At 42.0% G+C, this 60,948-nt stretch overlaps 5 protein-coding genes across 8 annotated transcripts in view; 2 read left to right on the plus strand and 3 right to left on the minus strand.

The window, feature by feature from the left end:
* fa2h (fatty acid 2-hydroxylase) overlaps positions 1-2,233 on the plus strand; it is a 28,352-nt gene extending 26,119 nt beyond the window's left edge. For all 3 annotated transcript variants that reach the window (XM_071544986.1, XM_071544984.1, XM_071544985.1), the window contains one exon: positions 1-2,233. This exon is cut by the window's left edge and continues 406 nt beyond it. The gene's annotated coding sequence lies outside the window, so the exon portion shown is untranslated.
* A 2,228-nt stretch (positions 2,234-4,461) lies between these two features.
* ano10b (anoctamin 10b) lies at positions 4,462-15,442 on the plus strand. The gene is made up of 16 exons (XM_071544983.1): positions 4,462-4,547; positions 4,644-4,704; positions 6,039-6,289; positions 8,193-8,366; positions 9,039-9,176; positions 9,449-9,565; positions 9,720-9,836; positions 10,216-10,554; positions 10,959-11,141; positions 11,304-11,359; positions 11,482-11,556; positions 11,751-11,915; positions 11,996-12,187; positions 12,676-12,813; positions 13,270-13,386; positions 13,530-15,442. The coding sequence occupies exons 3-16, from the start codon at positions 6,046-6,048 to the stop codon at positions 13,536-13,538; spliced, it is 2,064 nt and encodes a 687-aa protein (XP_071401084.1). The 5' UTR covers positions 4,462-4,547; positions 4,644-4,704; positions 6,039-6,045; the 3' UTR covers positions 13,539-15,442.
* A 2,147-nt stretch (positions 15,443-17,589) lies between these two features.
* Positions 17,590-28,086, minus strand: snrkb (SNF related kinase b). Its single transcript, XM_071544993.1, has 4 exons — positions 27,857-28,086; positions 27,057-27,451; positions 20,477-20,618; positions 17,590-19,099 (listed from the first exon to the last, which is right to left on the minus strand). The coding sequence occupies exons 1-4, from the start codon at positions 28,084-28,086 to the stop codon at positions 17,926-17,928; spliced, it is 1,941 nt and encodes a 646-aa protein (XP_071401094.1). The 3' UTR covers positions 17,590-17,925.
* A 4,255-nt stretch (positions 28,087-32,341) lies between these two features.
* Positions 32,342-43,699, minus strand: LOC139665931 (probable E3 ubiquitin-protein ligase HERC3). The gene is made up of 23 exons (XM_071544989.1): positions 43,474-43,699; positions 43,174-43,285; positions 42,884-42,960; positions 41,544-41,765; positions 41,128-41,219; positions 40,836-40,966; positions 40,417-40,541; positions 40,242-40,318; positions 40,010-40,140; positions 39,832-39,891; positions 39,625-39,730; positions 38,841-39,039; positions 37,944-38,098; positions 37,508-37,630; positions 37,134-37,232; positions 36,354-36,464; positions 36,070-36,210; positions 35,670-35,836; positions 35,406-35,472; positions 35,201-35,271; positions 33,540-33,723; positions 33,222-33,324; positions 32,342-32,929 (listed from the first exon to the last, which is right to left on the minus strand). The coding sequence occupies exons 1-23, from the start codon at positions 43,697-43,699 to the stop codon at positions 32,721-32,723; spliced, it is 2,988 nt and encodes a 995-aa protein (XP_071401090.1). The 3' UTR covers positions 32,342-32,720.
* A 1,734-nt stretch (positions 43,700-45,433) lies between these two features.
* On the minus strand, positions 45,434-59,888 carry LOC139665930 (probable E3 ubiquitin-protein ligase HERC3). Of its 2 annotated transcripts, XM_071544987.1 has the most exons (23): positions 59,663-59,888; positions 59,369-59,480; positions 59,072-59,148; positions 57,734-57,955; positions 57,430-57,521; positions 56,944-57,074; positions 56,043-56,167; positions 55,867-55,943; positions 55,657-55,775; positions 55,479-55,538; positions 55,272-55,377; positions 54,103-54,301; positions 51,892-52,046; positions 51,621-51,743; positions 51,287-51,385; positions 49,449-49,619; positions 49,160-49,300; positions 48,797-48,963; positions 47,951-48,017; positions 47,757-47,827; positions 47,383-47,566; positions 47,161-47,263; positions 45,434-45,890 (listed from the first exon to the last, which is right to left on the minus strand). In XM_071544987.1, exons 1-23 carry the CDS (start codon positions 59,886-59,888, stop codon positions 45,682-45,684), a joined length of 3,036 nt encoding a protein of 1,011 aa, XP_071401088.1. In that variant the 3' UTR covers positions 45,434-45,681. The 2 variants fall into 2 exon arrangements, with proteins under 2 accessions (XP_071401088.1, XP_071401089.1); XM_071544988.1 differs by lacking the exons at positions 45,434-45,890; positions 47,161-47,263 and having other exon boundaries at positions 47,427-47,566; positions 47,947-48,017.
* Between the last annotated feature and the right edge of the window lie 1,060 nt (positions 59,889-60,948).

A 60,948-nucleotide genomic window follows, 5' to 3' on the forward strand; every position in this document is an offset into this window, starting at 1 on the left:
AAAACTCACCCGTCAGTCATCACCCGGTAGCCGATCGATCTCCATAATGTCACAGCTGGGAGGCGAGTTCATGGAGGGAAAGAGAGGGATACACACACACACAAACATAAGCACACACACGCAGCCACATATTAGATAAATTTAAAAAAAAATGCATGGTATCCAAGCTAAAAACAAAGCTGCTTTTCTTCGTTCCTGAAAAGCTCGACAACAGCAAATATGCGCACACACACACACACACATATACACATACACAAACACACACTGTCCCAGCCTCGCATCACTGTGGGAGAGAGAGAGAAAAGGAAGTGATAGAAGGCGGGTGAACGTAGAAGACTGACAGAGGAGAAGGATGGGGACGAGAGAGTGAGAGAGAGAGAGAGCGTGTGTGTGAGAGAGAGAGAGAGAGCAAACGAGCCCCCCCCAGTCCACACTCTCTTGCCAGGTTCATGCAGCCAACTCAGGAAAAGCAGCCCATCTTTATGCTAAGCCCCCCGGTCCCAGCTCACAGGTCTAAAGCTACCTAGCCACGTTGCTACATCTCACACCGCAGGAGCATCAGCACACTGTAAGAGTTTTATTCACTGTGTTTCTGTAACAGGAAATATTGAACATTTGGTTTCAGATATTTGGATGTGCTGAGATTCATCTGACAGCTTAGATTTAACTTATTAATCATCATAATAGCTGCAAAAGTGAGAAGGCAATATAACGCGGTGCTCTAAATGTTTGAAACCACTTTGGAGACGTATATTTTGTTGTCGTATTTCCTCCGTTTTTCTTTCTTTTTTTCATTAATGATACAGCTGATGTGTTAGAAATGATTTTGTAATGTGTTTTGTACAGAAGAGGAGGTGTTTCTCCCTTCATTGCACAGGCTTTACGTTGTCAGAGAGAGTCGATGTTTTCTTATCGGTTAGATGAAGAGAACGACAGACAGACGATGGATGAATGGGTAGATGCAATTAGATAGAGGGGAAGATGAGTGAATGGATGAATGAATGGATTGGGAAGGTGAAGAAGAGCGTGAGTGGGGAGATGGAGGTATAGATGGATGGATGGAAGCGTGTTGTCACGGTGTCAGAGAGCTGAAGGCATGAGGCCGGCCTATCAGACTTCCTGCTGTGGGGATCCGGGGGTCAAAGGTCACTGGGTCAGCTATGTGACAAATGAAGTTAAGGTGGGTTTCAACCTTCGGGTCCCACCCCAGTCTTTGCCAAACACTGGTTTAGGTGGCCCTGCAGATCCCCCACAGGATGACGATCGATCAGGCATCTGACTGGACAGCAGGGGGTCCTGATAGCGACCGGCGGATCCTCAGACACTCTCTAAACAGCCGGTAACCACGCCGACGACTAAAGCTGAACAAACTTGATTCAAACCCATTTACTTCAGTGCGAATTTGCTACTTCAAAAAATACATTTTTATTCAATTTTTCTAGTTTGAAGACTCACACTGACATAATATAATGTACATAAATTTTTACATATGTACAAATATACAAAATCTGTTTTCAGATATTTTTAAGCTTTTTGGAAAAAGAGTAAAAGTCAGTAAGTCAGAAGGGTGATTCCATTTATATTGCTTTTTGTACACATTCAATGCAGCAATAACTAATTCACCAGAAAAGCCTTGAGTGAGGCTGTCTCACCAAAAAATTGTATCACTGTCTATTAAAACTGTTTTTTTTATAGCATTCACAAGGGCTTGTTGGGTTGGGATCATACTAATTTAACACCAAATATTATATACAACACAGATATCAGCTGATTTAAAAGCACGACGCTGTCTGTCTTATGCTACACAATGCAGCTGATGATGAATGTTCAAGCCATTGTTTTTACCCATGAAGAAGAAATGATGACTATGGTATGATGAAGTGTACCACAAAGACATCGCTTCATAAAGAACCAAAAAATATTTTGTGATATTGATAATGATAGAGGAGATGCTGATGATGAAGACAATGATGATGAAAGAATAATAATAATAATGAGTAATGATTGTGACGGGTGCTTGGCAAAGTGAAAAGATTCCACCTGTTGGAATAAAGTAGTACATACAGATATTATTTATGTATATTTATATGATAAAGAATAAAAAACAACAACTTCTAAGCTTTGATTCTGACATGTGAAATTTTCCTTGTGCTAAATTATGCAGCGTAAAATAATGTTTCCTGAATCTGTTTACCATATCTTATAACTTTTATTTTGGAATTTTAAATGTCTATGCAAATGCAGATGTATTTGTAAATAAATGTCTGTATATTTCTGATGTCTGCCTGTCCTGGTACTTTTTGTTCTATGTCCGTTATTTATTCAAAGGATTAGCTAATGCAGTGGCTTTCAGTTCATCTTTCTGTGACAAACAAAAGCTGAAAGGCAAACACTGGTTCCCACCACTCATACTGTAGACTACAGATGTCATTAAGGAGAACTGGGATATACATTTTACTAGCTACTCAGACTTTTATAGTCTTTTTTCTGTAGGCTACAGTCGATAGCAGCCAATTATCTCTGTACCCTATAAATGTTATTTTTTTATGAATGCTTTATATGACAGACATGCATTATGTGTTTTCCATTCCCTACCCATTTACATTTATGACAGTCCATAGAGGACATACATAAACATTTTTTTTCTGTTTTGTTATGTCGAGATAACGACTTGATTATCTCGTTATCACTACAAAACCACTTGTTTTCTCGTCATAAGGACTTATCTCGTTATGACTACAAAACAAACACCGTTTTCTCGTCGTAACGACTTAATTATCTCGTTATCACGACCAAACAAAAAACACCTTGTTATGACGTTTTCTCGTCATAACAAGTTATTTTTTCACGTGACTTAACCTGATGGTTGGAACTGGCATACACTGCCTCCACATCTGGCATACATTAGCACGCTACAGTGCTGCCAGCATACTACGGAGCCCCTCTGGTGACATCTCATGTTAATAAAATAATGCGTGGCTGCGACTTAGTATTGTGCAGAGTGACCTGGAGGGGTCAGAGGATCAGTCACAGCCTGAAGCACTGTCATATTTTCATCAGAGAGCGGTGACTCGAATTCTGGGCCTGAACTCCAGTATCTGAGGTCTCAGGGGTCGTCAGTGCACCCTCCCAGTCAATATCTGGGTGATGACGGTGCTAAAGATTCGGTGACACAAAAAGGTTTTCATTACTTTACCACTTCTTGGTCAAAGGCATCATTAAAGGTAAAGGGATATAAAATATAGCTGCAGGCAGCAGTGAATATGTCACCGCAGCGTGGCAAAGAATGCACAGTTTTGATTGTGTCAAGTTTGGTACTGGGTAATGATCTGGGCCTACATCTTAGTGTATTGTCCTCACTGTATGAATCCCACAAGGTCCTATGGACATTTCAGTTTTTGATATCATAACAACAAAACCACAAGTTAAAACAGTTGTATTTTCTTCAAATCTCAAATCCTTATTGGCTATTGTTTGTGTTCAGATTACAGGTTTATGCACCAAATCAGAAAGAAACATTACCAAATTACCAAGTGACTTATTGGACTACGAGATCATAGATAGCTATGGATCCAGCTATGGATAAGCCATTTTGGGAATTGTAGTCTTTGCTATTAGCTTGCTTTCTGACCTTGACTGATTACCTGTGGCATCATTGTAGAGTCAATTGAACTTTTTTGTGTGAAATTTGAAAGTAATAATTTATAGTATATATTATTATTATTATAGTAATTATAATAATAATAGTTGAAGGAATTTGTGGTAACCTAAATATGAAATTACCCAGCAATAAGAAAGTAAACTTCATCACCTCAATATTTTCCTGTTTATTTCAGTTATGTGGCTTGGGAAATGTCCATATGTAGTGTTTTGCTGTGTCAGACTTTTGCTGAAAACACTGCCCATAACATGCACATCAACACCTTATACAATGGTTTGTTTTTCAGTCAACAGTTTCATTGTTTTCCAACTCACAGTACATATGACTGGAAAAATCAGTCTTATCAATTTATGCATATCAAGATTTACATGCCTAGACCTGAAGTATTTTGTCAGCTATAACTGGCAAAAATTACGCTTTATATTAGGTTAGAGGAAAGGAAGTACGAACAGTGCCACATGTTCAGTGAACGTGATATAACTATGTATGTAATGATTATATGTAATAAAAACCAGCCCTGTTTTTTTCTAATTAATGACATATTTTTTCATAATTCTGAAAGAAGACCTCATAAGTCTGAGATCATTCTGAGAAAGCATCTCAGACAAAACGTTCAGACAGAACTGTAGTTGCACTGCAGGGCCTTTAGGTGCGTGTGATCCTGACTTCACTACTGACTGAGCAGAGGCGGGTGGAGCAGTAGGACCTGGGGCTGCAGTAGCAGCAGTCTGGGAGGGAGCAGCCAGGAGGGAGGAGCCTCGATGTAAACCAAACAACCCTCCACACCCTGCAGTCCAGGGAAGTTTCTCCGCATTCCTGCCATACACACACATACACACACACACACACACACACAGAGCAGGGAGGAACCACACACCCGGGCTGGGTAAGTGTGTGTGTGAGTCTGTGTTTTGTTTCCTGGTTTGTTTTCAGGAAAGCTGCATAGATGTTCTTCTGTCTCTTTCTGTGTGTTTTCAATCAGGAGGGGGAGTGGGCCTGCTGTAGGACTGGAGACCAGAACCTCATCCTCAACGCCCCACCAGGTATTGTATTTCCTGAATCATCCTCTCTTTCACTCTCTCTTTCTCTCTCTCCCTCCCTCCCATAAGTCTCTCTGCATGTCTACGTATCTTGTAGTTGTGATGTTGTGAAGCCCAGCCAAGACACAGGAAGTAGTGTGTGTGCTGTGAGCGTTGTAATAACCACCGTTTCCTCTCAGGCTGCCACACAGAAGCAGTTAGATGCCATATCTGTGGAGTGCAGCAAGCAACTGACATTACAGCAAGTGTGTGTGATGAAGTGTAACATGCAGATCATTGCACAGTGTTATGGCCGTGACCGCTGCATGTTCAGCTTCACATGCAAATCTAACAGCTCTCTAACCAGTTTCATGGTGTTATAAGGTAATAGATGGTGATGCAAATGTAAAATGACAGGAATAGGAAAATGATCAATTCCAGTCGATATGTATGTAAATTATGCAGTATATAATGTCTATTGCAGTCCAGTGCAAGTCCAACAGCCCTACAGACAGCATAAGGACTTTACGAGGGCTGTTAATGGTTAGCAGCATACAAATGGGCACCTGGTAACAGGTAGATAATTTGTGACTTCTTGCTCACAACACTGGTCGATAGTTGTTTTTGCATAGCTTTATCTGTAGGGACAGTCTGCTGCTAACATGGTTATGTACCAGTTATGACATAGCGAGCAAAACTTTATCCTCTCCAGCTTCACTCAACAAAACGGTGTCTCAGTCTTTCTCAAATCTCACTTTCCTGAATGGCAGACCGGCTCATAGAATAGAATAGAATAGATGTAAGTACCCCTATCACTATTGTCTATTCTATTCTATTCTATTCTATTCTATTCTATTCTAGTGTAGTCTGTTCTATTTACTATTCGGGTCAAATATCTTTTTGCTTAGATATGTAACTCCAATGCAATTTCCTTCTATTTAGATCTTGATCATGTCATCTTGATTAAGTTGTAAGTATAAATAGAAACATGTACACTGTACCATCAACGTCAGATTAACCTGGCTTTTAAAGAGCTGTGAATGATAGCCTTACAAGCAGAGGGTGTTTTATCGAGTGTTAGGACCAGTAAGGTAGAAGCAGGCACACATTCTGAACAATTTTGGGTTTTGGGTCATTCACATTTTCAACTGCAGTGTCAAAAGGAAAACACTTATGTGGTCCACCAAAGAGTGAACTAGGAGTGGAAAACACCACGTTAAAAGTTGCTCCACTTCTCTTTACAGTCTCAGCAATCCATGGATAGTTCTTTGAAGTTGATTTATCTCTCTAGCTCTCTCGCTGGGAGATGATGATGATGATGATGATGATGAAGGCTCTTTTCTTCCCCATTTCTGTAGTCTCACCATGAGTACGGTAGGTGGTGACGGTGGTGATGATGGCGGTGACACGGCCCAGAAGACGAAGACTCCAGAAGGAAAGGTCCTAGGCAGACTGAGTGATATCGGGCCGGGCTGGACCAAGGTCAGCTGCCCCTGCTGCGTGTCGGAGCAGGTCGAGCCGCTAGTCCTGGTGAAGCTTGGAGACCAGGTCCGCCCAGAGACCAAGAAGTGGCTCGTCAAACTCATTGGAGCTCCAGTGAAAGACGGAGGTGAGGACTTAACTAATAGTGACTAGTTGGCATCGAAAAGGTTGGGTGTAATCATCTTGTCAATTTTTTGTCTTATGATGATTCTAAATATACAGGCTTATTTTACTCCAGTGATTACAAACCTTACAAAGGTAAACACTGTTTATAGCATCAAAATACATTAGAAAACCTCAGGCTAATCTGTCTCACTATTAGTCTTCTCTGTCACTCTCAGGAGAATCATAGCCTTAGAGTTCTACAATATGTATGATCGTATTTGCATGTCATTCACACACAGTGACAGTGTAGATTTTTGTTAAATGGTTCCTAATCAAATGAATGCCAGAGTGGCTGATTTGCAATAGCAGCCTGTTCAAGTCAGTTAATGCAAATAGGAAAGATATTGGGAGTATGAGAACTTGGAGTGGAAAGCGTACTGCACTGCTGCTGCCACAGACTCATCTAGATTACTTTTCAGGCTACAAATGAGTGTAAAATAATAGCAAGATTGTGCTGACCAGAAGAGGAGTCTACTACAATTCAAAGTGCTTCACAGTGCTGTCCATCTTCACTTCGAGGTCAACTTGATTATTTTCTGGAAGAGCTTGACGCTTCTGAGTGCATTGCCTGAAGACATACTTCATTCTCTAAGGCAACTTCAACCTTCCCGCACAAAAACTGAATTCCACTGTTTCTTACCTCCCCTCCTTCCATCTCTCCCTCTCTGCATCTCCACCTACCCAACAAAGCCGGCAATAGACGTGATTTAGTCTTCTAGCCTCTCTTCTCACATCTCTACCCACCTCCTCATGTCTTGGACCATCACTTTGTATCCCTCTGCCTCCACTCCATAGCCCAGTCTGGATTCATGGCGGCCCTTTCAACAGAGATTGCACTCTTTGTTGTCACTGAACAACTCCACACCACCGGAGCTACTTCTCTATCTACAGTCCAATTCCTTTTAGATTTGTCCGTGGTCTTCAACCTCCGGATGCCCCTTGCCACTCTCACTGACCTGGGAATTCTCTGGATCTGCACTCTTGTGGTTTTGCCTCCTACCTGCAAGAACATTTGAGTCAGATATTGTGGAGAGGGTCTTTGTCTTCACCATGTACCCTCCACTGTGGCTCTGCACTGGGTCCCCTTCCTCTTCTTCCATATCGTCTCACTTTCCTTGTCATTGCTTTGCTGATGACACTCAACGTTATCTTTATTTTCGTACCATTATCTGACCCACCGGTTAAGACATGCATCTCTGCTTGCCTAGTTATCATATCCAGTTGAATGTCTGTCTACTACCTACCACTCAACACAGAGCTGCTTCTTTTCCTGGCAAATCATATCCAAATCATGCAAAACTCTCTATTACCTTTGCCACGAGTTTTGGTGTGGTCCAAGACAACCAGCTGTCACATCACAGCCACAGCCTGTAGAATGGCATTGTTGATGATGTCTTCCTCATGAGGGACTCTGACCAGCTCATTGTCCAACGTCTTCAACGTCCCCCTGTACTCCCTCAGGTCACTCACTTGAGTAAATTGAAAACTCGTCACATCAAGAAACACTTCACATCCATCTCTCCCCTAACTTTTTCTTCTACTTGCATCTGATATTCCTCTTTCTGTTTTCTGTCTGGCACTTATTTCTTTACCCAGCACTTTGGAACCTTGCACTCCTTACTATTGGTTGCTTGTTGATAGAGGAATTCAAGCTTATTCTTTCACTCTTTGTAGGTCGCATGCATAACAGCATCAGCTAAATGCCAGAGTTGAAAATCTAGATTTACTACAGATGTATATATCACCTCTTACACACCTCCACTCTCCCTTCCCATTTCTCCTCCCCTCACCTCCTTTCTCATGGTGATAGATTATAAAATAATTTTTTTAATATTCCCTCCCTCCACTCCACTTTCCCTCCCCAGGTGCTGCCTTATTGGCCCACCCGGGCGAGGATGCCGGCGGTGACATCATCATGGTCTCCGCCCCGCAGTGTACACTACTCCGTGCCGCCGAGGAGCTGGGTCTGTGTAAGACCTACCACAACGGGGACATGGCTGCCTTCTCCTACCATGATAGGGACAACTTCAAAGACTCAGGTGAGGCAGTGGAGCTGTGAACACACAGGTAAACACAACACATATTTACACAATAATACATGATAAGGAGCGTCTCGGCCTTGTTCTTTTGACTGCAGCACACCAGTGCCAATAACCATGCCAAATGGACCTTGGTCAGTGATTGAGGTCCATAAAGGTCATAGATTATTTATTGCCTGATTAATGGTTTTATTCGTTTTATTTTGGCCCTCTGCCAACAAAACTTGTCCCCTGTTGCTAAGCACTCAACATCATTGCTTTCATCAATCCATTCATAGTTCATTTATGGCCCAGTGTGACATCTTGTCATGCACACAAAACACACAAACATACATAAACACAGAATACAAAGTTCAATTCACTGTGTTATTTCATGTTCTTGTGTGTTCAAATAGCACATAATCCTCAACTTCTGGTGTGTGTGTGTTTGTATCCTTGTATGTATGCATATAAAACTACTTACTACCTTTATTATCTACTGCATTATACATACTCACATGGAAAGAGGAAGCGCTGCATACTCACATGGAAAGAGGAAGCGCTGTTTTTTTTTACTTGAGGCAATTTGCTGTATTATCCTAAAATATATGCTTTTGTGTGTTTGTGTTCATGTGTCGCTGCCTGTGTCTATTTGTCTCTGTCCATTTGTGTGTGTGTGTGTGTGTGTGTCAGACAACATGGAGGTATTCCTGACCCTGGCGGAGCGGCAGTACATCGTGAAGTATGAGCTGGACGGTGTGCGGGCGCAGAGAGACCTGAGGATCCCCGGCATGTCGGACAGCCTCACACTGCACAACCGAGACAACATCTGTAAGTCTGCACATCTGTCATTCTCTGCTGCCAATAGATTATAAACCTGTAAGAACTGATAACTTTGTAACGCTAACAGGCATAAAGAGAGACTATGAGTTACCCTGCCAGTATCTAGATGTCCTGTGTGTATCTACATATGTCTTGCCTACCTCAGCAGTTCTTCTCTCTCCCCTCATTCGATCATGAAATTGCTCTGCTCAGCATCACTCCACCACCCCACTACTTTTTAATATTTTTTTAAAATTTTGTAATAATGTATGGTATTTCAGGGCAGAAGCTGGAGCGGGCCGGCGTGATCGTGGACACGTTTCCCCTCCACCACCAGGACAAACTGAAGGCTCTCAGTAAAGCCTGGTACTCAGAGAATCAGCTGGCTCAGCCTCTGGGTGGGTGGAATAGCCAACACACACACACCACACACACACATCAGCTGGACCACTGACCTGCATATGGAACACCTTTGCACATACGCATACACAACGCTGACACATGCATCGGCTGTACAACACATTTACACCAGACACCTCTCTCTCTATCCAGATGCGGTCCTGGAGTATTTCGGAGGCACGGTGGCATTCTACTTCAGCTTCCTAGACTTCTACACCTGGTCTCTGCTCCCGCCTGCCATACTGGGCCTCGTCCTCACGTACTGCTCAGGTAGGTGTGTGTGTTTCTGGGGTTTTTTTTACACTGTTGTCTGTCTATTTGTGATTGTTTATGTATACATAGCGTTTATGAGGAATTTAGCAACAAAAAGACATATTCAATTGCTGAACATAGTGTAAATATAAGCCTATTTGTATCCAAAAGTACAATCCTACAGTCCTAAAATGGGTGTATTTTAAACAGTGACTAAACCCCAAGCCCAAATCTGTGTAAAACCTGATATCTAATGGTAAAAAGCATGCTGCTAAACTTACCATCTGCTATTGGCTGATCTTTGGTGCCAAGTGACGTCACCACCTGCTGTACTCTATAGAAGGTGACATGAAAAATGGACTAATCAACACTAAGTCGTCCTCGATGCTCGATGCAGGTGCGGCTCAGAAGGAGGTGCTCGACTCAGTCTCGGGGTCAAAGGTCACGGCCGATGACGACGACGACTCGCTGTCGGTCAGCGGTCACATGATCCAGGCTGTCTTCAGCATGCTGTGGTCCACGGTGGTCATGGAGCTGTGGAAGCGCCGCAGCGCCTCGCTCTCCTGCCGCTGGGGCTACCTGCACCTGGCCGAGCGCTTCGCCGAGCCCCGCCCCGACTTCCACGGCGACCTGGGGGTCAACCAGGTTACGGGGCGCGTGGAGCCGCTCTTCCCTGACTGGCAGAGGGAACTGCGTATGGTGCTGGTGTCAGTCCCAGTGGTGGGCCTGTTTCTAGGTGAGACCTAACCCCTAAAGCGTCATGCATGGGCAACACCTGAATGAAATGAATGAATCCAACGCTGCATGTTGAAAGTTGAAAAGTAACACAAGATACGTTTCAGATATTGTCCCTTGTTAGAATCATGGATGAATTGAAAATAAAGCTTAATTTTTAAGAGTGTACATCAAGTAATTTAACAGACTCCTCAAGTTGAAGATGAGGAAGTATCATTGTTGTTTTAAAGGTTTGCTCAGCAATATGACATCATGCTAATGCCAAGTGAGGATGAAGTGCTTCAGTGATGTGTGAAACAAGTGAAAACACTTTAAAACTTTGCTCTGCCATCAACAACTGCAAAAACTCTTCTCACTCCTGCTCCCCTCTTCACCTCTCTGGTCCTGTCCTCTCTTCTTCTGTAGGTTTGGTGATAATGGGTATGTTTGGTTTCTACTGGGGGGAGGCCCTGGTGCAGCAGCTGCACCAGGACTGGGACTCCCTGCTGTCCCAGACGTTGCTCTACCTGCCGTCTGTGGCCCACATCGTCTATACTAACGTACTGGCGACCGTCTACAAGATGGTGGTGCAGTCTCTGACTGAATTCGGTGAGTGGGGAAGAGGGGATGCTGAGGGAGATGTGGAGTCAGAAAGTTATGATGAAATATCCATCTTAACAAGTCTTGATCTAGTATTGAGTTTTAAAATGTTCTTTTTTCTTTAATGGATACTGATGGATAAACCAATCGACCGTCTTCTATTCTCCTCAGAGAACCACAGAGAGGAGTCGGCCTTCCAGAACCATCTGACAGCCAAAGTCCTGGTGGTGAGTTTGTCCTCCTCTCCTCTCCTCTCCTCTGCTCTCCTCTCCTCTCCAGAAATGTCCAAGTATTTAAACCATTAGGTTATACGTGTTTGTACAAGTTCTTATTTTCTCTCCTCTTCCAGTTCACCTTCTTCAACTACTTCACTGTGCTCTTCCATATTGCCTTCTGCAAGCAGGATCTGCCTCTGCTCCGTAAGGTAACAGCTGATCTCTGCACCTCCTCCTTTCTTTATATACATGGTGAAGTATGATGAAATGTATGACTTATGCTGCAGCTATGTTTCCATCCAAATATCAAGCGAATTGTATGCAAACCTTTGAAATGTGTCTGAATGTCATGAAACACTCTCTTTCTCTCTCTCTCTCTCTCTCTCTCTCTCTCCGTCTGAAGCGTCTGGCCTCCTTGCTGATTGTGACCCAGCTGGTGAACCAGGTGACGGAGGTGGTCATCCCCTTCCTGGTGGACCGCTTCATCAGCGCCCCCCACAGGGTCGAGAGGGACGACGACCCGCAGGAGGACAAGTTCCGGAACCAGCGCAACCTGCCCGTCTTCCCTGTGGGTGTGAAATGGTTTTGACATCTCTGAATATCAAAGTGAGAACTAAAACCCTGACAGCGCGCCTCGTTCTCCTGCAGGGCCTGTTCGCGGAGTACATCGAGCTCCTGGTCCAGTTCGGGTACCTGAGTCTGTTCTCCTGCGTCTATCCTCTGACGGCCGTGCTGCTGCTCATCAACAACCTGACGGAGATCCGCTCGGACGCCTACAAGATCTGCAAGCTCTTCCGCAAGCCGTTCACCCCCCCCGTGGCCGGCCTGGGGGTCTGGAAGGTCAACACACACACACACACACACACACACACAGAATACAACAGTGGCAGAAACAAGCACTGAACAAGGCGTCTGCAGAGAAATGCTTTCGGCTGACTCAGCAAGTCACACTGAACCAATTGTGAATAGAGAATTTGTTTTGTTGTTTTCTCCGTCATTTAGCGTGAGCGCTACAATTACCCACTTAAGTAACACATGAAATCTTAGTGGACAAAATGTGTTGCTGAATGCACAATAGAATAGAAAAGTAGTATGTTCCTGGAAAAGAGCATTCACTGTCCGTTAACTTTCCCATGTTAAATAAAGGTCAAAAAAACAAAAAAACAAAAACGGAACAGGCCTATCTCATACCCTTAGGAATTCAATTCATCCCTTTCTACTGAATTTATGTAAATCTCTTGTAATATGAATGTAAATGTCTTTTTATTTTTCAAATGATGCTTGATTCACAATTATGCTTCTGAAACCCGAGCGCGTTTGTGTTTCAGATAGCGTTTGAGATTCTGAGTTTTGTCTCCGTCATTTCCAACTGCTGGCTGCTGCTGATGTCGCCGCGGTTACGAGAGCTCTGTCAGGAGGGCGGGATCAGCGGCACGAACATCCTCCTATTGGCTGTTCTGGTGGAGGTATGACAGGCGGTGGGCTTCACCTCTCAGGTTAAAGAGGAACTCAACCCCAAACCCAAATGTGTGTAAAGCCTGACATCTAATGCTAAACGCATGCTGCTAAAATGGCCATCTGCCATTGGCTGATCTTTGGTGCCAGGTGCTTTTTAGCATTAGATGTCAGGCTTTACACACATTTAGATTTGGTGTTTAGTTACTCTTTAATGAACAATATTCTTCAAAATTGCATTGCATCAATTAAAAGTCAAAATATACCTTGAAATCTTCTTTAAGTCAGTGAATGATGAAGTTTGGCATTCTCAATAAATTCAGAGCAGCATTGATAAGTTGGTCTAACTGTGTCTTATATTTCTGCATCCCAGCCATTATATAAAATATCCAATATGTGTATTGCTTTTGACATTTTTATTGTGTGTGTGTGTGTGTGTGTGTGTGTGTGTGTGTGTGTGTTTGCAGCACGTGCTGATCCTGATCAAGATGGTGCTAGCGTTCCTGATCCCTGATGAACCGAACTGGGTCAAAATAAAGAGAGAGCATATTGAGTTCACATCCATGCAGGCCCTGGGACAGCAGGTGGACACACACACACACACACACACACACACACACACACACACACACACACACACATACACATACTAATTCCTACTTGAAAGCCACCACCCAAGGCTTCTGACTCCTCTCTCTCTCTGTTCCCTCTTCCTCTTCCTTTACAGAAGCTGTGAATGGTTTCTGGAGAGTCCTGGTGGGTTTTGAAAGGAGTGCGGTAGTACTTTCTGTTCTCCCCTGCTCGGCTGTTCCAGTCCCAGAACCACAATGTAGTCTGGACTCAAACCACCAGGTCCACTACACATACTGCTGAGTGCCACTATACCAGAAATGTATACTTTTTAGGCTATATATGCTGCTATGACAAAATAATTTGGTGCTTCCGCAAAACACGCCGTCTAAAATGCACCTTATATTACCTACACTGCAAGTGCAATTGATACAGCAGCTGAGAAGTGTTTTGGTGATGATATTAGATGACGAATGGAATGTATTGGTTGTGTGTATAGATGCCCTTTAAAATGGCTTTGGTTCTGATAATGGAGGTGAGGTGGTGAAGTGCTCTTTTCCCTGATATTTCCCTGTAAAATTTAATAAGGGACAGGGACATTTCGTGTTAACGAGGGAGGAGAGGTCAGAGGTCAGAATACTTAAAATGTTCCAGTATTTGTCTCCACCTGCATGAACGTTGTGCTGTGCTGCCACCTAGTGGTCAGCTACAGTCAGAGGGTTCAAACAACAATCGATATAAACAGAAATCAATCGTTATCTTCAGAAAAGTGTTGATTCATGCTTTTCTGTCTTAAAATACACTGTGTTCACATCATTTACATCAGTTTGATGCTATTGAGTATAACGTGTATTATGGATTTACATTATAATATATGTTCTATTCCCCTTGAGTAGGTGGATAAACTGAGTTTAGATGGAAGTTGATACCAGTCTAAAACAACGCTTTTGGTACACTGACCCCAAACTCATAGTCTCAGTTTCATATTGTACTGGATCACTTCAGTATAGGTGGATACTTAAAGTTTAGTGCTGAGGACCAGTATTGGCAGTGGAAAAGTGGAATTGTTGCATCCATATCACAGAACGTCACAGAGTCCCAGAAGAGGGAGGATGGAGCGTTTTCCAGTGTGGTGTTTTACACACTTTGCATTTATTTATGTATTTTCTTTTATTTTTTATGTAATATTGCATACATGTTAAAATGTGCATTCTTGTCCAAATTTGACCTCAAAGGATAACACATGAAAGTATCTCAAACACAAAAGTTTACTTGTTTACTGTCCTCTCCTCGCTTTTCCTCCTTGAGCAATCACAGTAAGGCTGTGAGAAAATGTTCATGGTCTTCCAAATGGCATCTAGAGCATTAGCTCTGTAGATGAATATGAGCTAAGACTCTTTCAGGACGTCCTGCATTGTAAATGATGGGGAGTAACCAACCAAAGAACTGCTAAGTGCTTTGATATTAGAGATGTATAATTTTATTAATGTGTGGTTTTTAGTAGTTACTCACTCATCAATCCGCTGTTTGCCTCTAAGAATGACTATGCTTGGGTACACTGTGCCACAGCAAATTCATCATATACTGTTATATTATACATTCATATTATGAGTGTTATTGCACTGTTCACTGTTCACTTCAGGCGCATTTAACTAATATACTTGATATATAAATATACAGACGCAGCCACTGTAGAAGTCCACACTTGCTGATCAATGGTGCATTGTTGCACTTTTGTTCATCATGAGAGTTATTGTTTTATTAGGAGTTTGTTTTATTTTCAGCCACCAGGAGGCACAATAGATTATCTTTCCATTCTGCTGTGTAACTTTTCAGAAGGACTAGACTCTGGTGGTTGCAGTACTAATTTAAGAATAAATACATAATGAGAGACTTCTACCATGGCTGCCACTGTACATATGCACTCCTAACGCAAATCATAAATGTGTGTGTGTGTGAGTGTGTGTTAACTGACGAGTTGATGAAAATACTTTAGACAATCTGGCTCAAGGATCAGTATTTCAGGTCAGAAACAGAGTTAATTATGGTTGCTGGTTGTCCTACAATAAATACATGAAAATAAATTGGGCGGTTGCTGTTTCTTATTTACTGAATACTTAGCTATAGTTTAAGTACATCAGGCATTCAGTGTTGGTCTGTATGAACACTTTTTGTGTTGATTTGTGTTGGATTTTTCTCACTGTATTTTTAATATCTACCATGTTACATCTTCACATAGGAATTCTGCTTGTATGTTTGGGATATCATCCAATCCAAATGTATCAGAGCAGCATTGCCTGAGCCCCTGTAGGCCGAGAAGTTTTCCCAGGACCAAAGAGGATTCCCCTTTAGCTGTTTAACAGATATTTGGTCTCCAGTGTGGGTCACCTCGCATTTGGCTCAAACCATAAAGCCTGGCCCAAAATAAACCACCACGCTGCACACATTCCTCTTGATTTAATCCATTTTAATAAATAAATACAGAAAAATAAGTTAATCTCTCCATAGAGACATGGTCCTAGTTTCAATGCAGGTCAGCAGACACAGACACACTAGGGAGAGACAGGCTGCAATTACACAGGAACAAATAATGGGATTTTATCCCTCTTTCGGACAGGTTTTATGCTTTCAAGGCCGATTAAGGATGAGTAATAACCAGATTCCACGTGATATCCCTTCTTTATATAGCCGGGGGACGATCACATCACGTGTTGAAAATCCAAAGGTTTTGCACCTGTGTGACTGCAGTCGCAGAGAGCAGAGCTTCAGGAGAAAGCAGTTTACTGGACTATAAGAGGAAGATGTAGCTTATTTTACACCCTTTGGCCTTCTTTTACCTGTACAAAACTTTACACTTCTTGCCGCCATTCCAAAAAAAGGGAAAATGCAGTATGCAAGTGAAAATATAGAAACACACGGAGGCATTATATGGCGAAAAAATAATACCACATTGAGGGACTCAGCCTCATCAGCTACCTAATAAGTCGTCAGTGTGTCATCCGCTCTAATAACAAATAGAACTATCCAACAATCCCAGGATACTGTGTGTGTGAAGGCTAACATCTACAGTAGGAGTAGTGTGTGCAATTCTTCATTCATGTTGACCTCAGTAGCCGATCACCTCAAGTTACGTGACGCAGTTGCACGAGAACAATGTCCGGTTCAATCCAAGACACATGGAGGTATATTGTGATAAATAACAGTAATACCATGCACAGAGCCATATATCTCTTATAAGAATGAATAACGAATCAATATCTTTGCCACAGGCTCTAAAAAAAAAAAATCAATAAACTTCATATCTTTTTATATCTCCACATCCAAAATAAAAGTTGCAGTCCAATATTATTAAAAAGGGTTTAAAATAATATGTTTAAATAGATACCATGGAAGACCTGCATCCCCATCAATAGTCAACGATCTTATCGTATTATACAATATTATATTTTACAGTATCTTAGGAAAAGTCACCCAGTTTGGAGACTTTAAAGACCTTAGGGTTAAGACAAAAGAAAATCATATAATTCAATAAGTCATCTCATCTCAGTCTTAGGCATGTCATATCATATATCATATATTTCATATCATATCATAACAGTCTCAGTCGTTCTATAAGAGCTTATAATAAGAGCTTTTAAACCGGCCTACGCTATTCAACGCGTGTGAGAGGCAGGTTGTGCAAAAGGGAAAAGGGAAGGGAATGCTATCCTGTAGCAGAAGCTGGTTCACCGTTAACTCTAATTCCTAGCTTACAGGTGTGAAGTCGTGGATGTACAGAGTGCGAGTGCTAGAACGTTCGACTCCTAGAGGTTTTGTTTTTTTTTCAGTTCTGCGGCGAGAACCAAGGAGGCGAGACGCGATCGCCACATACAGTATGAAACCCATTTTTATCACAGTAGGCACCTTTTTTTACACAAACAAAACAGACTATAGCTTATTTCAGTGAGAACAGTTGCAGTCGTCATGCTGTCCCCTTGACAATACACTTCTATCTTCTTTCTTCCTTGTCTCCCCCTTCCCTGCAGGTCCGTCGTCGTTCCCATTGAGCTTAAGTGGATACACAGGAGAATTCAACGCTTGCCCCTGTACACAGCAGCAAATGGATGAGATTCTTCGAGGTTTCACCGCTGTGCTGTACACCACAAGTTTAACACGATGCTTGTGACATGAATACGCAAAAAGGAAACGTGTCAGTGCCTCATTCTGTCTGCCTTTCTGTTTGCTTCTGTACTAATGCTAGTACCTTGTGTGTGTAAGTGTGTGTGAACGCGATGCTGATCCTGTACACTGTATATTTGCATGCTGAGGGGGGGCTTTGCTCTTGTGCCTCAAGGTCTCTGTGGCAGAAGCGCTCAGCGGGGGAGCTCGACACTTCGCCGCTTCACAGGGTTCGTCTCAGCTTTGCTCTAAACTGTTTGTGCTTCGCAGGCAGCCGCTCGCCGACTGCTGAACAGCCTGCGTGTCACCGCTGGGTGTGTGTACAGTGGGCTGCAGTGGGAGCGGGAGCGGCGGCACGGTACAGGCGGGCGCCCCGGCCCCCGGCTCTTTAGGGCCTATAGCACGTGGCAGCAGTTGTACTGAGCCAGGGGCAGGATCTTGGTCTTGTTGTGCGTGGGTATGTTGAAGGCGAGGGCTTTCTCGCACAGCGGGAACTGAAACAGCCGCTCCCTGAGCTTCACGCTGCGCCCCTTCCCCGGCTCCGCCCGGGGAGCGGCCTCGGGCCCCGCCTCCCGGGGCCCCGGCGCGCCGCGGGACTGCGGCCGGTCCGTCGGGAGGTCGTCTCTCTCCCCGTCCTCTTTGCCGTCTTCTCGTCCGCCCTCTGTCCCCGTTCTCTGTGCCTCCGACGCATTCCCGTTCAGGCCGAGTCTGGCGGAGGGCGCCGGGAGGGAGGCGATGGGGGAGAGGCGGGGGTCGGACTCGGGGAGGAGAGGAGGGGGTTTGTTGGTGTTGTTGTTGGGTTCTGTCTCGTCGTCCCGCGCTGGCTCTGGGCTCGCGGGGTCCGGCTGCCCCTGACAGCACGGCACTCCCATGAAACCGGACAGAGACAGCGCTGGGACTTTGGGCGTCGGACCAGCCGGCTCGTCTCCGTCACTGACTGGTTGGTCCGAAATCACATCCCTGCTTTCTCCTTCCTCCATCTCTCTTTCGTCCTTGACCATCTCTTCCTCCTCCACCTCCTCCTCTTCCTCCAACATCACCTCCAAGCGTCCTAACTGTCCTTTTTCCTCTCCGTCTCCCTCCTCCCCTCCCTCTCGACTCCCTGCTCCGCCCAGCACCGCAGCCGCTTCTTCCTCTAATGAGATGTGATTCCACTCTTCTATTAGCAAAGGCCTCGACGCCGAATCCTCACATTCTTTTGCCGAACCCTCCTCCTCCTCCTCCTCCTCCTCCTCCTCTTCCTCCTCACAGATCTGCTGCAGCGCGGCCAGGGTCTTGGTGAAGGGCGGCTCCTCGGGCGGAGGGGGGCGGAGGCTGAGGCTGAGGCCGGGCTGCCAGGGCCCGGGGAAGGCGGCCTGCTGAGGCTGAGGGGGCCTCGCGGCGAGCAGGTCCCCGCACTCGGGCACTCCCGGGCGGGGCGAGCTGGGGGACAGGGCCCCCGAGAGCCAGTGGGGCGGGGCCTCGGGGCTGAGCAAGGCGTCGTCCAGCCCCTGCAGCCAGACGTGAGCCTCGATCTCCTCGAGGGACGCGCGGCGAGACGGATCCTTCTGGAGCATCCTGGAGATCAGACTGTCGGGGAAAGAGGGACAGTGTTATGTTTTTTTTACGGATATTAATGATTAAGGATAGGATAGGATATAAATATTGTTTCTGATCAGTCATGACAGGAAATTAACTGAACTGACAGAGAGAGGGAAAGAGACAAGAGTGTCGGGCAGAAGAGAGGATGTCGACAATTTTTTTTTATTTTATTTTTTACAGTTTTTAACTCTGCAAGACCCAATTTAGAGCTGATCTGGGTCATCTCCACGCATCTTAAAGTTGTTTTTCCGTGAAACTGCTTGAAACGTGTTGTGGTTGCTCATGTCCAGAAGGGTGTTCTGTTCTGTTCCTTTTCTGACATCAAATGCTTCATCAAGTGACCCAGGGCTAAGTCATATGAGGAGTGCTGGCTCAGATGTTCTAGGTTGTGTTTGAGGCCAAAGATACTCTAACATATTACTCGGTTGAAGGTATTAATCCACTATAACGCACCAAAATGCATTACATCCTAAAAATGATCAAGGGTCAGGAAATTTGAAAACATGCCTTTCACTTTCTAACCAGTAGATGCCACTGTTGAACAGAAAAGAACAGAAAAGAACTGTATAACAGTATGCATTGGGTTTAAGCTTTCATGCTTATTGTACTCCTGCTGCACTACTACTGTACCCCTGGCTCTTGTTGTACTAGACTTGTACCACACTAACCAATTTAGTATTTTTTTTTAATTAAAAAAGGGATCACAATAGTTTTTTTTTTTACAGGTTGCAGATTTCACCTCCCTGGCTGTATTTATGCTTATGTTTAAATGTAGCCTGGTGCACTATCTAGACACAACCTATATACTTTTATTGTACCTGCATCTGGATTTTAATAGCAGGGGTGAATGGGGTCAGTGTTATCCGAATGTGGAATGATTCACTAATGTGAACTGAGCAATTTCTAACATTATCTTTTGATATACTGTGCCCCCCTCCACTACCTACTTCTTCCAGAAGAAACAGTATAATCTATCAAGTGAAAAATCAGCAACAAGATAAAGAAATGATCTGAAAAATTTGTTACTACAATTTTACAGTTTTATGTTCCAAATCTGCGGCTTCACCACGTTGTCCTTTGAGCTGAGGACAGTTTGTGTTTTGGGAGGCGAGAGGTTTGGAGGTGAGAAGAGACAGCATTGGTAAGTGTGAGCTTGGGTTTTGTTCCAGTGGTGTGTGTGTGTGCGTGTGTGTGGCTTCGACCGATATGGGGTGTTGAAGGCTGATACGGATACCGATATTTTTGTATTGAAGCTGCCAATAGCAGATAAAGCCCAATATATCAGCGAAGCGATATAATGGCCTAACCCTGGTTTGAGACTGTGTGTGTGTGTGTGTGTGAGCGTGCATCAGCGTGCGCACTCACTCTCTGCAGTCGTCTGAAACGTGTTCAGGGACGGAGTAGCGGCAGTCCAGGATCATGACGAGGGTCTCGCTGTCGTTGGTTTCCTGGAAGGGAGGCACTCCACACACCAACATGTACAGGATCACCCCCAGAGACCAGATATCTGGAACACACACACAGATACACAAGCACAAATATTAGCCTTATATGGGAAATATAATGGGAAAGATACAAGGTCAGGGTCAGTTATAGAACAGCGTCCCTGGAGGTGGAGCCCTAATATAATGTTGCATAAGGTTCAAAATTAGATTTATTCTTCAGCTGAGTGAAACAATGCAAGAGGAAAACGGATGACTAACAATTTCATGTCCGGTTTATGTGTCTAAAGAGCAAGACCTGTGTTGTAGACAGCTGGGTTTGGTGCCGCTGACCTCTAACTTACACACACACACACACACAGGCTTCCTGGTACTGACAGACGGGACTGACAGTGTGTTCCTTTCCCCTCTCCTCCCCTTTCCTTCTCCCTCCCTTCCTTCCCCTCCTCCCACCTCTTCTCTTTTCCTCAGGCAGACGGAGTGAGAGGAGGGCCATGTAAACTCACACACCCTGAACCAAGAACACTGTGGCCAGTTCACACACACACACACACACACACACGCACGCACACACACACACACAGAGGGAAGGGAGTTGGGAGCTGAAGGCCATGATAAACAGAGGGCTTGTTGTGGTGTTGTTCTATTCTGAGAATGATCTCCTTTCTTCCCTCCTCTCTTTTCTCGCTTTCCTTCTGTTTCTCTCAAACATTATGGATAGGAATACAGCACATTTTGTACTAACCTTCATATATCAATAGGAATATATCCAGATCATATATCTAAATGCTGCTCCTGCTAATCACAACCACTTCATTAGACAGTTAAAGGATATTTCTGGTTGTTTTCAACCTGGGCCTTACGTTAAGCTCTACAATGAAATGATTAAATGAACATAATCAGTTGTCATCATGGTAAAAACTCTGAAAATAAGACCCAAGTTGAAAATAACCTGATTTCTCCTTATTTTCTGTATTCTGTTTTCAATATTAAATCCTGAGCAGATCAAATGAGGAACAATTTAAGTTTGTGAAATCCAATGAAAACCCAAACAACGTAGTTCATTCACAGCATTCATATCCACCTCAACACATTCTCACACACGCCGGCCCCGTACTAGAGTGTGCTAGACATGCAACCGTTGTCCCACTTCGGACTCATGACAGTCCAAACAACAGCCCCTCAGTCCTCCTCTCCCTGTCCGCATACGCTCACGTGCACGCTCACGGGCGCGCTCGTTTCTGTCCGTCTCAAAAAGTGTTACGCAACGGCAAGCAGAAGCCACTGAGTACTGGGAGTGTACTTTTCTCAGCTCGCTGGGGAATATCGCACAGTCTCAGCACGCATTAGTGGCCTGCTGACAACACAAACATGTACTCCATACATGCAGGCTCACGCAGGCTCACGCATGCGCAAACACACACACACACACACACATACACCACACCTTGAATACCCTAGACCACACTACACAACTCCATATCATTTATTAATGTGGATCAGCTTCTTGTAAAATTAAACTTTCAAGTTGGCTAATAATCTGCAACATTTTCATATAAATAAATGTCTGTTTTGCTGCTCTTTTTCGTCAATTGATATAACACAATAGTGATTCAACCTATATCCAGTTCATGAAAGTTTTTACATTTGTTGTTCTAAACACCTGGTGTCACGTAGGTCTTTCCTGGGAAAAATCCTCTGGCGCAGAGGAAGCGATGTGTTTTATGTTTCCTGCAGCAGCAACAGCGGTTTGTTTGTAACAAACAGAAGAACTGGGTAGTTAGCCTGAGCAGTGATAGCCACCATGGCTGAACAGACAGAGAAAAGAGAAACTCAAACTGCAGCAACAGCACATCCAAGGAGAAAGACGTCACAGTGCTGGACACACTGTTTGATTGACAGCTGATCTGTGGGAATAGCAGTGCAGGAACACCACAACAATGAGCGCTGAGCAACAAAGATGTTGCCAAAATACAAAAAAACAAGGACTTCGAGTATTATCACCTAAGCTTTGTGGAAAAATGCAAGAAGCAACTCGATGACCTAGAATTTCATGTCCAGCCCCAGTTCACACACACTGTCAACAAGAAATTTATAATTTGCTAATGTCCAACAACACACTCATTATCAGTGTTGCCCAGTTTCTCCCAAAGCAATATGTATGCAGTTTTTTATGCATTTTGTTGCCAAGAGAGATGGTGATTTGTTAGCTGCACTGTTATTATAGTCTCCAACAAATGGATAGTGATCTTGTGTTGGTCCTGGCCCTGGCAAGCTTTGGAAAAGTGGTTATTGATAGAAACAGTCCAGCAGCTTCCTGGCTGATGTGGAAACACTGACAAAGGAGTTCTGTCTGGAAATCCTTTCTGGTCGTCTAGCTATTCATCGATGTAAAATGAGGAATCTGGGGTCTGTTAGAGGGGCTTTACGTGTGCCACACCCGCATGTGTGACGAGCAACCCTCGCCCTCCCAACAGAGGGACGCTGTGTACGATCTGGCAGCCGGCCAGAGAGGAGGCATGGTGAGCCATTATTCTAAATGAAACTTTTTGCTGTGGTTCGATACATCACACTTTGTTGACACTGGACAGCAGGGAGAAAGCTCTGACCCAACTTGACCTCAGGCTTTATTAGTGGGTCTGACTTATTTTGAGGCACACAATTCTACCCTCAGATACACTGTTACATATTTATCATCAATATGTGATGTTCAAAGCATTCCAGGAGTTATTTTATGATAAAGTGTTGTATTTACTTTTTTGGTGTAACCAATTTCCCTCAGCCTGCCTCCTCTATCCTTCAGTTAGCGATTTAGTGATGTGACTGAACTTGTTGCTTTCAGGAGGAGTAGGTGGAGACAGCAATAGTGATAGCTATGGCATAGTAAGAGCAAGAGAACAATCTAAACCGCCGAAATCCCTAAACGAAGAAGAGGAAGAAGAAGAAGAAGAAGCAAAAGAAGAAGAAGAAGAAGCAAGAGAACAAGTTTTTCCAGTTGAGAAAAAGTGAGACTAGTGTCCCTTACTGATAACACAACCTGACATTTACCGATTTTTCTGCTATCAAACTCCATTGTAGCTGCGCTTGAAATATCTGGATGTGACGTTATACACAGAAATAAAAAAATACAACACCAAACAACAACATGACAACAGAAATGCAGGATACATCAGCAGTAGCTGTTTTTTAACCATGTTAAAGTGTTTTTTTCCTTCAGGGTATAACCACACTCGCTGCCTCACACCTCATAGTCTAATTAACTTATCGTGGCTAAAAGGAAGCCAGTGAGTAGCTGACATGCTGTAGCTTCACTGTGGGTATTTATACTCCAGCGAAGATAATGAATTACAACAGCATTCAGCCAGGCTTATATTATCTATCACATGCACAGGGTCCTGCTGTACATAACATACCCCATCAATGTAGGTTATGTTCCCCTTTTATCGGACATTTTTCACAACTTTTTAGCCAACCCCAACTTTTCCTTCGCAACAATTTTCACAGCACTTTCACAGCAACACACACACATTCACATACACTGCCATACAGTCAGCATAGACCAGTGATTCTCAACCTTTTTCATATCAAGGACCCTAATTTAGTCCACATTGAGGCCATGGACCCCCATTTGATGGGATGTTGTCTCTCGGACCCAAATCTGAGAATATTTTTATTGTTAGATATGATTTTGTCCAGAATTCCATGACTATCTGTATTGTAGGTAGAGAGATAACAGTGAAACTTTGTCTAAACCACAACTAACATGCGTGGCCTAGTTCTATTTAGTCAAATGTTAAGTGATCACTACAACAAAAATCACAATTTATTCCATGACAAGGACTACACAAACATTTTCTGTACATGGCCCAGCAGGCAAACATGCACTACTATAGCGGTGACTACATTCCATTGACCTAAAGCCATTCACTAGTCCGTTAACCTAACCTCAAACCTAACAGTAACATCTGGACCTCAAAAGGACCAAAGTGTACACACACACACGTATAGATGGGAAGATATTATGTAATTGCAAGCAGTGTTTGTCTTTGTCAAAGGCAAGAGGCCCTGTGGACCTTCCTCTCTCTCTTCTGCATCATATGACTATCATCAAACACACACACACACACACACACACACACATCTCCTCAAACAGAGCACGGCTATATGTACTGTAAGTTACACTCATGGCTCCGAGCAGCAAGCCATAAAGTGGGTAATACACTTATGAAACCTTCAGTGCAGTGAACCGTAGTGAATTAACAGCAGTCTGTTTGTTCTGTACATGATGTTAATATCCTAGACAGAGAGTAGTCAGTGTGTGTGAGTGTGTGTGTGTGTGTGTGTGTGTGTGTGTGTGTGTGTGTGTGTGAGTGTGTGTGTGTGTGTGTGTGTGTGTGTGTGTGTGCGTGTAGATGAGTTTATGAGTCACCTTACTAAGCTGAGCTCACTAAGGGACATCTCTTCCTCTGTGCTACTTAGCATTATCTCTCTCTCTCTCACACACACACACACGCACACAGACAGATGGACAGACAGACAGACAGACAGACAGACAGACAAACACACACACACACACACACACACACACAAACACACTCACACACACATTCATGGCTTGTATTGGGATGAATGTGTACATTTATAAAAAGTGAAAGTGATGATATCCATAACGTTGAGTCATGAGAGAATAGAATAGAATAGAACAGAATAGAATAGAACAGAACAGAACAGAACAGAACAGAACAGCATATAATAGAATAGAATAGAATAGAACAGAACAGAACAGAACAGAACAGAACAGAACAGAACAGAACAGAATAGAATAGAATAGGATAAAATAGAACAGTACTCTTCAACTGAGCTGAAGCTGAAAAACACTGGGGCCCAGCATGTGAACACATATAGAAACCAGAACTAACGTGCATGAAGAAACTAAAGCAACTCATAAGTCATGCTGAAGTTATGGATGTGTGACCTGAGCAGCGTTTCTACATCACAGCCCATAAGGCCCCTGGCTCGTTAATGAAGGAAGCATCCTAACTGTAAAATATTTATTCCTATCATCTTATGCTATTTTGGAATTTTGCCACCAAGGCCATTATAAACAGGCAACATTTCAAGGCAATACAGATGAGCAACTGAGAACAGTTAAGACCTTTAGTGCTTTTTGAAATGATGCTTTCATATTGTTGCTATCCGCGTTGATTTTGATCCATTTGCAACTACTCATCCTTGCCGCAGGCAGTGTTTCCTATCTACATACATTTGCTTTAATAACGCTGTAGATGTCCTTCCAGAAGAACGGCTCCTAATTGCAGCTGGGATGCATTTGTATTCAGTGCAGATGCATTTTGTATCCAACACAATAAATAGTGTCCAATCCCTGCCAAAATCCATGCTAGTCCAGCTAGCTTAGCAGTTAAGACCACCGATCTCCCAGAAGCGTACATGCTGTGCCCCCGCCCCCCGGGACACATGGGACCAAATCCCTGAGTCGGCCTTCTGTTTCTATAATGTCAAATCTCTGTCTATCTGCCTCCATCGCCTCACTTTAATCTAATGTCAGAGGTGCCAGCAGTGTGGACGGATAAAGGTTAAATACATGGGAATGCATGCTACTTTCTCTCTCTGTTCCTTTACCTGTCTCTATCTGTCTCTCTCTCTTTCTCTCACACACACACACACACACACACACACACACACACACACAAACACTTGCTATGCAGTGTGAGAGCCCAGTGGTGAGCTGCAGTGTTTGGTTCCTCTGCAGAGCGTGCCCAGTTGGCTCAGGACTAGCTGCTTAGACTGACCCAGATACACACACTCTAATCCTCCACAGACACACACACACACACACACACACACACACAGATCCATAGACACACACAAGCGCATAAATACAGAAGAACATACAGTACAGGACACACAGAGTCAGACATACACAGGGTCACAAAGGGGACAGACAGGGAGACAGAGGCTCACACACACACACACACACAAAGAGATAGAGAGATCAACTGATATAAACAGGGACACACACGCACACACGCGCACACAGGAGCTCCTGCAAACAGGCATGCTGACAAACATAACAGCCCTCCAACTGACTTTGGCGTATGGATTACGGAGCATTTGTCATATTAGCAGTTTGTTGTCGCTGTGCCACATCTGTGATCAGAGAAACTACTTGGACTGAAAACAATCTCATTTTGTCCGCTGTTGTAAGAAGCGGATTAACTCACTTGACTTAAATCAAAAGGCACTTGAAAGATTTAAAACACCAACCTCAGAATAGAATGACTAAGATATTGGGGCCTCTGGCTATAATTTGAATGTATGTGAATGTCATATGATATCATGCCAATACTGTATCTGCAGCAGTGTGAATTAAGTGAGTATACAACTTGAAGCACCCCTGGTTGTGTTTCGGTGCGTTTGCAGAGAGGTGTAGCATCGTAACGCACACACACAAGCACAGAATTCTACATTTTTCAGTCTCTCACCTACAGCCGGCGCATCGTACTCTTCTCCCAGCAGGATCTCGGGAGCGGAGTACGCCAGCGACCCGCAGCTGGTGGCCAGCATCGTCCCCGGCTGGAATAAGTTGCTGAACCCAAAGTCCGTCAGCTTCACCGCCCCCTGCTGGGGGAAGAACACCACGTTCTCGGGCTTCAGGTCCCGGTGCACCACGTGCAGCTGGTGGCAGTACGCCACGGCGCGCACGATCTGGGCGAAGTGACGCTTGGCGGTGCGCTCGGCCACGCCCCCCTCGTGGCGGAGGATGTAGTCGTAGAGGTCGCCCCCCTCGGCCAGCTCCATGACCAGGTAGAGGGTGGTGGGCGTGTCGATGACCTCGTAGAGGCGGACCACGTTGGGATGCTGCACCAGCTTCATGCACCTGGAAACGATCGGTAAGGATGGTTAAATAATCTGAAGGAGCGTTAGTTTCCAATAGAATTTAAAGTGCTTATGCATGGTGAGGTACAACTCTGTACCAAACCGTCTGAAAAATCCTTCAAGGCACTTCAAAATTAGACATGAGCGCTATTTTTTGGTTCAATTTTTGCCTCATGTAAGATTTAATAGGATCACATACAGGCTGATGTTTCAGCTGTGGGCCGTTTTCAGAGACTTCAAGGCTTACCGCTGAAATATCAGTCTGTTTGTGATCCTATTAAATCTGACCTAAAAAAGCAGACTACAAAGAGCTCCCGCTTTTCTTTTTCCATAGGCACTCATCTTCTCTAGCTTCTCTACCTCTATTTCTGGTAAGATGCTCTCTATAATGATTATTGTTCTCTACCTCACTTCCTGTAAGAGGTGGCTTGTTGCCATAACATCGAGTTTCGTCTTGTCAATCATCTTGACGGCGACTAGTTGCCTCGTGGTGACGTGACGGGCCAGTTTGACCACCGCGAAGTGGCCCCTCCCCAACGTGCGACCCAGATGGTACAGTCCGCTGAGATCGGAGCGACAGGAACCATCTCTGGGGTCAAGATGGTTCAACCCGTTTACGCCTCCGGAGGAGTCCATGTTTGGGACGAAAAGGGGTTTGGAAGGGGGATGGGGAGGGGGTTGGAATCTGTAGGGCTTTAGGAGGTGGAGGGGGGTCAAGAAGATCGAAAGAGGGAGAAAGGGAAGGAGGAGACGAAGGAGGGTGGTGTCAGGGTATCAGGGAAAGAGGGAGGTGGGGAGCGTAGACCGGCAAAGTTCCTCACTGCTGGGGAGTTGCCTGGCAGGAGAAAGAAAAGACAACACAAGTCAGATAGACACTTGAAACAAAATAATTGATGATAATGTTGTCCTTTAACCCAAAGGGGCCACTGTCTCCTCCCTTCAACCATAACACAGTTTCCAGAAGTGGGATCACATTTCACAGTTTGTCACAAAGGCAGAAAAGACATAGAAAGACAGAATAGGTTTAAATAAAGTAATGAGGAGTAGATTAGAAAGTAACAGGATGGAGTCGAGTACAGTGGAGCACAGTAGAGAGCAAAATAGTGTTTTATTGTCTATGATGTGGAGGGGCCGTGTTTGGCTCTATCTCGGATAACACCCATCCAGCACAAATGGCACCCAAGATCAATACTGTAATAGGAAACCATAATGTATGTTTGTGTGTGTGTGTGTGTGTAAGTGTGTGTGTGCATGTGTGTGTGTTTCTGTGTCATTAGTTCAGCCTCTGTGGCTAAGAGGGTAAGAGGGTGAGAGGGTGAGAGGGTGGCATTAGATAGGATGATGTCATCATCAGATCTTCCCCAGGGTAACAAGTTGTCATCACTGTCTTCATTACCACTGACATCAGCAAAGCAATCGCCACTCTCCACATTACCTTTGTTGTTTTCTTCATCATATTCCTCCTCCTCATCACCATTGTCACCACATCAACAACAACCATTACTGTCATTGCCATCATCATCCTCTTTACCCTCATCATCAGTGTTTATCACTATCAACAGCATCATGATTGCCAAAATGAAAGACAACAACAACCTTTTACCAAATTCCTTAAAGCCCCCTATCACAGCTTCACTGTATAAGTGCACAGGAACAGGCCTCGTCCGCCTGACCATCCTTTGATATACTTGTGTCCACAGTTTTATTTGATCCAAAACACTGCGTAGTCTTGCCTATAAGGCTGCTACACTTGTGTAAAGGCCAGCTGTTCTCTACTTGGCCGCAGCTGCAGTCCCGAGTTGGCACATACGCATGTAGTCATCATCCTGGCTGCTGTGTGTGAGACTGCTGAACATCTCAAAACAAAACAGCGACTCACTGACAACGCTACAGGAATATAATATCGCTATTGTGCCAAACAGGCTATAATGAAAATAGTCACGCTCGGTGCTAACTTACCATTGTTGTACAATATCCCGTAGCTGCGAGCTGTTCAATAACGGTCCAGTCACTTCACAGCCTCACACTTGGTGTCAAGGTTGAATTCAAATGCAGAAAATGACAGTGTCGCTTTCCTTTTCTGTTTCATAACACTCCATGTCCACGTTTCTTGTAGTCATGTACTTTTTCATGACTGGCTACCTAGCTTAATTCATTCCGGAGTCTGTCCGTGAATGCGCGCTCGCTCCGCAAAAGAGACAGAGGAGAACAGAACGGAACATCTCATGCGCGCGCGTGCTCGTGCGCGCGTCTGTCCAGCTTCCTTCTGACGTCAATGCATTCCAACTCGCTCCCGCTGCGCCCGGCGGCGGCGAGCCTCTCGTGCGCAGTGGAGAGAGGGAGGGGAGAGAGACCTAGAGGGAGACAGGGGGATAGAGAGAGAGAGGGAGACGCACACGGAGAGAGTCCAAGAGGAAAATGACTGAATGAATGCTTCGGAAGTCCAAGAAAATGTTATATAACCGCTTAATGTTTTTCTCTCAGTAGGTAGGGAGGTACAGCGGGCCATAGGATAACAGTAAGCCTACATAACAGCATGCATTCCTAAGATGTCTGTATTGTTTGTATTAGAATTTCCTTTTGGCAGCAACTGACGCAGAACAGTTGCTCATCGGAATAAATTATTCAAGTTTTTTATCATTCATACTCTTAGGTAGCTCTTAGTTTGGAACTTGAATATTCTACCTTCTAAGGAAAAATGCCTATAGTATTCCTATAATATTCCCATAGGGACTATATGGCCCTGAATAGTGAGTGTATAATGACTCATAGGACTTAAAGTTTCTCTGTGGTTTTTGTATAGTAGCCTTCTGTTATCTATTTGAGCATCAACCTACACTGAGTCATGCATGAGTAATCTGCCTGCTTTTTTCTTTAGTCTTTCTGGTGATGTGTGTTTCAAATTTCAAGCATTGTTTTATCCTAAAGCTGCTTGATGATCTCATCCCAGCTGCCCTTTGTTTCAGTCTTCCCAGCAGAATAAAGGCGCCATCTAGTGGTCAGTATAATACAGTAGGAGTAGGGTACAGTGGTTGCCTGAATCATTTTTCTTTCTCTTCCTTTCTTTCATCTGTGCATTCAGTCTCCCTACACCCTGCACCCTGCACACACACACACACACACACACACACACACACACACACACACACACACACACACAAAGGCACACAAAGCTGTCTTTTGAACTACACAGTCTAGCCTTCTTTCAACCGAGAGCGAGATTGCAAAATACATTTTAGACTGAATCCATTTGTGTACCTCAATGGATTTAGTTGCATAAGCAATCCAGAATCAATAACTCTGGAAACAGAACAACCTGACATAAATCCTAACATAAATTCATAGTACACATCATACTAAGTAGTATAAAAATGATGGAAGTTATGTAAGACAGTGTTTTTTATTTATATTGTCGGTGGTTTGCCTTGTGATGATCAGCGCCTGGAGCTCATAGGTTAGCCACCACATCACTGGTCATATACAGAGAGAGCGACAGAAAGGCTCTGTGAGAGAGTGTGTCTGTGATTGAACTTGTGAGCACATGATGCTCACTTTAAACCCCTGAGCCACCAGGAAACACAGGAGCCATTCGGCCACAGCACAAAAAGACAAACTCTTCCTTGCTGCTGTTGATGTTTCATAAACCTGGCAAACAGCCTGATGACCTGACCTTTGACCTCACCAGGTTTCACTTATCTCTACTCGCTGTCACCTAGATGAAGGATGGGGGGCGGTAACTTAATCCTTTCTGTTCACTTTCACCATATGGTTCCTCTGTGTGGTCCTGCTGATCAAAAGCATATAACGGATCTAATAATTAATAAGACCTAATAAGTTATATAAACTAATAAGCTCACAAGTGACAAACTAATACTGAGTATGTGTAAAATAACAAGATATTGTTTTTCCATTAGAGTTATGACCCCTTTCTTGTTCAGTGTTTTCTTCCCTATAAGGGGAGATTCAGTCACTAGCGCCGTAGGGTTTCTCTTAGTGTTCCTACTCAAGACAAGCATTCAGAAATAAGGGAAGTTCATTGCACACAGCTGTCAGAAGCAACAACTTAACTGTAGCAGAACAAACCTGATGTTCACAGCTATAGCATTGTTATGTTGTTGGAGTGTTTGTTCATGTCTGCTGTTGCACTTGTCATGTCTTACTGCTGACTGAACATGTAGTTCTGCAGTATGATTGCTTGTTGAATGTACTTAGCAAATTTCATGAAAATACCCATAACTCATTGACGTTATATGGTAGTCTTTTATACACTACTTAAGATGGTTATTGTCACAAGAGTTTTCATTAACACAAGATGTATTACTCCATGCATCATTTTCAACACTTCCGCTACTTCCATTTTGTTTGATGGCTGAACCCTTGCTCAAAATGAATTGGATATGGTGAAGTATTTGTTGTTCTAAAGGAGTATTGCTCATTCTGGCTTTAGAAATCAATGTGTGCAACCACAATAACTATTATCAAAAGTGTAAAAGCAAAACATACAGAATACCAGACCCAAGCAGAATAAAAATGGGAATACAAATTTTAAATAAAGGTGATGGATTGTTGTGCTCCTAGTTCAGACAGGGCATTGTGGTGTCCAGTGAAGACATGCAAGAGATGCTGCAGTTTGATTTAAACCAGTTTCCTATAAAATGATATGTTTGTGTAGGTGTCAAAAATGAGCCAAAATAAGTTGGCTCATGTTTGTATTCTTCTTTTTAATAAAATATTGAGTTATGCCAGTTATTTCACAGACCGCAGACACTGAGGAATATATCTTTTTTAATGTTCCAACAATTCACAAATTGTGACAAAGATTTTCTTATATTACAATTATAGAAAATATAACTTATAAACCTAACAAGCATGGACATTGTAAATGTAATTACTGTATGTAATATAAATAATGACAAAAGTTGGGGGTTTTTTTTACATCTTGGTCCGCAGAACTATTCATTTATCATATTAATACAAATATTCACAAATTCTGTTACAAAATCAGATGTCCACTATTGAACAGTCACACCCACTCTTACAAAATGATTGCTGACATAAAACTCATTATTAAATAAACTCATTATTAAATAAGAAATATTATATTAACTTAAGACCTGCAAACAAAATATTTCAGGAACGTGTCATCATGAAATTTTGACTCATGAAATTCCGATAACATTTCATCAGAGAAGTACAATCATTCAAGTTTGTTATTACACAGCAGCACAGCTGAGCAAGAACGGCTACAAACTGCAGCTGATCATCCACCATCACTCAAAGAAACCTCTGTTGTGGCTCAGAGCCTCTGTCAGCCTGGCTTGCATCATCTCCTTAGTTGAGTATAAGGGCAGTTCCAGAATAGAGTGGCATGTCAGAGCCTCAGGGAAATACTGCTGGGTGGAGCGGTACAGGACGCAAACCCTCATCCGGACCTGGTCCATGCCCAGAATAGGCACCCTGGCAAAACCAGTCACGAACACTAGAGAAGGAAACAGTGACACCAGGTGTTTAGAACAGCAAATGGAAAAGCTTTCATTAACTGGTTATAGCTTGAATCACTATTGTGGTATATCAATCAGTGATAGAGGAGCAAAGCATTGTGGCACAAAGCATGTGTTGAACATCAGTAGCAAGTCAATAGCAGCAATATGTGTGTTTTCAACTTATGCTGTGCAAGATATGCAAGATTTGTTTCCAAACTACATTCGTTAAAAAAAAAAAAAATTGACAATTTTGAAGAACAACAACATGAGATTAGGTACAGTACTTACAAAGGAAAGCTTTCTTCTGATCTTCGGTCAGCTCCTCAAAAACCTCCCAAAACATCAGTATGGTGGGGTGGCGGTCATGGTACCCCCCTTCATAAACTGTGTTCTAATTACAGACAACAACACATTGAAACAGACATCGTTACCATCAAAATCAAGCTCTGAGTACATGAAGATGCAGTATGCATTCATCCAAACTGCACCAACTGCAGTTTGGATGAATGTTCAAACTAGGTCAGGATGATCTCTTGTCACGTACTAGCCTCAACTGAGACTAAGATTGATTCTCAATCTTAGTCTCAGTTGAGGCTAGTCACATACCTGTTTCAGCTTTGCCCAGTCGTAGGTCTCTTTGCCCACCAGCAGTCCCTTCAGCTCCTCTGGTCTGAGCAGCTTCACCACGTCCAGGTCACACACCGTGAAGAAACCTCGTCTGAACTCCTCAAACACCTCCTCCACTGATGTGTTGAAGCCGTGATTCACGTAGGCATCCACAAACTCCTTCCTGTTTAGCAGAGTGGAGTTTTAGTTCTACAAACATTTCTCAGAGGCAGAAATAATCTCATTGGTTGAGTTACATCTCAATGAGAAGAGCCAAAGAACCAAAGTTTGTTGGAGTGCAAGTTTTGTACCTAGCAAACTTGAATCGCGAAAAAAGCCCTCTGGTCAAATATAAATAAAGATTTTTCATTCATTCATGACCATGGCATTCATGATCTTGGAAGGCTAGCTAACTAGCTTACCTAGATAACTTAGTATAGATAGACTAGATTTTTCACCTCCACTAAGTTAGACAAGGGTTATGGAGTTAGATGGGGGTTATGTTTTTGCCCTGTTCTGCTCTGTCTGTTTGTTAGCAGGATAACTCCAAAAGTTATGAACAGATTTGCATGAAACTTTGGTCATGGAGCAAGTAAGAACTGATTAACTTTTCACACCGACTGTGGCATGGCAGCAGCCGTGACTTCTCATAAAAAGGCACGTAACTTCTGAATGGATTCACGCAACACCATGAAGTTGGTCATGGGGCAATGAATTACTGATTAACTTTTTGCACCTATTGGCCGAAGGGGGGCGTGACAGTGGATGTGGCTTCTCATAAAAAGTACATTACTTCAGAACGGATTCACACATCATCAAACTTTGTGGCCTATCAACAGACATTTGAAGAGGCAAACCCTCCATTATTGGCCCAATCAAATAATATTATGGGGACTGTAGCGCTAATTTCCGGATTAGACATAACCGACCTGCCAATTTTTCCAAAACTTGGTCCAGTGGTAGAAGGGCGGCCCAAATGGAAACTGAACAGATACAGAGCTGATTGGCCATGTGGTGTTGTGATAATTGGCTAAAATGCTTAAAGTGGCTAGAATTTAACAGACAGATCTCATGTCCCATTTCAGGTACAGTCATGAAAATGTGTGCATCCCCTGACTGGTAATGTGGCATGGAAGAAATTATTAACTTTTGGTGAAAATCCGGCATGTGGAACTGGCATATATTGAATTGCATAGTGTTGGCGGAGGTATGCACTCTACTGAGTGCCATCTAGTTCAGTTAGTAGCAGAGCACTAGGCTTCATGATATTAGCTTCCTCCTCTCTAACCCCTTGCCTTTTTCACTGGGCTTCAGTTTAACGTTATTGTGGTGTTTGCTAACGTAAACTGTGGTTCTTTGGCTCCGCCCATTGAGGTTTAACTAAACCAATGAGACTATTTATACATCCCTAGCCGCTCGGCTCTGCCACAGAAAAATGTTTGTGAGACTTTCATGTTTAATGACATTACTTTTATCTGGTCAGGAATCCATCTGAAGAATATGTCACACAAAATGTATGATATGGTTGGAAGTCTACCAGCAAGGCAGCTTTTGTGTTATGCAATGTATTTATCATGTACAGTTAAAGTAGCGTATATTGTATATTAAAACTGGTCTGATTTCTTCGGATTTAGGAATTATAAATGTTTTCATATTCTTACTTATTTTGACTTGTCACCGGCTTTCCAGGGTTTTGGGGATCAAGTTCAACCTCTGTCCCATCCCAGTCAACCTGTTACAATGAGTACGGAAAAGATAGCGATATCACTGCAAGACCTTTGGAAATGATAATGGATGATTGGTTGGATGTTGAAAGTAGGGTAAATGAGACAAATTATTGGCCGCCTGTTAAAGTGAAATACCTACTGAAAAATACATGTCCAAGTTCTCTATATCATCATCCACATAGTCTTCCAAGATGTACTGCAGACTCCTTGTGGTAAAACAATCAAGCAAAAGAAATGTTTTAAAAATCTCTTAACTTGAAATGCTTAACATAAGTGAGATGAAACTAAATGTTTACTCTATTACAGATAGAGCACAATATTCACAGTATATTAAGACCTCTCAAGCATCAGCATCTCAAACCACAAATTTGTTTTATTTAAATTTATGTGCATTTTCACTTACTTTCCAATGACTGGGCTGAATTCCATCATATCTTCCAGTGAAGGCTCTACATTGACCAGCTTTTTGAACAGAGCCACTGGGAAGGGTAAGTGTATGACACTCTGGTTGTATAAGGCCAATCCACATAGAACCCCAAACAGGAAGTACTTCTCTTCCCCCAGTGTTGCCTGTTATTGATGATGAAAGGTATAATATTAGTCACAGTGAAACACTGGAAGAAATCTATGAATTGCTTGTATTTGTGTTCATCATTGTTCATGGTTCCTTGAGACCTAAACTGTTCAAACTGAACATTGTTCTTCTGTTGTTTATCATCAGCAGCAGCAGGGAATGAAAGTAAACTGAATCCTTGGTCTGTGGTTCAAATGTGATTTGCCTGTATGAGAATCAAAAATCTTACTTCAGAGGGAAACCATGCCAGCGTTTTGGAGTCGTTGTACATAAACATCCCAGATTCAGTTGACACCATCTCATGAAACAAGTGGTGAAAGAAGTCTCTTTTGTAGACATCTGTGAGTTTTGAGTCCCCATCAAAATAGACCTGAGACAAAAAGATACACATTAAGTTTTCCTTCTGAAATAAAACTTATTAAAGAGTAACTACACAATAACACCACCTTTTTAGTGTGAATTTGGCCATGCGATGGTGTTATACACGAGTCACGGTCAAAATTGCATATTTACCGCAAGTGGCTTCTTGAAGTCACTGTGATCAGCATCACCCAGCTGTTCAAAGGTGCCTTCCAGAAGTGACACTCGCCTCAGCCTCAACTCAAAGTATCTATTGGATGACGACTGGGGAATAGAGATGTAACAACATACCAGTATTGAGGTATACCATGATTAAAAACAATGACGATTATCATACCGCAAGCAATTCCTTTAACACCGTGTCAATGGTTTAAGTACCATAGTCCTCTTAAGTGTGACATAATTTTTTTGGCCCAAATAAGGGATTCTGGATCCCACCCCCTTTCAATCTAACACGAAACTGAATAGAAGAGTAAAATGACTGCCTTTAACTACGTCCAATGCTAATCTTGATTATACTTGCTTTCGGGGTTCCTCTATTATGCATTTCTTTATTTGCTGATGTGACTGTGATGGGTTTTAAAGCTGCACATAAAATTTGGAAAAAAAGGTAGGTATGTGTATCCATGATATTGTTGGAGACAATTTTTTTTTTTTTATTATTTTCATTTTACTCTTACTTTCATTGCACTTTAATAGAATCATTTAATCAGTTGCTAGTGTGTAATGTTATAGTATAGGTGTCCTGCAGAAATATTTTATCTCCAATTTTGCCATTTTTTTCTGTAACCGACAGGTAACCTTGTCTCTCACGTGGACAAAATGTATCAAGCCAAAACACTGATAAACTTTGTTGGATATTCCCTCAGGACTCTGTACTGTACTGTATATACAGTCTTGTTCTTGTGAGGCACATTTCAAGACTTCACCTACCTGTGTGACTGTGGCATTGACATCCAAAACTGCTTTCTTGCATTGCAGATTCATCACAAATGGGAAGCAGCAAAAGACAGGAGGCTCATCAATCGCACCCTAAAGAAAGAAAGATCATACATTCACCAATAGACGTCTCTTGATGAAACAAGTTTTTACAAAAATATTGTCTGTTTTTGCATTACTGGACCGTATCAAGAGAAAAGTGACAGAAGGAAGGGGAGAGAAAGAAGGAATGACGTGACGATGGTCATGAGCTGGACTCAAACCCATGATGTTACAAGCACATGTTGCGTGCCTTAGCTCACTTATCTATAGAGCAACGAATGTTGAAACTAGTTTTATCAGCAGGTGCTTTTTTTTTTTTTTTTTACCTGGTTTTGTGACCTTGACCGCCAAAGCCTGAGATCCTCCGCGAGAAATAGTGGGTTGAATGTAATCTCCAACCAAAAAGTGCTTTCCGCCATTCTCCGAGGTCCTACAATCCTGTTATTGGCCTTTAAAACAAGAACACAAACAAAAAGCTTAATTTTGTAATATAGGAGAGTAGGACACCATTCAGTGCTTTTTGAAAAAAATAAACATACATACATATGTATATATACTGTATATCTTAGATTATTTTTTGGTACTTTGCCTTTATTGGACAGTTGTACAGTGAAGAGAGACAGGAAAGATGGGGGAGAGAGGGGGATGAGGGATGAGGGACTTGAATCCGGGACGTTGCAATTAAAATGGTATGCGCCTTAGTCAACTGAGCCCTGTTTGAAATATGTAACTGAAATAGTAAAAGTGACAATGGACACTAACGTTGTATAGATGTCGAAGGACTTGCAGCAGGTCTTTGACTCCAGTGCCACGAGGATCAGTCAGATATGTAGTGGTCATGATCAGTGACAGGGCCTGCTTCCACACCTCAACATGCTGAACCATGGTGGAGGGCTTCAGAGAGGACCACCAATCCTCTGTGGAACAGAACATGGACATCTGCAAACTGCGATGTAATTTATAGAAAACTGAGCTATTAGTTCTAAGAAGTGAGAAGAAAAGTACTCTTGAGGTGTATCCACAATGTCCAATCCAATAAGGAGAGAAGAGACTTAAAGCTTCAAATCTAAAAAGCCTTTATTGTCATGGCTTAAAGTGACAGGGCTTGCCCTGATGAATATTCAGGTTTAGTTGCCATGTAGCTTGTTTGGCTGATACATTAGGTTTGAGATTGGGCCAACCACTGGAGGCTAGAAAAAGTTCCAGGCTCATTAAAGCTGCATTAGGCAAGATTTTTTATGTAAAAATACATTTGTCTTATCATCCTAAATCACAAATTGGGGCGGAAACAGTAAAGAGCATCCCATCCCCACTAACTAAGATGTTGCAGATTTGTTTTATTTGCCCAAATTCATTTCTGGTGTCTTCTCTGTGCAAAGGTTGAGCGAAAGCTGGACTCACCAATGATGGCTGAACCTGCTGCAAAAAGATTTTTTTTTCACAATCGCCAGCCCTACCAGCCACTAAGAAGCAAAATTTAGATCTGAGGAGTTTACTGATTCCATGTTTCATGATTTCTGGGCAACAAAGTCAAACTTTCAAAAATCCAAACAGTTTTCTCTCGCTGCCACTTGGAGCCGCCAAAGTGCAAAGTTGCCAATTGCAGCTTTAATGTTGAAACTTGTATAGACACAGTGCCTTGTGTGGTGGTAACAGTACCTAGGACCTGGAGGCTGGCAGCAGGAAGTCTTAGCATGGCAGCAGCGACTGCCTCAGGAAGCTTTGTGCTCTGCTGCAGTTTGTGTGTCTGGATCATATGGAGGAGCTCAGTGAGAAGCAGGTAGATCCTCAGTCCCTCCACTCCGATCGGATTCTCACCAAGGGAAGGAAGCAGTGAGTTCATGACAACAGCCTCCACCTGGTATTTTGAAAAGGGTTGGCAAGAGTCATTCACTGCTAGGGGTGCTGCATGTAGGGTGTGTGTGTGTTTGGTGTAGTGTCAGAGTGCAAAACATCTGGACTAATAGCGCATTTTTTTAGTCTTATGTGCGTAGTTTTTCACAGGAGCCCAGGATACTAGCAGCACCTCTATTCACCCTGCAACCTGAATATTGTGAGTTTACCAGTGAAATGTTAGCACACACGATCCAGACAACTTGGCAGGCTTATTATAAATAGGGTTGGGGAGTAATAACAGGATTACAGTAATAATGGTTACAAATAAAATGCCATTTGAATCCATTGAGAAATATTCACATTATATACCTTTGAAAAGGCTGAATTTGGGGGAAAGGCCTTTTGACTGTTCAGTGTCTTAATACATGTTGATAATGGTTTTAGATGATGATAATGACACTATCCAAAATGTAATCTGCATGATTTAAAGTTAATAACTGAGTGTGAACATTACAAATTAGTAACCTGTAATGGATTACATTTTGAAAGTAAACTTCCCAACCTTCCCAGATAATTAGTAATGAGGAGCAACATGTCAGTTCAGTACCTCTGCCAACACTCTGTCATTCTTCACCAGTTTCCTGAAAGCACGTCGTGCAACTGACAAGTTCAGGCCAGAATACGTTGGTGAGGTCTGGAAATGCTTATCGCTGCTGATAAAAGAAATAACAGAGAAAAGTAAAGGCACACTAATATAATACATCAGTTACTCAACTTTAGAAGTGACAGTCATGTATAGAAGCATCACTTTTACCTTCTTTCAAGGAAGCTTTTGTTCACACAGGACGCAGAGGAAAACATCTTTTTGATTTCCCTGTAACATTTTAATATTTTGAGTTCATAACTGAGAAAATATGGAGCTTTGCATCCAAATTAATAAATTCAAAGTATTGATAAAATAGAGTACTCAAGTACTTCATTGTATTACTTACTTTTGTATCTTTTTCCATGACTTTGAATTGCATTTGGAGACCCATTTGTCAATCACGTTATCTATCACATTATCTAGAGATTGCTGTGTCACATTATCCATACTGCCACTGTTTGACCCCTCATGAACTTCCTGTGAAGAAAACAAGTTGACTTACTGTTTTGCTTAAAAACATACATGCTGCTTATCGTTTCACTTCTAATCATCATGGTCTGCATGTAATGTGTTGGTACCTCATTGAAACTGCACATCGCAAAAGAACAGTTTCCTCCTGCATAGATGTTTCCGATTTTGTGACCATCAGTGGTTTCTGGAATAGCGATAAAAAATATATATATTGACTTTCATCTAAATGAGTTTATTTCATTGTCGTTATTCAACTCTGTTACTATAGAGAAATATATTCACCCTGTGCCAGTTGAACTGGTAGAGGCACAGACTGGTGACTCCCCGCTCCACGTCCCAGCTGCCCTTGCTCTCCACAGCCGAAGGAGTAGACCCTCTTGGAGTCCGTTAACGCTAATGTGTGATGTCTGTTTGAACAAATAGTATTTTTAATGTCAACAAAGACAGTGGGATACTTTGACCTGCTACTTTTCAGCATAGAGAACAGAGAGCAGTCATTTTTTTTCCTGAATTTTTTGCAGCTTCCAGGCTTCATCCAATATTTGTCAAAGTGAAATTAATATCATCTTTGGATGTCAGTGCTATCAAAGTCTGTGCAAAAGTCAGGATTCACCAACAGGCATCCCTGTGGTTTTAAGGGTCATGAGCCATGAGTGTCTGGGAATCCCTGCATTAGAGAAAAGGTGATATGTGTATCGTACCTTCCACAAGCGACCTTGGTGACCTTTGCCCCCCAGAGCTCCGCAACAAGCCGAGGACGTAGTTCATCTCTGAATGAGTTGTGCCCAAGCTGCCCATATTGACCAGAGCCAAATGTGAACACTGTGCCATCCTGAAGAAGCAAGCAGACAACCTGACTGTTAAAACATGGAAATAAAAGGTTGCTGTTATGACAAATTACCATGATCCCCTTTTTTTGTTTACATTAGAATACTTATGCTCTTTGCTGTAAATATTATTGGTGAAAGTGTCATAAAGCGTTCTTTGTCAAACCTTCGTCAAAATGGCAGTATGGTCCTTTCCACAGGAAATGTAAGCGGTTTTCTTCATGTTCAAACAATGAACAGGAGTTGGCGTATGTCTGTCTATAGAAAATATATTGAAATTCAGTTTTGCATGTTGTAGAAATGGCATTATAAAACATTAATAAGGCTGAAATATTACTAGTGTACTGCTATTGCTGGTGAAATTCACCTTTGAAGGTAGGTAAAAGTGACAGGGTGAATAGAAATACTACTGACATGTTACTTCTACAATACAATACTGTATTACCCTGACCTGTATGGTACTACACTATATTCCCGGCATTGTACAAGTGTTTATTGTGAATTTATCTTTAGACATAGTGCATACAACATAAAAATGGCAAAACATTAAGAAAAGAGAAATATCAGATGTTGTTACAGTACCTTTTGTGTCTCCTAGCCCAAGCTGTCCGCAGTCGTTTTTGCCCCAGCCACACACACTTCCAGAGACGGAGAGGGCGAAGCTCTGGTCTCCTGCAGCGCTGACCTGAACCAGGGGGTTCACTGACAGAGACTTGAGGAGTTGGGGAGACCTGACGCCGGGCTTCCTCTTCCCCACACCTAGCTGGCCCCTGGAGTTCTGGCCCCATGTGTAAACCTGGCCATCTGCACAGAAATTACTATGACTTTGTGCACTCCAATGTAGTGTGCAGGGCTGCAGCACTCGAGTCTGGTCTCTAAACTACTTCTCTGACATCTTGGACTTGTCTTGGTCTCGGACACTACTGGATGTTGACTCAACTTTTTCCTATTTTAAAATCTATAAAGATATGTTTTTCACCCCCTGGTGCACCTTTGTTTATTTTCTCTCCAGCACTACAAAGAGAATTTAAGGGATTGCACCTGTGAATAGTATGTAATGGCCCTCAAACTTCCATGCATTGATAAGTCAGTTCCTGTGCATTGATTAGCTGGATGTTGGAGGGTCTAGTACAGAGCTCTGTTGATCCTCATGAAAGTCCTTAAGCATTATTTTTACGTTTTGAAAAATAAGTACATTGTTTATTTCCTGTTTTGGTCTTGAATAGGACTTGATTTGTTCTGGTCTTGGTCTTGACTTGGTCTCGACCCTCTTTGGACCTCGTCTTGACTCAAACTCGACTGGACCAGGTCTTGAAATTGATTTTGACTGGACTAAGGTGGTCTTGACTACAGCCCTGGTAGTTGTATATGAACAAGTGAAAACTAGCATAGTGCTCCTTTCAAGCTCATCACCTGTTTTGTCTGTGAAGCTGACCAATACAACATCTTAGAGTATCAAACCCAAGTATATCAATTTCAAAATTTCCAATAACTCCCAACTTTTATAAACTAGACTCTAGACTTTTTCTGCCACTCAAAGCAGAGACGGATATGCAGTGGGAGTATGGGCTCTGATCAGTCGATTGACAGCTACTATAAGTGGCTTGCTTAATAACTGCACAGCTCTACAGTGAATCAGAAGCTTTAATGAGACTAATTCCCTCCCCTCTCTCAAACAGCCAACCACAACAAGCCATTTGCAACATGGCCAATCCCAATCAAAATTGGTTGATGGACAGCCAATCGCGATGCATTGTCTAATCCCACATACACCTGATGGGGACAACCTTACCTAGTGGCTTGCTTAAAAATGCAAAATTAATGTTCATTGACAGATACAGGCTTAGTTTTCTGAGGTGGGGGTAAAATGAATTGATTGAATCCTTCTTTAAGCTTGCAGTTTATTGTAAACTTTACTGTACCTTTAGTCAGGGCAACTGAATGCTGGCTTCCACAAGCAACCTGAGATACTGGTATGTGACACGAAATTTCCAAGGGCCTGAGTGAGCAAGAGAGACACAGCAGAGTTCAAATGTTGGAGTTCAACAACTATTACAATGTTTTCAAGTGCTTTTTTGGAATTGTCTGATTTTCTTATGGGACAAAAGAACAAATCAGATGTCCCAAAATGTATACATTTGTCCCATTTTGCACTCAACAGCAAAATAATTTAGACAGTTTTGGTTCTCTGACACTCTTCCTGTCTCCTTACCTAGGAGTATCAGTTGTGCCCAGACAGAGCACCTTGCCCTCTTCAGACAGCAGAGTGACAGTATCATCACCACAACTCACAGCCTGAATCTTCTCTTTACCTCTCACATTCTCTAAAGGTAAGGACACAGCGAGAAACAGCATCATTTTAAGAGCTGGTTATAATTCTAATTGTCATCCATGCCACAAGAAGAAAATATTTTTACTCTTGCCAGGCCAATCTTTGTAAATTGTTTAAGTTGATGTGCTAGATAAACAAATACACTGAAACAGACAGATAGAACATAAGATAGATGCTTACTCTGTTTTCCACTGACCCTGCTCCCATCTTGGCTCTCTTGTGTGCGAATGATAAACACATTTCCATCACTTCTGATATAAGCGACCACACTGTCACCTGCTGAAAGATCCGTGATTTGAAATCTGAGGTCGAAAAAGTTAATGTAATTTTCTGTTCTAGCGACATCTGAACCATCTACTGTTTTCAAACGAAAGCCATGACAGCTGTCCTCTCCCCACGAAAACATTGTTGAAGCGTCTCTCCTACTGCCAGCTGTGTCAGCTGCTGCCGCGGACTGTCAGCTTTATCCGGTGAGTCAGAATCGAAAACGAAAGTTAAACGTCATTGGTTCATTTACTCAGAACAGACACCCGCTGTTGGTTGAAATGGAAAACAAAACCTAGCCATTGTTTATGATTATAAATGAACGCAATGAAACGGAACATAAACGGAAATACGCCCAGTGAGTATGAACTTAAAATTGCTCTCATACAGTAGGTGTGTCTGGAGACTGACTACGTTTCAACTGAAAACAAAAATTAAAGTGAAACTTAGCCTAAATGACTCGGCTCTTTTTTCATAACTACAGTATTGCTGCTGTCATGGAAAATACCCCTTTTGTTATCTTATCTTATTGTATCTTATGCTATCTAAAGGCCCGTGTGCTGAGAGAAGATACTGTCTTGCAAGTATCAAGGTAAAAGTCCTCACTTTCAAATAAGTTTGTTTGCATGAGTTAGCTTGCTAGCTAACGTTAGACTGACACGGGAGCCGTTACGGAGCTACGTTTGCCCCGTGTGTGTGTGTGAGAGTGAGAGAGAGAGAGAGAGAGAGAGAGAGAGAGAGAGAGAGAGAGAGAGAGCGAATGTTTATCATCTCTGTGTTAAAGAAGCCTACCATGAAAAATGAAGTTCATCATAGCTGGAAGAAAATAGCCTTATAGTGTTGCCCAGCTGACAGCCTTAACATGTAAGGTTTTGGCCATGTAAGGTGAGTGTGTGAATTAATTAGCAGCAGCTGTTAAGGTTTTTTTTTTTTATTTTTTTTTTTATTAACCATTTTCAGGTAGGCCTAGAACATACACATACACCAACGTATAAATGAACTATAAAACCAAAATACCAACAAAACAAAATAGGAAAATAAAAAAAATAAAAATAAAATAAACAATAATAATAATAATAAAGACAAATTTAGCCTTCATCTTTATTATGCAAGCTGCAGGGAGGGCCATAATATTACCAGTCTCTACCTCCATCATGTTTGAGCTGTGCAGGCCTGGTGGTGGCATGGAGCAGAGATGAACATTTACTGCATAACACACACAGATTCATAAATTCTGACTCTGGAAGACAGTAGTGAGATCGACACCTTCAATTAGGCTACAACGCATGATGCTGGTGGAGTAAATGGGCAAAAGTCTGTGTGAACCACCTTACATCTGGTATTATCTGTCATGCTCAAAGTTAATTTAAATATGTGTTGTGTTTGGTAGTGGGCAATAAGACAAAGTATATTTATTGCAGCAGCACCAATTACAGGGACTTGACAAACAGGTTGAAATTAAACTTGATAAATTGAATAAATAATAAATTGGTTGATTTTTATGGAGCCATAAGAGCATCAACACCTACTTTTAGCCAATTAATGGCTGAGGGCTTGTGTACATGTGTTAAGATGTTATCAGCCAAAAATGAGCCAATGAGCCATTTTTATTTTTTCAAATCTTCTATACTGTGTTATAATGTTTATAGGGAGAGGCCATAAATGAGCCCCTCAGGGTTTCCTGCCGCTTACCTTGCACTACATATAGTCTTTGTTTTTTCTCATGTCTGCTCTTTCTTGTTTTTAAACTGTGCAAAATTAAAAAAATAAAATAAAAAAGTTATGTTTGGATTCTTCCTTTTAATGAAATATTGAGTTATGTCAGTTATTCCACAGACCAGGCACTGAGGAATGTATCTTTATTAATGTTCCAACATTTTCAAATGACAAATTCTAAACATGACAAATATTTTATCATATTACATTTATGGAAAATATCACTTATAAATCTAACAAGCATGAACACAGACACTGCAAATGTCTCTGACTTTTTACTGAATGTAATATACATAATGACAAATGTTTTTATCTTTTTTTTCCATCTTGGTCCAAAGAACTATTTTCTCTGGGATGGATGGTACAGATAAATTGTCCAGGTAAAGTCCCACAGCTGATCATCCACCATCACTTAAAGAAACCTCTGTTGTGGCTCAGAGCCTCTGTCAGCCTGGCTTGCATCGTCTCCTTAGTTGAGTATAAGGGCAGGTCCAGAATAGAGAGGCATGTGTGCGCCTCTGGGAAATACTGCTGGGAAGAGCAGTACAGGACTCGAACCCTCATCCGGACCTGGTCCATGCCCAGAATAGGCACCCTGTCAAAACCAGTCACGAACACTAGAGAAGGAAAACATGGAGGGAAAAAGAACACATTTTAAAGTGGAAATCTGCAAATTTCTTTTTTTTTTATTATTATCTTGCCGCCATCTTTGGTGCTAAGTGGTCATTGCTGTGGTGTTTTTGCACTACACTTGCCAAAGATCACTTGTCAATCAAACAGCGTGAAAATGTCACAAACTATATAAGGATGTGTCAATTTCATCACTGAATGCAGTCTGCAACAACACACACCTTTTGTAAGTCAGTAGCAATACATTTGTTTTCAGCATATGATGTGCAACCTAACCTCAGTCCAGATGTCCTTAATAATTACAGACCAATTTCAAATTTTCCCTCTTTCTTCTAAAGCCCTGGAAAGAATAGCGGCTACTCAATTAACTATCTCTCCAGCAAAGATCTTTTTGAACCGTTTCAATCCAGCTTCACGTCTTGCGCTGAGACTGTTCTCAAAGGTGGTAAATGACATATTCCTTGCCTCAGAGTTTGACTCGTCCTCTGATCTTATATTACTTGATTTGAGTGTGGCAGCCCCAACAAAGTTCAGTGCTAGACCTCTAACGTTGCTATTTTCGATTTACATGCTACCTCTTGGTGAAATTAGGGGTAGATATGACATAAATTTCCACTGCTACGCCACGATGACCAAATCTACCTACCCATTAAGCCTAATGACTGCTCACAACTCGCAAATTTAGAAGCAAGCTTATCTACTGTCAAAAAGAGGATGGCATTTAACAAAACTGCAATGTTAGTTGTTAACCCTAAGACCCGAGTATGACAGTTAAAAATCTTGGCATTACATTTGATCAAACTCTCTCACTCGACTGCTTCATTAAGCATATCACAAAGATAGTATTTTGTCACCTTCACAACATTGTGACAATTTGTCCTCTGTTAAATATTGCTGATGTTGAAACCCCTCATACATGTTTTTGTTTCATGAAGACTTGATGACTGTCATCCTGTTTTCTGGCCTACCAAACTCCAGAGTAAAAAACCTTCAACTATAACTCAACTAGAACTAGAAAATTTGATGACATTACACCCATTCTAATCCCCCTTCACTGGCAAGCCAAATCTGACTTTAAGGTGCTTCTTCTAACATAAATAGCTACATGGGCACCGATATATTTATGCAACCTCATCATACATTATGATGTTATTTTCATGGCAAGCTCACTGTGACATGGGAAATAGGAGCGGCTGAACATCACCAATAATGGTTTCAGCACATCTCATAGCTGCTAACATTAGGTACAGTACTTACAAAGGAAAGCTTTCTTCTGATCTTCGGTCAGCTCCTCAAAAACCTCCCAAAACATCAGTATGGTGGGGTGGTGGCCATGGTACCCCCCTTCATAAACTGTGTTCTAATTACAGACAACAACACATTGAAACAGACATCGTTACCATCAAAATCAAGCTCTGAGTACATGAAGATGCAGTAAATCAACTGCAGTTTGGATGAATGTTCAAACTAGTTACGTACCTGTTTCAGCTTTGCCCAGTCGTAGGTCTCTTTGCCCACCAGCAGTCCCTTCAGCTCCTCTGGTCTGAGCAGCTTCACCAAATCCAGGTCACACACCGTGAAGAAACCTCGTCTGAACTCCTCAAACACCTCCTCCACTGATGTGTTGAAGCCGTGATTCACGTAGGCATCCACAAACTCCTTCCTGTTTAGCAGAGTGGAGTTTTACTTCTACAAATATTTCTCAGAGGCAGAGCTGCTCTGGAGGCAGAAATAATCTCATATTCACTTAAAATAACACTTAAATGACAAAACATTTTATCAAAGTTTATCAAATTTTACCAATGATCTGATTGCTTTGTATTTAGGAATTATAAGTGTTTTCACATTCTTACTTATTTTGATATGTCACCGGCTTTCCAGGGTTTTGGGGATCAAGTTCAACCTCTGTCCCATCCCAGACAACCTGTTACAATGAGTAATGAAAAGATAGTGAAATCACTGCTAGATCTTTGGAAATGATAATGGATGATTGGTTGGATGTTGAAAGTAGGGTAAATGAGACGAATGATTGAAGTGAAATACCTACTGAAAAATACATGTCCAAGTTCTCTATATCATCATCCACATAGTCTTCCAAGATGTACTGCAGACTCCTTTAAATGTAAAACAAAATCGAGAAAAAGAGATGGAACTAAATAATGTTTAGTCCTACAGATAAATAGGCATGTGAGAATGTCTGCGCTCTTTTACTCAAGTCCAAACAAACAAAGAATGTCCCAGATGCGTCAGTTCAAAAACTCAGAGCATGGAAGATCAAAAAGAATTCGCAAGCTTATCAGCTTGGTTAACGACTGGAACAAGCCAGTGGACAAGCATATGCTTCCCTCCACTGGAGCAGTGAGTCTTGGTCCAGCCTATGTTACCCACCCCTATTAGCTCATACCATATGAGGAAATGTCCAGGGCCCTCATTTATCAAGAGTGCGTAAGTACAAATATGTGTGTAAACCATGCGTACGACCATTTCTAAGCAAAGAGTCGGATTTATCAATTTGAACTTACGCTTGAGAACGTGCGTAAATTTAAGCACAGCTCTGACCATGCTTACGCACAGCACCAAGCGGTTGAAAATGAATGACCACCAAGAACGACAGGAACAGACAATCAAATGAATAGGCATTTTCATAATTATTAATATTAAATTCCTTAGGCTTCAGTATTTAAGACTAAAAGTGCATGTTATACCATTCATATACAATTTTGCACACTGCATACTGTTTTTGACCTTTATAGTGTGCAAATTATTTTTGATCTTCCATAGTCCTACAGATACTCACAGAGTACAATATTCACAGTATATTAAGACCTCTCAGGCATCAGCATCTCAAACCACATATTTGTTTTATTTAAATTTAGGTGAATTTAACACTTACTTTCCAACACCTGGGCTGAATTCCACCATATCTTCCAGTGAAGGCTCTACATTGACCAGCTTTTTGAACAGAGCCATTGGGAAGGGTAAGTGTATGACACTCTGGTTGTATAAGGCCAATCCACAGAGAACCCCAAACAGGAAGCATGTCTTTTCCCCCAGTGTTGCCTGTTATTGATGATCAAAGGTATAATATTAGACACTGTGAAAATCACTGGAAGAAATCTATGAACCGCTTGAATTTGTGTTCAAACTGAACATTGTTCTTCTGTTGTTTATCAGCTGCAGCAGGGAATGAAAGTAAACTGAATCCTTGGTCTGTGATTCAAATGTGATTTGCCTGTATGAGAATCAAAAGTCTTACTTCAGAGGGAAACCATGCCAGCGTTTTGGAGTCGTTGTAAATAAACATCCCAGATTCAGTTGACACCATCTCATGAAACAAGTGGTGAAAGAAGTCTTTTTTGTAGACATCTGCATCTTTTGAGTCCCCATCAAAATAGACCTGAGACAAAAAGGTAAGGTAAAATTAAGTTTTCCTGCTAAAATATCAGCTTATTAAAGACTAACTACACAATAACACCACATTTTTCACATGAATTTGGCCATGCTATGGTGTTATACACTATTCATTGTCAAAATTGCATATTTACCAGAAGTGGCTTCTTGAAGTCACTGTGATCAGCATCACCCAGCTGTTTAAAGGTGCCTTCCAGAAGTGACGCTCGCTTCAGCTTCAACTCAAAGTGTGTATAGGAGGGCGACTCATCAAGCCATCCGAAAGGCCAAAATATATCCAACAGTTGGTCCAATTGGTATACTACCTGCAATACGTTTCAAGATTTTATTTTTAATTTTTTATTACTTCTGCCAACAGAGTTGGACAGGGGTTACGTTTTCACCCCATTCTCTCTGTCAGGATATTAGTTAACAAGTTAACAATGGATTTGTATGAAACTTTGTGGAAAGACTGGTCATGGGGCAAGGAACAACTGATTAACTTGTCATACCAGTTGGCCAAAGGGGGGCGTGATGGTGGGTGTGGTTTCTCACAAAAAGGCATATAACATAACACCATCAAACTTTGTGACCTATCGGCAGACAGAAGAAGAGGCAAACCCTCGACTATTGGCCCAATCAAACAACATGGACACACCGGAGAGCTCTGGTGATGCAATTTGCATTACGGCAGGAAAACAAACACAATCATGCACACATACCACAACAATCCTCCCATTTCGATATTGATAAAGGTGATTGGCTTTGTTACACACGCTAAGCATCATGGTAAGAGTCACCTTCATAATGTCATTTTATTTATTGTTAATGTTATAAATATCAATATGTTGGAAGTCATTATCAGTTTAATTTAGTGAATGCAATATGTTCAGTGATAATAAGAGATTGGCAACCATAGATTAATTTATTATGCAAGGAAGTGATAAGTGGGAATGCTCCCCAACTCTCCAATGTGCACAGTCTCGCTTTATTCAATGTATACTTTAGTACTAATTTTATGAGGCCCAGGCCCACCTGTGGCTTCGCAGCTGCTTTCATTGCACTTTTATGCAATCGCTTAATCAGTTGCTAGGGTGTAATGTTAAAGGCATACTGAGCAGGATTTCCCCCCTTGAAATAGCATAACCTCATCCAAAAGCTATCCTACTCAATCATTACTTATGGCCCATTGGTATATGACAGTGTGTGTCTGCAGAGAGCCTGCCTTCTGCCTGGATTTTCTTATTTCTGAATATCCGGGACGTTTCTGGGCATCAAACTTTTGGTAGCAGTGTGTCCACCTGCCACCCCAAAGGGGACTGCCCATTGTTCCGTCGGCCCATTATTCCGAAACCCCAATAGTCCGAAAAATGTCCACCCATTGGACCGAAAGCCAACAGCCCGTTATCCCGGAGGTGGTTGGGTTGAGGCATGGGGTCACTGAGGTTAGGGTTAGAGCAAGCTTACGGTCAAGGCTGTCAGAAGCCACGGTTGTGGAGGAGCCAGGCATGGAGTTTTCGGACTATTGGGGTTTCGGAATAATGGGCCGTCGGAACAATGGCATGGCACCCAACCAAAACCATTGCTAAATCGTTTTATATCTAAAAGCCACGCTGGCTACGGTAGCGATCCTGAACTCTAACACAGAGTAACTGGAGTTCTGGTCAGAGCTAGTGTGTGTCATGAGCTGGCAACTAGCTAACGTTGTTAGTGTAGCTTCGTTGTAGTAGAAAATCTGATATAGCTAGCTAAGCTAACTGGCACCTACCTGTCCAACAGAAAACAGGCCAAGTCCGCGTCGTTCTTCATCCCATCCACTCAGTATGCCTTTAATAGTATCGGTGTCCTCTCAAATTTTGCCATTTTTTACATGGAGAACACATTGCTAATATAAACTGATAAAAGTTGATTTGTTGGATATTTCCTCAGGACTCTGTACTGTACTGTATATACAGTCTTCTTCTTGTGAGGCACATTTCAAGACTTCGCTCACCTGTGTGAATCTGGTATGGATGTCAATAAGGGTTTTCTTGCATTGTAGATTCATCACAAATGGGTAGCAGCAAAGGATAGGAGGCTCATCATTCGCACCCTAAAGAAAGAAAGATCATATATTCACCAATAGACGTCTCTTGATGAAACAAGTTTTTACAAAAATATTGTCACAAACAAGGGGAGAGAGAGAAGGAATGACGTGACGATGGTCATGAGCTGGACTCAAACCAATGATTTTACAAGCACATGTTGCGGGCCTTAGCTCACTTATCTAAGGAGCAACCAATGTTGAAACTAGTTTTATCAGCAGGCGCTTTTTTTTTTTTTTTTACCTGGTTTTGTGATCTTGACTGCCAAAGCCCGAGATCCTCCGCAAGAAATAGTGGGTTGAATGTAATCTCCAAACAAAAAGTGCTTTCCGCCATTCTCCGAGGTCCTACAATCCTGTTATTGGCCTTTAAAACAAGTAAAATAAGATGGTGCTAAATTGGTAAAAATTGAATTTGTAATGAAAAACTTAATTTGTAATATGGGAGAGTATGATTATATTCAGTACTGTTTGAAATATATGACTGAAAAATAAAAGTGACAATTGACACTAACGTTGTATAGACATTGAAGGACTTGTAGCACGGCTTTGACTCCACTTCTGTGAGGAACAGTCATGTGATTAGTGGTCACGATCAGTGACAGGGCCTGCTTCCACACCTTAACATACTTGACCATGGTGGAGGGCTTCAGGGAGGACCACCAATCCCCTGTGGAACAGAACATGGGGATTTGCAAATTGCAATGTCAGTATTTCACAACAGAACACATGTTAATAGCATGCATTTATTGCTATTAATATATCTTAAACACTATTGAACACAAGGGGCCCTATTCAAACGATCTGTAGCGCATGATCTAAAGCGCATGGTGCAAGTGCATTTAGGGCATGTCCAAGTCCACTTTTGCTAGTTAAACGGCACATAATCTGGGCACAAAGTAAGGCGCAAGGTGCAAAGGGGTTGTACTAAGTCCCTTAATTAATCATAGGTGTGTTTTGGGCGTAACATGAACTCAACCAATCAGAGTCTGCTCATCTCCCATTCCCTTTAAAAGCCAGGTGCGCTTGCACCTTGGCGCATTGCTATTTAAATGGCGGATCACTCAGCTTTTGTCTGGACTACAGGCTTCTACAGCCAAGCAAAGACCAACAGACCGCATCAGTAACCTAATGTACTGTAGCCTATAGGGAAAAACACCACAGCCTACCTCAAAACTTAATCTTTGGAAAAAAAACATCGCAATGAAATCAGCATCTGTGTATATTTAATATATTGAAGTAATGGTTACGCCTCTGTTTCCCTGTATATATTGTATTTTAGAAATTCAGAATTTCTAAAATACAATATATATATGGGGAAATGGAGGCGTAGCCATTACTTCAATATATTAAATATTACAGGCACATTGCCAAACGTGCTTGAGCAACAAAACGGCACAAAGAACTGAGCAATTAAATGATAAAACAATAACGAACTATAAGGTATTTAAAAAAAACATGACAGGCTCTTTCAATCATCGTGAATTTACTGCATGGAATCCTTGGAATGCACCATTACGCAGCGCCCAGCTCACGTTTCCTACAGCCTACCTTACAGTGTTATATTGTATTAAATCATAGGAAATAACCAGTATGGATAACATTTGCTAAATGTGAAATATTTGTAGATATATAATGAGCTCTGTCCATTAAATCCTTTTGGGGATGTGCTTTACGCAAGGATGTCCCGTGGAAATACAGAAGCACAGGAGAAGGAGAGGGGGAGACTTCACATCTGTCTACCAACGCCCTGTAGCCCGTCATACTGGTGTAATTTGTGGTTATGTTGCAGGGAGAAAATTTAAAAAAAATTTATGGGCACAAAGATGGGCTCAAGTACATTTGCTATTTAAACAACGTGGGCGTCGGTCGGAAACTAGCAATGACACTTGTGCTGCGCTTTGTGCCGGGTGTAAGGTAGGGCCCAAGATGTTTCTTCCCAACTATATGCACTGGTTGAAAATGCTACATTCTTTTTATGAGTAATTTGTAAGTGACAAAATGGCACTGTACTGTAGGCTGTTCTGTTTTTTATCTACCCAAGACAAGTTTTGGTAGTACTGGGGGAAGGCAGGTTACCAATGACCCATCCACTATCTTGTGAGAGACTCAAATCATTGCTCTGTAGTTCCCTATCTTTGCTCATAGAGTGTTCACTGGGTTGATTTAATGCAAAAAATGCAATCCCAGTGAATAAACAGAGCTCTGTCTTATTTTGCTTCGCTAGAAAACGAGTGACTAGTGAGGAAAAATAAGTACTAGTGTGTTAATTTTTGTAAAAATACACCCGTCTAAATTACAAATTAGGGCTGCAACAGAGCAGCATCCCATCCCCACTGAGACCCTGTAGATTCACTCTGTTTGCCCAAACTAATTTAAGGTGTTGTCAGTCACAGACAGGAAATCTATTGGGCGCACAGGAATTTATGAATCAAAACTTAAAGAACAAAATACAAAACCACCTCCTAAACAGCAGTGAATGAGCTGGACTCACTTTTTTCCACCATCTCCACCCCTACTTACCTCTAAAAAGAAATTTAGGTCTGAGGAGTGCACCATTTTCTGACATCACATTGCATGATTACTGGCTAATGTCCTTCAAACGTTCAAATTCGAACAGTTATCTTTTGCTGCCACTTGGAGCTGCCAAAGTGTGAAGTTGCCAACTGCAGCTTTAATGTTACAACTTGTATAGACACAGTGCCTTGGTGTGGTGGTGACAGTACCTAGGACCTGGAGGCTGGCAGCAGGAAGTCTTAGCATGGCAGCAGCGACTGCCTCAGGAAGCTTTGTGCTCTGCTGCAGTTTGTGTTTCTGGATCATATGGAGGAGCTCCGTGAGAAGCAGGTAGATCCTCAATCCCTCCACGCCGATCGGTTTCCCACCAAGGGAAGGAAGCAGTGAGTTCATGACAGCAGCCTCCACCTGGTATTTTGAAATGGGTTGGCAAGAGTCATTCACTGCTAGGTGTGCAATATGTAGAATGTGTGTATGTTTGTTGTAGTGTAACGCCTAAACTACACAGCATGCCTAACATTTGCGTATCCAACTTGTTGCGGCCCAGTTACAGCACGGCATTTTAAGCTGCTACACCAGGTACGTTTTTGTTCTGCTGTTGTCTGCTGGTTGTGTTGCACCTATTTACCTTTTACCTGTGGGTAAGTGAACACAGTTGTCTAGTTTTGCTTATTTTTCCATAAATAACTAAAGTTGTGCTGTGAGGAACATTAATGTACCTTATAGGCGTACTTTAGTCACTTTTTTTAAGAGTGTAGGTCTACTGTAGACCTACACCAGAATAGAAGGCTTCACAGCTGCTATACATAGATAACTCTATTAACCCAGCAACCTATCCGAATATTTTGAGTTTACCAGCGAAATGTTAGCACACAAAATCCAGACAAGGTTGGGGAGTAATAACAGAATTACAGTAATGAAGCTTACAAATACAATGCCATCTGAATTATTAATTGCCATCTGTAATCCATTACAGTTACATGAATATTCACAGTAATACCTTTGAATAGGCTGAATTATTCAGAAACATGTGAAAGGGGAAATGCATTTTGACTGTGCAATGTCTTGAATACATGTTGACAATGGTTTTAGATAGTTTTGAATGATGATAATGACACTGTCCAAAATGTAATCTGCATGAGTTAAACAGAATACATTGTTTACATTGTAGCCTATATTCTATAGCGTTTGGAGGCAAAGTAATCCAAAAATAAGTAAAAGTTATGAAATAATTTAGTTTGAGTATTCCAGTGGATTACATTACTTATTCAAATTTATAGCAGCTATTTGGTAACCTGTAATGGATTACAGTAAGTAAAGTAAACTTCCCAACCTTCCCAGATAATTAGTGATGAGGAGCAACAGGTCAGTTCAGTACCTCTGCCAACACTCTGTCATTCTTCACCAGTTTCCTGAAAGCACGTCGTGCAACTGACAAGTTCAGGCCAGAGTACGTTGGTGAGGTCTGGAAATGCTTATCGCTGCTGATAAAAGAAATAACAGAGAAAAGTAAAGGCACACTAATATAATACATCAGTTACTCAACTTTAGAAGTGACAGTCATGTATAGAAGCATCGCTTTTACCTTCTTTCAAGGAAGCTTTTGTTCACACAGGACGCAGAGGAAAACATCTTTTTGATTTCCCTGTAAAGTTTTAATATGTTGAGTTCATAACTGAGAAAATATGGAGCTTTGCATGACTATACAACAAACCAAGTACATTTTGAGAAATATAATAACTACTTCATTGTATTACACTTACTTTTGTATCTTTTTCCATGACTTTGAATTGCATTCAGAGACCCATTTGTCAATCACATTATCTAGAGATTGTTGTGTCACATTATCCATACTGCCACTGTTTGACCCCTCATGAACCTCCTGTGAAGAAAACAAGTTCAATTACGGCAAATGCATCAAACTACTGGGGTAAACTTCTAATCATCATGGTCTGCATGTAATGTGTTGGTACCTCATTGAAACTGCACATCGCAAAAGAACAGTTTCCTCCTGCATAGATGTTTCTGATTTTGTGACCATCAGTGGTTTCTGGAAAAGTGATAAAAATATATATATATTGACTTTCATCTAAATGAGTTTATTTCATTGTCGTTATTCAACTCTGTTACTATAGAGAAATATATTCACCCTGTGCCAGTTGAACTGGTAGAGGCACAGACTGGTGACGCCCCTCTCCACGTCCCAGCTGCCCTTGCTCTCCACAGCCGAAGGAGTAGACCCTCTTGGAGTTCGTTAACACTAATGTGTGATGTCTGTTTGAACAAATAGTATTTTTAATGTCAACAAAGACAGTGGGATGCTTTGACCTGCTACTTTTCAGCGTAATGTTTTCATTAGAGAACAGGGAGCAGTCATTTTTTCTACATTTTTTGCAGCTTCCAGGCTTCATCCAATATTTGTCAAAGTGAATTTTCTTAAAAGAGAAAATTTATATCATCTTTGGGTATCACTGCTCATAGCATCTGCGCATAAAATCACCAACAGGCATCCCTGTGGTTTTAAAGGAATAGTTCACCCAAAGATAAAAAATTCTGTCATTATATACTCATCCTCATGCCAGTTGAAACACAGGTGAAATTTGTTTGTCCATATAACACACAGGGAGGTTGGGGACCATTTTTTTAGAGTTCCAAAAAGGGCAAAAGCAATTGCTATATTGAAAATTTGGCTAAATAATGGTGTAAATATCGGTCTTTTCCACTGACAGTGTGATCGTCTGGCTTCAGAGGACTTGGATTATGCTGCACAAGTTGTACGGACAAATTTTATGGTTATTTTCTGCCCTTTTCGGGACTAAAGAAGCGGTCCCCAATGACTTCAGTTGTTTTGGAGAAGGCTGCTACAGAGTTGCTGGCAACCTTCTTGTGTGTTATATGGACTAACAAACTTCACCTGTGTTTCAACTGGCATGAGGGTGAGTAGATAATGACAGAATTTTCATTTTTGGGCAAACCATTCCTTTAAGGGTCATGAGCCATGAGTGTCTGGGAATCCCCGCATTAGAGAAAAGGTGATATGTGTATCGTACCTTCCACAAGCGACCTTGGTGACCTTTGCCCCCCAGAGCTCCGCAACAAGCCGAGGACGTAGTTCATCTCTGAATGAGTTGTGCCCAAGCTGCCCATATTGACCAGAGCCAAATGTGAACACTGTGCCATCCTGAAGAAGCAAGCAGACAACCTGACTGTTAAAACATGGAAATAAACGGTTGCTGTTATGACAAATTACCATGATCCCCTTTTTGACGATATTCTTTATTTTTTTATTTACATTATGTTTTTGTTTTACATCTCTGTCCCTCTATGTTGTGACCCTTGGACTCATGAGACCCATTCAAAACACATTCAGTCATATCAGATATAAATAGTTATTTTCTTTATTCCGAAAGGTCTGCTTGTAGGAAATTAAATGTTTTTATTCTCCAACAATAAAATGTGACAGGTTAAAGTATATTCCCAAGAAAACACAGATCTTTGGCCTAAATATTATTGTCATAAAGCTTTCTTTGTCAAACCTTCGTCAAAATGGCAGTATGGTCCTTTCCACAGGAAATGTAAGCGGTTTTCTTCATGTTCAAACAATGAACAGGAGTTGGCGTATGTCTGTCTATAGAAAATATATTGAAATTCAGTTTTGCATGTTGTAGAAATGGTATTATAAAACATTAATAAGGCTGAAATATTACTAGTGTACTGCTATTGCTGGTGAAATTCACCTTTGAAGGTAGATAAAAGTGACAGGGTGAATAAAAATACTATTGACCTTTATGGTAAAACATAAAGACATGCAAAGAGAAATATCAGATGTTGTTACTGTACCTTTTGTGTCTCCTAGCCCAAGCTGTCCGCAGTCGTTTTTGCCCCAGCTACACACACTTCCAGAGACGGAGAGGGCGAAGCTCTGGTCTCCTGCAGCGCTGACCTGAACCAGGGGGTTCACTGACAGAGAGTTGAGGAGTTGGGGCGACCCGACGCCGGGCTTCCTCTTCCCCACACCTAGCTGGCCCCTGGAGTTCTGGCCCCATGTGTAAACCTGGCCATCTGCACAGAAATTACTATGACTTTGTGCACTCCAATGTAGTGTGCAGGGCTGCAGTACTCGAGTCTGGTCTCTAAACCACTTCTCTGACGTCTTGGACTTGTCTTGGTCTTGTCTTGGTCTCGAACTCTACACTCTACACTACTGGATGTTGACTCAACTTTTTCCTGTCTATCTTAAAATCTATAAAGATACATTTCCTCGCCAGCCCTACAAAGAATTTCAGGGAGTGTATAGTATGTAATGGTCCTCAAACTTGCATGATTAGTCATAATCGTATGCATGAATTAGTTGGATGTTGAACGGTCTTGTACAGAGCTCCTGCAGACAGACCTACATCTCTTAAGAAACTCATTAAGCATTATTTTTATGTTTTGAACAACATGTACACTGTTTATTGCCTATTTTGGTCATGAATGGTACTTTATTTGTTCTGGTCTAGGTCTCAACCCCATTTGGACCTGGTCTTGGAATTGACTTGGATTCGTATAAGGTGGTAGTATGTTCATGAACAAGCACAGATCCTGTACAGACCCATGTGTTCAATTCAATGCACTGAAGCACTGCGACACGGTTAAATTACCTAATTCCACTAACGTTATTTAAATACCACAAGGTAACGTTAAGACACCTACCATTAAAGTTTGTAGGGCAGCGAAGACGAGTTACTGTCTACAAATCCCCTTACTGACTGTGTTTTGATCCAGTTAAGTTTCACTTTAGTTTTCACACCGGGAGACTCTGTGGATTGAGTTCAATGCTGCAATTACAGACATGATGTGATGCGCACATCAGGCACATTAGAGATCGATTTAGATCCATTTCTACATACTGACCAAATTTTAATTTTGTGCCTCTGTATGGGAAACACTGCATCTCACAGTCAAAGACGCCCTCTAGAGGTCATCTGACGAAGTGCATCATCTCACTAAGCGTTACCTGACTGACTGACTGACTGCCTGACCTGAATTTGCCTTGTGATGCCCTCGGCTGTGCTGTGGGAAAAATAATTAATGAATGTCCATTGACAGATGCAGGCTTAGTTTTCTGAGGTGGGGGTTAAATTAATTGTTTGAATCCTTCTTTAAGCTTGCAGATCACTGTAAACTTTACTGTACCTTTGGTCAGGGCAATTGAATGCTGGCTTCCACAAGCAACCTGAGATACTGGTATGTGACACAAAGCCTCCAGGGGCCTGAGTGAGCAAGAGAGACACAGCAGAGTTCAAATGTTTACTTTTGTATATTCAGACAAATGTTTTCATGTGCTTTTCTGGGATTGACTGATTTTTTTCTGGGACAGAGGAACCAATCAGACTGCCCATTTTGCACAATTGCAACATAAGACAATTTTGATTCTCAGATTTTTTTTATTTTATTTTGAAAGCCACAAAGACAGCCTTCCTTTCTCCTTACCTAGGAGTATCAGTTGTGCCCAGACAGAGCACCTTGCCCTCTTCAGACAGCAGAGTGACAGTATCATCACCACAACTCACAGCCTGAATCTTCTCTTTACCTCTCACATTCTCTAGAGGTGCAAGACACACAGAAAAACAGCATCATTTTAAGAGCTGGTTATAATTCTATTCTCTAATTGTCATCCATGCCACAGGAAGAAAATATTTTTTCCTCTTCCCAGGCCAATCTTTGTAAATAAGAAATTGTTCGAGTTGATATGCTAGATAAATACATACACAGAAAGAGACTTACTCTGTTTTCCACTGACCCTGCTCCCATCTTGGCTCTCTTGTGTGCGAATGACAAACACATGTCCATCACTTCTGATATAAGCGACCACACGGTCACCTGCTGAAAGATCCGTGATTTGAAATCTGAGGTCGAAAAAGTTAATGTCATTTTCTGTTTTAGCGACATCTGAACCATCTACTGTTTTCAAACGAAAGTCATAACAGCTGTCCTCTCCCCACGAAAACATTGTTGAAGCGCCTCTCCCACTGCCAGCTGTGTCAGCTGCTGCCGCGGAGTCAGCTTTACCCGGTGAGTCAGTGACAGTGAGAAACGAAAGTTAAACGTCATTGGTTCATTTACCAAGAATAGAAACTCGCTGTTGGCTGCAATCGCAATGGAAAACAAAACTTAACCATTAGGCAATTTATGATTATAAATAAACGAAATTAAACTGAACATAAATAAAAACACGCCCAGTGAGTCAGTAATGTTGCAAAACTATGAACTTAAAATTGCTCTGATTTGCCTCAGTTGCCTCACTAGTAGGTGAGGCAACTGAGAACAAAAATGAAAGTGAAGCTTCAGTATGACACGGCTTTTTTTTCCATAACAACCATAGTATTTTAATGCTGTTGTCATGAAAAATAGCTCGTTTTGTTTCAGACATGATGCATGAGAGAGAGAGAGAGAGAGAGAGAGAGAGAGAGAGAGAGAGAGAGAGAGAGAGAGAGTCAAAGTTGCAATTTTTAACGGTACCTACAGTTCATCATATATTCACGAGTAACACCAAAGACAGATAGGCTTGATATCAGTTTTGTGATTCTGAAAAAGGAAGACCGACACAGCAACAGTTTCACTGCTTGTTTTCGTTTCTTTTTCTAACTTCGTCAACAAGAGTTCAGAGAGGGGCTGAGAGATGCTGTCTTGCAGGTAACGTTAGCAAGTGTTCTCACAGTCCTCATTTTCAAGCTGTTTTCATGAGTTAGCTAACTGATATTTAACATTAGATGCCATTGACTAACAGCCAGGATGTGGGACCTGCATTCAACCCATCAAGCTAGTTAGCTAGCTAATTAGCTACGTTAGCCCTTGTGTGTGTGTGTGTGTGTGTGTGTGTGTGTGTGTGTGTGTCTGTGTGTGTGTGTGTGTCTGTGTGTCTGCCTATACTTATTATCTGTGTCATTAAATATAGTCCACCATAGTTGGCAAAAAATACCTATACAGTGATGCCCGTGTATACTTCAAACCCGGCTGCGGTCTTGCCGTGTAAAGTTTTGGCCACAACCCCCTCCATGCATTACTGGGGT

This window comes from Centroberyx affinis, unplaced genomic scaffold, assembly GCF_046629955.1.
Source record: "Centroberyx affinis isolate AG114_WGS23_722 - 3 ecotype Tasmania unplaced genomic scaffold, CSIRO-AGI_Caff_v1 ptg004742l_1, whole genome shotgun sequence".
Taxonomy (NCBI): Eukaryota; Metazoa; Chordata; class Actinopteri; order Beryciformes; family Berycidae; genus Centroberyx; species Centroberyx affinis.

Bases quoted from the DNA above. Each gene is read 5' to 3' on its own strand.
- ano10b (XM_071544983.1), top strand. From the start codon at position 6,046: ATGAGTACGGTAGGTGGTGACGGTGGTGATGATGGCGGTGACACGGCC. The intron at 6,290-8,192 runs GTGAGGACTTAA...TTCCCTCCCCAG, and splicing joins AGCTCCAGTGAAAGACGGAG to GTGCTGCCTTATTGGCCCAC. The intron at 9,837-10,215 runs GTAGGTGTGTGT...TGCTCGATGCAG, and splicing joins CGTCCTCACGTACTGCTCAG to GTGCGGCTCAGAAGGAGGTG.
- snrkb (XM_071544993.1), bottom strand. From the start codon at position 28,086: ATGGACTCCTCCGGAGGCGTAAACGGGTTGAACCATCTTGACCCCAGA. The intron at 27,452-27,856 runs GTAGAGAACAAT...GATCGTTTCCAG, and splicing joins CACCTCTTACAGGAAGTGAG to GTGCATGAAGCTGGTGCAGC. The intron at 19,100-20,476 runs GTGAGTGCGCAC...TTTCCCCGACAG, and splicing joins GTTTCAGACGACTGCAGAGA to TCTGATCTCCAGGATGCTCC.
- LOC139665931 (XM_071544989.1), bottom strand. From the start codon at position 43,699: ATGTTTTCGTGGGGAGAGGACAGCTGTCATGGCTTTCGTTTGAAAACA. The intron at 41,220-41,543 runs GTACTGTAACAA...TATTTTCTATAG, and splicing joins TGGGCTAGGAGACACAAAAG to ACAGACATACGCCAACTCCT. The intron at 39,892-40,009 runs GTAAGTAATACA...AAAATGTTACAG, and splicing joins TCATGGAAAAAGATACAAAA to GGAAATCAAAAAGATGTTTT.
- LOC139665930 (XM_071544987.1), bottom strand. From the start codon at position 59,888: ATGTTTTCGTGGGGAGAGGACAGCTGTTATGACTTTCGTTTGAAAACA. The intron at 59,149-59,368 runs GTAAGGAGAAAG...TTGCTCACTCAG, and splicing joins GGCACAACTGATACTCCTAG to GCCCCTGGAGGCTTTGTGTC. The intron at 57,522-57,733 runs GTACAGTAACAA...TATTTTCTATAG, and splicing joins TGGGCTAGGAGACACAAAAG to ACAGACATACGCCAACTCCT.